Source organism: Lotus japonicus, chromosome 3 (genome assembly GCF_012489685.1).
Source record: "Lotus japonicus ecotype B-129 chromosome 3, LjGifu_v1.2".
NCBI lineage: Eukaryota > Viridiplantae > Streptophyta > Magnoliopsida > Fabales > Fabaceae > Lotus > Lotus japonicus.
The window spans coordinates 78294773-78364749 of NC_080043.1; the positions used below are offsets into that span (position 1 = coordinate 78294773).

The 69977-nt window shown below is 36.0% G+C and overlaps 4 protein-coding genes and 1 long non-coding RNA gene across 17 annotated transcripts; 2 read left to right on the forward strand and 3 right to left on the reverse strand.

Moving 5' to 3' along the window:
* Window positions 1-3086: 3086 nt before the first annotated feature.
* On the reverse strand, window positions 3087-9192 carry LOC130746154 (protein REVEILLE 5-like). The gene is made up of 8 exons (XM_057598702.1): window positions 8885-9192; window positions 7291-7348; window positions 6597-6720; window positions 6329-6502; window positions 6068-6199; window positions 4013-4122; window positions 3796-3855; window positions 3087-3594 (listed from the first exon to the last, which is right to left on the reverse strand). The coding sequence occupies exons 1-8, from the start codon at window positions 9109-9111 to the stop codon at window positions 3514-3516; spliced, it is 966 nt and encodes a 321-aa protein (XP_057454685.1). The 5' UTR covers window positions 9112-9192; the 3' UTR covers window positions 3087-3513.
* Window positions 9193-12917: 3725 nt separating this feature from the next.
* On the reverse strand, window positions 12918-17904 carry LOC130746156 (uncharacterized protein At1g01500). 2 transcript variants are annotated; one of them, XM_057598704.1, is made up of 3 exons: window positions 16778-17904; window positions 15095-15195; window positions 13453-13590 (listed from the first exon to the last, which is right to left on the reverse strand). In XM_057598704.1, the coding sequence occupies exons 1-2, from the start codon at window positions 17450-17452 to the stop codon at window positions 15136-15138; spliced, it is 735 nt and encodes a 244-aa protein (XP_057454687.1). In that variant the 5' UTR covers window positions 17453-17904; the 3' UTR covers window positions 13453-13590; window positions 15095-15135. The 2 variants fall into 2 exon arrangements, with proteins under 2 accessions (XP_057454686.1, XP_057454687.1); XM_057598703.1 differs by lacking the exon at window positions 15095-15195 and having other exon boundaries at window positions 12918-13590; window positions 16778-17879.
* A 7422-nt stretch (window positions 17905-25326) lies between these two features.
* LOC130746157 (uncharacterized) lies at window positions 25327-28479 on the reverse strand. 12 transcript variants are annotated; one of them, XR_009022031.1, is made up of 8 exons: window positions 28208-28478; window positions 27888-28127; window positions 27766-27806; window positions 27494-27662; window positions 27142-27233; window positions 26903-27019; window positions 26271-26807; window positions 25327-25740 (listed from the first exon to the last, which is right to left on the reverse strand). It is a non-coding gene; the product is annotated as an uncharacterized LOC130746157 (long non-coding RNA). The 12 variants fall into 12 exon arrangements; XR_009022028.1 differs by having other exon boundaries at window positions 26271-27019; window positions 28208-28479; XR_009022030.1 differs by having other exon boundaries at window positions 26271-26321; window positions 26613-27233; window positions 28208-28479.
* A 6902-nt stretch (window positions 28480-35381) lies between these two features.
* On the forward strand, window positions 35382-48915 carry LOC130744771 (AT-hook motif nuclear-localized protein 9-like). The gene is made up of 8 exons (XM_057596929.1): window positions 35382-35760; window positions 37318-37385; window positions 37483-37611; window positions 39121-39285; window positions 39982-40069; window positions 46370-46560; window positions 46906-47123; window positions 48912-48915. The coding sequence occupies exons 1-8, from the start codon at window positions 35382-35384 to the stop codon at window positions 48913-48915; spliced, it is 1242 nt and encodes a 413-aa protein (XP_057452912.1).
* A 9372-nt stretch (window positions 48916-58287) lies between these two features.
* On the forward strand, window positions 58288-60115 carry LOC130746158 (heavy metal-associated isoprenylated plant protein 39-like). Its single transcript, XM_057598706.1, has 3 exons — window positions 58288-58454; window positions 58857-58932; window positions 59352-60115. The coding sequence occupies exons 1-3, from the start codon at window positions 58449-58451 to the stop codon at window positions 59726-59728; spliced, it is 459 nt and encodes a 152-aa protein (XP_057454689.1). The 5' UTR covers window positions 58288-58448; the 3' UTR covers window positions 59729-60115.
* The last annotated feature ends 9862 nt before the right edge of the window (window positions 60116-69977 follow it).

Consider the following 69977-nt stretch of genomic DNA (forward strand, 5'->3'; position numbering starts at 1 on the left):
AGTTGAAGGAAGCATTTTACACTTCAGAGCATCTGAAGCGCCCACAATAACCATCTTGGTGTTGAAATACACCAAATGATCCTTGGGGTCAGAATCTCCGTAGTAAGAATCAAGAACCAAAGTCTTCAAATTATCTGGAACGGTTGTGTTTGCAATGTCTTCTGTGAACGGTTGGAAATCTACCACCATCTCTGCCATTCTACGATCGCCCTCATGCAAGCCCCGATCTTGGTTGATCTCAGCAAGTTGAGTTTGCAGTTGTTGATTGTGTTGACGAAGATCAGTTAGATCCGCCATGATCTGTTGCAAAATGTCGGGCGGAACATTTTCATGGTTAACATGATTGTCCCTTCCGTTTGCTCCAGATCGATTCACCATTTTCAGTGAATTCGAAGCCTAGGATTGAATTCCTCGGCCCCACGGTGGGCGCCAATGTTCCGGTCTAAATCTCCGGTCAGGGCTAAGCAATTAGGCAACAAAAGTAGAAAATGACAAGATAGCAAATGAGTAAAAAAGTGTTGGATTCCCCCACCGCATGGGCGGTGTTTCCTTTATATATTATGAAGTTTTGACCCGTTCGGGTCATGGGTCGCCTGGCCCTATAGTACAAATTCGGTAAGCCCACATGACACAAATATTGTAAGCCCAATAACAATACAATGACCTATGAGAAAGTTTGGGTTAAATAACCCATCATCCAATCATATTGGAGATAAGTGAGTTGAAAATAAATTAATAAATAAAATATAGAAATTCCAACTCACTTATCTCCAATGTGATTGGATGATGGGTTATTTAACCCAAACTTTCTCATGAGTTATTTAGACAACCTCTTTTCCCGAACGTATATTGTTACAAATTGTTATTAATGCAACAAATTTATGCAACAAGTTTCATTTTGTACGCACATTTAAACTGCGTTACCTACGCACTATAAAGTGTAATTCCGGTACTTTGACGGCAATAGATGCACAGTATGAAACTTTCACTTTTGCCGAACTCCCAATTTCCAATTAAAACACATGTTATACATTAATTTGATCGTTAATTCCTATGGCAATTTCATATTCTATAAATAGCCCATTTTTTCACACAATTCTTCCTCCATTTTTCCCTTTCTCCATTTCTTCATTATTCTCCATTCTTCCTTTTTCTCAGATGATTGGTGATATCTGCATTTCATCACCAACGTTCGCTACTTTGCATGACAATCCTTTTCAATTATGGAAGCATTAAGGTAGTGCTCAATTGGAGAAAATGCTTTTTGGAGACCATTTGTGATGATAGAAGCATCAAGGTAGTGCTCAATTGGGCTCATTGATTGCTCATTAAGGTCTCTCTGCAAAGCCTTAGACATTCGCTTCCCAAATAGGTTAATTCTTGAACTGGTTGGCAATTTCAACTTGGAATCCCCAACCAGTTTAATGATTAACCTATTTCGCTTGTTCAGCGACTTGTACCCAATTTAGAATTCCCAACTAGTTTAAGAATTAACCCATTTCGCTTGTTCAGCGACTTGTACCCAACTTAGAATTCTCGACCAGTTTAAGAATTAGCATATCTCGTTAACATCGCACTTTCACACTTTAAAGTGCGAAATCAAAACCAGAACTCGAGAATCTAACCGCGAATGGAGAGAGACAATGACGACGGATTGAGCGGTGGCGGAAGCCTCTAGTAGTGGGTTGCAGCGGCATCAAAGTCCCTTTTCGTTGGTGGCGGTGGGGCATTATGGGTGTGTAAGAAGAAGAAGAGAATAGAGAAAAGGTGGGCGGATGGTTACAGGAGGGAGGTTATCATAATTTTTTTCTAAAGGGATATTTTGGTATTTTCTCACTTTTAAAGTATTTGTACTCAGTGTTTTAAAACTTGACTCGGTCGAGATGCTGAGTTAATGAGTCACTGGTGGTTACGGGAGGGAGGTTATCAGAATTTTTTTCTAAAGGGATATTTTGGTATTTTCTCACTTTTAAAGTACTTGTACTCAGTGTTTTAAAACTTGACTCAGTCAAGATGCTGAGTTAATGAGTCACTAGTCAAACCAGTGAGTCAATGAGTAGATTGCTTGTCTCAGTACGTACTAAAGAAATAAAAAATTAATAATATTAGCTAACAATAATTAATAAATTCATACTCCAAATTTTAAAATCATTACTACCACAAAAATACCTAATTAAACTACACAAAAATTTATATTTGATTAGAGTCTGTATTTTATAAATTTAAGCTTAATTACACTTTTAGTCCCCAACTTTATCTTTAATTCAAAAATCGTCCCCCAACTAAAACATTAGCAAAAAAATCCCCGAAGTTACCCTCTGTTAACATATTTGATCCTTTTAGTATTTTTCATCTAAAATCTAACGGTTTGAGGGGCCAAAAGAGCAATTAAGTCAACTTCCTCACCATCGTGCCCTGCACTTTTGGTCCCCCAATTTTCCATTTAGTAAACTTAATTGCATTTTTTATTCTTCAGACCGTTAGATTTTGGATAGAAAATACTAAAGGGACCAAATGTGTTAACAGAGGGTAACTTTAGGGATTCCTTTTGCTAATTTCTTAGTTCAGGGACGATTTTTGCAGAAAGAATAAAATTGGGAGACCAAAAGTGCAATTAAGCCTAAATTTAATAAAATGTATACTTTTTCTACTAATATCAACTTGGTATAATGGTGAGACATGAATAATTTTCTCTAAGTCATGGGTTAGAATGCTTACTATTATAATAATTTTTAGGGTTAAAGGTCAAATTAGTCCGTGTCTTTGTATCTGATTTTAAATTTAGTCCCTCCTAGAAAAAACTAAGCGATATTTCCATGAGAATTTTCCAATTTATTCAAGGTAAAGACAGAAGGAGACGACATGAGAGACGAAGGCTCATACCAAGACTCCAAGAGAGAAAACCAGAGCAAATTACGATCTTTCTAACAGATACAAAAAGGTTATAATAAGGTTTGCGCTACTGTTACTGTTGGAGTCATTTATAATCGTTTATAAACAGACTCGCAAATTTCGATCTTCTTTCCCCCAGAAATGTGAGTACTTGATATTCCCCGACATTAGGACATTGTTATGAGGAGACCAAGTACCAAAGACATGATTAAAATCACATAATACACATGCGTAGAAACGGAGTAAAACTTGTCTACGCTGTTTTATTGGTATATATACAACACAAACCTGCTATTTTATCCTAATTCTAGAAAGCAGCTTCACAGCATGATAAATAAAAGCACTCAACAGTCTGTACAGTATAGCCTCCACCAAGTGACCTGAACAGGACCCTCATTGTCCTGCATTCTAAGAACGATCATCTTCATGAGATATCTACAAACTACAAAGTCTACGCAAAACACAAGGATATCTAGTTATCTACTATGTAACCATGCCTAAAAACAAACGAGAACTCAATCCACAAGTACGTAAACGAGTTATGTACACATGAAAGCATCTACAACTGCATTTTCTCTTTTAATTTGAAACCGTGTTTCAGAACAAACTACTGGCAGCAACCTACACAGACAGAAGAACGCTCTCAGATTTAACAGACTTCGGCTTCTCAGAGTCAGCATCATAAGATGAAATCAGCCTCTTCTGCATTAGTTAAAATAAATATATCAGTCAATAGACTGTGATGCGGTCCATATTATGAAGAGTAAAATAAATGGTGCCACGTGAAATTAATAATAACAGTAGTAGATTAAATGGTGACATAACGTGTGCTGTAACTAACTATGTTGCCTGTTTAGAAAATGCCAACTGACAAGGCACAATCTATTGGAGAGCAAAACTTACATGATCCTCAAATTCAGGACTCCTCAAATTGATGGAGAGGTTCTTCATCAATAGCAACGCCTGCAAAACAGGACCATGTAAATTATTCAGGCAGACAAGACGTTAATTTAAACCATAAACATCAAACTGTCTTTAGAAACCTTGGACCTGAACACTCCCAAAGGAAAAAAAGAAATAATTCGGAGGCAATGAAAATGAAGGACTTGGTTTTAATTACCGTCTCCACATTTATTGGATCCATCTGTTTTAGTCTCTGTAAGTGATTAGTTGAATCTGGATCAAATACACTGCCGATGAAGCGGTATACTTGTGCGAAGTCTGGCATTACTGCACAAAGAACGTAACTTATTAGCACGAGCATGGTACGAATAATTTAATCATAAAAATAGTAGTAAATAGATGCTTAACAATCACAACATTTGACATCTTGCATGCCACAACTTACAAGCTTACAAGTATTAGACATCTTGCATGCTGAATGATGTAAATGAGAGGAAAAAGAAAATACTACATTACCAATGTATGGGAATATTGCCAAAATTTATTTTTATGCAGCATGCACTATTCTGATAGAGTTCATCCAGAACAGAATAGAAATATGTCAAGACAACAAGCAAAACACGATTTATTCAAGGAAGCATCCCTCTGATCAAAGTCATCTAGAGGAGGTACAAAATAAAAGTAATAAGATATTCAAGAGAACCTGTACCTCTCCAACAGAAATACCAACCTTTCCTAACCTCTTTCCCACTCTTCTCACTCCTAAATAATCAGACTCTAACTACTTTCAACTGGTATAGTAAATTATTGCAGGTTACAATCAGTTTCGATGAGGAATCATCCCCAGTTTCTTGCCCAGTCCTCCAAGTATATACTGTATTTATTACCGGCCTACTATCATACGCACTCAAGGCAGCAAATACTTCTTGCCCAGCCCTTGTCATTTCTTGGAGCCCCAACATCATATCACAATGCATATCTTGAAATTTAGGGCCCTGTTCCAACTCCTATGTAACTCTACATTACCTCTTACTTAAGCATTTCCTATTATGAAAGCAGTGGTACTGGTACTCGTTTGTAGAAGTCTTAGTTTTATTGTTACTTCTGCCACCCTTCTCAATAATAGCATCACTAGGGTTCTATGATCTAGTTTCCTTTCATTCTTTCTAAACTCCATGTTAGGGGATGAAATCATAATATAGCTGTTTGAAAAGAATAAACTAGGAGAGAAGGGGCTAATAGTTGAATGGCCCTGACATTAAACTTGATAGCTTACTGGGCCTTGCCCAGTTAGTAGTCTTGATTAGAATGGTCCTGACAGTTAAATTAACTAGGTTACTGGGCTTGACCCAGTTAGAATGATTATAAATAGGTTGGTCCCCACTAGGATAGGTTTAGGTTTTCATATTACAGTTTGGTAATTCTCTGGAAATTATTCCTCGAGTTTGTAAAGGGAATTTCCCTTCGAAGAAAAATTTCCATTCTTAAATAGTAAGAATTGTTTTGCTCACATTCATTTTTCTCATTCTTGGCTCTTCTATTGTTGCTGGTTATTAAAATAACTTAACACTCCAGGTGTCTCTGGCTCTCTCTCTTATGCTTCTTGGAAAATGATTGTATGAAAACTAATGCAAACTTGAAGAAATACATCATCTAGTCATGAATTTTACTTCCTTGAAGTTGAACTGAAAGCTTCGAGGAACACCATGATGTACTCTATGCATGTTTCCTACGAACTTAAAGAAAACCAATTCAAAAAAACTTACAATTCAACATTATTTATGCTTCTCAATCTAAAATACATTTAATTAAACTCCGTAACATCTTAAGCTTATATTTTTTGGGATATTCAGATTTCATCCTCATGTTAAGTTCGATGTGACTAGTCACCATACTTCTATAGACCTATCTCCAGCCCACCATGTAGAATTTCACAATAAAATTAAAAGATAACATAAAAGTGAGTACTTCAACCTCCCCCTTGCCCTCTCCCTACCACACCTTCCCCTTATATTACACAGTTAGATATGTTGAGTAAGACTGGAGAGAATTGGGTGATGTCAAAACCAAAATCATCTCGGAACCATGGTCTTCATACAAATGAAGTATGATTTTCAGGACTTCTTATTTTAATTTGATCAGAACTCAAGAAACACCCCGCAATTACAAACAAAATTCTATCATAGCATCCAATTAAATATTCTGTTATTATGCCTTTATGTCAATTTCAAGCACAAATAAATTCAAATTAGAGATGAACAAGCATTCCAACCTTTAATTGGCTGCCGCTGGTTGCATTGATTAATCCCTTCGCTACTTGGCCGAGCAGGAGGGGTGCTCTCATTGCTGCTACTATAACAACTATTCAGAGGAACAGCTTGCCCAGCTCCAGTCAATCCCATATCTAACAAACATTCAAATAATTTTCGAAGTTAGCATAATTTTCAAATGTGTCATAAAATAGAGTGGAAAAGTACACATTCTTATAACAAAAATGTAAAATAAGCATTGTCTTAGTTCAGGATAAACAAACCTCTTGTCCCTGGTGGCACACTAGATGATGGTATAGCCCTATAATTCCAAGATGATAAAGGCACACTAGTAACTGGTGTTCCAAGCACAGATGATGAATCTGAACTATAAATATATGCAGGTTCAATAAAAGCAGACGAAGATTGCAATGGCCCTGTGGCTTGGGATGTAGGAGCTGGTAAAATGCAAAAATAAATACCAGTGTTATCTGACAACTGATACAACAGACAAAGGTCACTGGTACATTAGATGTGGTTGGCTATACTAACCATTTTTGGGAGCTTTTTGAGGGTATGGGTGAGCAGCTTTTCTCTTGGGCCGAGGAGGAGGTACATGCTCACTTGTTCCATTCTTCTGAACTTTGAGAAAATACTTCTGCGCGTGACTTCGTATCTGCCAATAAGAATTTTATATGGAAGGGTGAAGAAGGGAAAGTGAGAGGAACATGTACAGAATGTTACAAAATTCATCACCAGAAAAAGTGACGAATCTATACTCATTAACGCCTTTTTTTGCTACCTAATTAACTACGTAACAAAAGTGAAAAACTACAAGTTTAATATACTCAGGAAGAATAAATTCAATTTCATTAAAATGCAAGAAAAACCAAAAAAAAATGTACTTATTGATTTGATACTTTGATGAACAAAAAATCAAATTCTTTTGCTGGTAAGGGCAGAAGCAAAAAAGTCCAAAATGATATGGGTAGAACTAGCTCAGAATGATCACATAAAACCCCAGACAGTCTTTTGGAGACCATCATGTTACCGTTTACTCATCTCTTCAAGCATGTTATTCAGTAATAACACTGAATAAGTTTCACCAAATATCCAGTATGGAATTCAAAATTCAAGAATAGTATGAAATAATGCATAAACTTTTTCATTATTTTAAAGGTACCAAAATCATCAAATGGTCACAAGTAATTGTTCTTTGTTCTCGGTTGACTTTTACCATAATTACCTGGATAACTGTTTTCGAACCGATGAATGCTTCAATCTTTTTCCAGTCACGATCAAATCTGAAATCAATCAGGAGAAAAAAAAGAAGGAAATTAGAGAATAAACAAATCAATCAGATACCACTACTACTGCTACATACATAAATTTTGGCCAGAAATCAATGAGAAGTAAAACAAAATACTCCATTTTTTTAGGCGCATGGTTGATGCTATCAACAAAGTACGAAATTGCATTTTTTTGGAGAGCACAATGTATACACGTAAAATGGCAGAATGGAAATGCTATGGATTGGGCTAAACTCATATCATTGACCACATATTTTCAAATACTTCGCAAGACGATAGATTCTGTAGCCATGAAGTTCCTAAACCCTAATACTTTCATTCTTAATTTTCAACCAATCTGCAAGCTATAAAGAAAATATAGATGTAGGTAAAATAAAGTTCATTCTTTAAGAAGAAGTTGATAAAAAATGCTTTTAAGCATGATTAGATAAGGATTCCTCCGAAATGCACGGGAGAAAGCAGACCTTGTGAAATAAATTCAAGCAGTCACTTTATTGATGAGGGACGCTCAAAATGTTAAGGTTGCCGAGGGATACTAGAAGTTTTAAGTAAAACTCGAAGTGAATAAACCATAAACACATGAAATCATAAAAGTAATAGCTTACAACGGATTTATTTTTTCTGTGATACATATGAACCACTCTATCATGATTTCAATTAGACGGGTAAAATTGCAAGCTTGCAACATGACCAAATACAAAATAATAGATAATAACTGAGAACGTATAAATCTTAGCTTACTGCCACTACTAATTTTCACGTGAATAGCTTAGTCCTGTCCCTGCTCTTAACTTATGTTACACATCTTCAATTCCCTACCACATTCACAAGTATTGCACATAACAGAGGTGGGATCACACGTCATTATCCCACAGTTCTTTCCTTTTCCCCTCTGCCTTCACCATCCCCATCATCCCTACCCTCACCCTCCTACGCCTAACAAACACTTCAAGAATGATTTTTGAGACCGCCACCCATCCTTCCATCATTTTTATTAGGTTCACACCAACAACACAAGCACCTCTTCAGCCTTGATCCTCACACCAAAGTTGCCATTCGTGAAGGGCAGAGCGGAGGCAAATTTAGGGCTCTAGTGCTTGCATTCACAATTCACGAGTGTTCGCATTTATTAGGATGAACAATCAACAAATTGACTTGCTCCTATTTCAATAATGTATCATGGAAGAAGAAAAACAGCTTGAAATTTTGTTGAGAAATCAATAATGCAACAAGGTAGAAGAAAACCGGTTGAAACACCGTTGAGAAGACTCTCAGGTTTCAGTTTCATTCAAGAGAATAATCTATATAGTGATGTTTTCTAGATTGGTTGATTCCTACTACAATCAAAAACCTAAACTCAGGTAAAGCGAAATTCCCAAACTTAGCAATCACCAATCACCAATCCTAACAATCCTAATCGAATTACTATTCAAAATCGACCGAAACAGTGCTTAATTGACCACAGTATCAATTTCAATTCCACCAAGAAACAGGAAAAAAAAATCAATGAATTTCATTTCATGAACTTACAATTGAAGAGCTTCTAGAAACTTATCGTGCTCCTGCTCGGTCCAGCTCTCCCTGGACTTGGTAATCGTATATGGCTTCCGGATCTTCTTACTCGGATCCTCGGCTGCAGCGGCGGTGGTAGAAGGAGGTGGCGGCGGCGGAGGGAGAGAGTTGACACCGGGAAGGCCCATATTGGAAGGATCGAAGAAGTAAAACCCTTGAGCTGGGTTAGGGTTCAGTGACACCATCAAGAACTCTCCGTTTCTGTTACCACTGTTAACCGTTTCTACTTGTTTTCCGTTTTCGTCTTCTTAGTCGCGATTTTTCGGCGATCACGCTTTATATGAAAGATCGAGAATAGCGTGAAATGACATTGTTGTCCTCGCCGACGTCTGCATCTGCTTACACGTGTCAGCAAATGATTATGCGGTTACTTCTACTGCTTCCTTTTTACTCTTTTTTTTAATTTAATTATTTTATGGAAACTAGAGTGGTTGGCGTGCAGGGAAAAAAAACGTAAAATGGAGAAAAAAAAATATTTTTTTATTATTGTTGATTAAACAACGTTTTATTGTTAAAAAAAAATCAATTTAAGGTTTTTGAGAGATGGAAACGTGGAAAGGCTTGGATTAATCGGGAAGGTTACCCTATGGCCTATACCCTCAGCTATCCATGAGTTTGAAGTCTTGGAAAGTAGGTTTCGTTACCCTAGACCTAGACAGGTTAGGCACATCAGCACATGTGCGTGTTAGACTAATATATGGAAAGTAGGATATTATATAAACGGAAATGTTTGATAGACACTTAATTTTGGGCAAACATTCAGTAAAACATATAAACATATGTTTTAGAGGCGGTTTTGAACATTCAATAGATATTTAAATTAAATGTTGCATGCTCCCATTGTGCTTAATATTCAATAAATAATTAAATATTTTACATTACTTATCGTCTTATCATACATTTTTTATTTATTTTATCTCTTTTTTTATTGAGTCGTGAATAAATCAAATAGATGATGAATACTTAAGAAGTTATAATAGAATAAGGTATGTTTGAATATCCGTTGTCATCAATGCTAATGAGTGTTAACACTCATTTTGAGTGAAAATTAAATGAAACTTTTTTTATGTATTAATATGAACATGCTTTCACATTTGCTCAAACACACACTAAATAGAAAATGTTACTAAGTTACAGGTAAATCTCAACCTATATGTAGTTATTGCCAAAATGAAATTACTTCACTGTGAGAAAGATCTGAGTTGTTTTATAAGGAGAGTTTATATGTCTTACACTTATGTTATGTGTGTGGTATATCCTATCTTAATTAAACAAATGATTGGTGGGCCAAACTACATTTGTGGCGGTTTCAAATCGCCACAAAACACTTTTTTTTTTACGTTTTCCACTTTGTGCCGGTTTTAAACCGCCATAAAAGTTGGTGTTCAGACATACCATACAAGTTGGTGTTCAGACATATTGTGTAGTTTACGTGTCACCGTTGTTGATTAAATTCATGGTGGCTACTGATTTAGCGTCAGCGTAGGATTTGATACTAGAGGCTGAAAACCAACATTTTGTGCCAACCTACACTTTAATATTGTCCACCCTAAGCTAGCGCAACACACTCATGACCATTAGCGTCAAGTGTATATTTCGACAATAGTTAACAATGTTTTGCATCGTCTTTGTTATTCATCATTTTGGCTTTTTTTTATTCATATTTTGCGAGTTTTCCTTTGGAGATATTTATCTCACTTGATGCTTGGATACGAGAATATTTGATCCCAATCAGAAATTGAGTGAAAAGGTGTCAAAAACATCAAGATACACATTGGATTGCGAAGGGTTATGATAAACAACCATTTACCCACTTTAGTGACAAAATTCAACCTAGTTTCCCCTCTTTTTAGCTATAAAGTGATATAATTTGAAATTACATAAAACAACTTTTCAAACGCAACTAATTTCATCCAAAAACAGTGCACAAACAAATGAGAAATCGCACAACAATATTGACATGTTGAATAAAAACGTGAATGGAAATTCGAGTTTCAAATGAAAAAGATAAACAATGAATGCACTTTTTTTTTTATAGGCAAATATTAGTGGTTAGTTTTTAGTAGGTTAAAAAATCCCTTCAAAGTTCCCTTTCAGGATTCGAACCCTGGACCTTCCCCTCCCCACCCTTATGTCCCCTAGCTCTTACCACTTGAGCTAACCCTCGGGGACACAATGAATGCACTGTGACAAAGACCACTAGCGAATCTAGAGAGTGCGTGAGATTCTGATCTGTAGAAAACTTCGTTTTCATTTCCATTTCTTTCCTTATACTGGACTCAATAGTCAATATAACTATTTTGTATAAATTTTGAAAATAATTTAATATTTTCTGTGAAAACTAAATTATTATAAGAATAGTAAATTATTAAAATTCAAAGCATAAGACTTCAATATTAATTCATTTTCAAAGAAAAAAGGCTTAATTGCACTTTTGGTCCCCCAACTTTGACCTTCCTGCGAAAATCGTCCCCAAACTTTAAAATTAGCAAAAACCATCCTCAACGTTTACACTCTGTTGCAAAACTGGTCCGTCTTTACACTTCCGTCTAAAAACTAACGTTTTCTGGGTAAAAAATAATAAAATAAGAAAAAACTTCACCATCTTCATCTTCTTCATACCTTCAAACTCAGAATTCTAGAAAAAACAAAAGAAAAATTCATGATTCAAGAATCTCATTACAAACTAACAATTAATCAAGCATAAATTCTAAGGCACAAAAATCCAGCGGTGGAGAAGTTGGCAAACGATATGGGTTTCTCTGAGCTTCAAAACCAGCATCAACCTTCCATAAATCAACCCCAAATGTTTCTTTGAGCTTCAAAACCAACTCAAAACTTGATACGAGTTCCATTGTCGTTGCAGATCTGGGTTGGATTAAAGATGATGAGATGAAGAAGAGTAATATTCTCCCATCAACAAACCCAGAAAAAAACCCATTTTCTCGCGCTCTGCTTCTCGCTTGTGCTGCTTCGACGTGACGTGACGTAGCGAACCAGGTGTTGGGTTGTTGCAGCACATCTCGCAGAGGATAGGGGTTCAAATCCTATCTTCGTGGTGGGGCAGGACCGCTTAAGCGTCCCTTCTTTGATCTTCGCCTTGTCGCTCACTGTGCCGCTCACCGTTTGATGTGTTGTTGGCCGGAACATGGTGACGGCAATGAATATAGCAAAGTGGATCAGTGTCATTTCCTTTGAAGATGAAAATTTATTATCAGCAGTTGAATTTTTTTCCTTTCTAATGTTTCTTGAAATTATTGTAGGCACTCTTGTGCTTTTTGGGTGAGGATGAAGAGATGATAAATAATTCATTTTTTTGAGTTTTTTTGTTGTTAGAGATGAGGATGATGAAAGACTATTGGAGATAATGATGAGTAAATTTCACATTCTGAGTTTTTGTTGTAAGATAATGAATAAAGATTAATTTTCTCCAACGCTCAGAGAAACCCAGATTCAATTCTTTTCCATAATAGAAAATGCAATATCAATATTTGTGCCTCAGAATTGTTAGTTTGTAATGAGATTCTTGAATTCTGAATTTGAAGGTATGAAGAAGATGAAGATGATGAAGTTTTTTAATATTTTATTATTTTTTACCCAGAAAAAGTTAGATTTTAGACGGAAGTGTAACGACGGACCAGTTTTGCAACAGGGTGTAAACGTTGAGGATGGTTTTTGCTAATTTGAAGTTCGGGGACGATTTTCGCAGGAAGGCTAAAGTTGGGGGACCAAAAGTGCAATTAAGCCAAGAAAAAATAGTTAAACATTATTTAGGAACTCTCTCAATTCTCACCTTTTCTTCATCTTTACCTTTCTGGAACTCTCTCAATTGGTTCTCTCTGATATGGTATCAAAGTTGAACTCAATCCATGGCTAACTGAAATGCTTCTTCTAATCGATTCATTCTCCAGACTTTCTCAAACCCTTTCCTCTAAGCTCAATGAAGAACCTTTCAATTGCCAGAATAAACAAAAAACTTGTATGCATGGAATCAAACTGAAAATGACATTCATTTACCATACGAACATAAATATATATACGTATCAAAATTTGTATCAAATGACAATATCTACAAGCCAACAAACAGTAAAATTCTCAATACATGTTCAGAGTCAATACCTCTATCGCAAGCTTATGGAAGACAAGTTCCTGCTGGCACACCACATCCTCATTGTGTCTCTATCTCTTATTGATATCTATCGTGTAGGAGGATCAGATACAACTAGCATGAATGCAAATTGATCTTCAACTCTATAACAAAACTATAAAACAACATCTACAAAACTTATGCTTCATGCATTCAAGCTGCTATTTATACTTTGGTTTCTCAATTCCTCCTTCAGGAATGTCCCAACCTTTATCCAACTCCAATATATTTTCTTGCGCTTCTCATAAAGGTGGATTAGCAATTAGCAAATTCCTTGAGCTCATTAGAAAAATTTCCTCCTGAAATTCCTGGTTGTCGTTTGGTATGAACGCATGAGCAGTCCAACACCGATCCCAATCCCCACGCACATCCCAAGGCCAATTCCGACACCGACTCTAACACCAGCATTGAACCACGTTAGCTGTCCATCCTCACCGGGGTACATCTCTTGAGAGTAGAAAACATGCCCCATCTTCCCATCAGAATCATAATCATCATCAATTTCTGACTCTGTTATCTGCACAATATCATCAATGTAAAACACTTGACATTTCAGAAATCACAAGGCTGATGTAAAGAGACAGTGAAGCTAGACCTCTACTTCTTCTTAACCAACTGTGTTAGAAGCATAAGTGCACTTAGAAAAATAAAAACTAGAACATTATATTATTTAATGGAAAAGAGCGATAAGCATTATGATATAATTGCACAAATATCGTCGGTGGTCAAGCTAAAAGCGTATGCAATAACAGAAAGAAGGATATTATTATGGCACGTTCAATGATAATGCTTCGAGCTGTAATCAGTACAAGATACGATGGTTCAGCAGACAACACTGTGAATGAAATTTACATGATTGAGTTTATCAGCAATGGAGAACTACTATTTATGATATTATACCTATACCTATTACCTAACCAAGTAACCATCTACTAAGAGTATCATGCTACCGGCAGTCCGGCATAAACCAAGCTGGATGAATAGTTCTTAAACTTAGGCCCCGTGGAAGAGCTTACTTGAGCTTATCTTATAAGCTAGCGTAAGTGCTTACGCAAGTGTTTGAGAGAGCTTATGTAAATAGCTTATGACCTACCTATAAGCTGTTTTGAGCTTATTTTCATAACTTGTTCAAATTAGCTTATGAATAAGAGCTTATGCTTACCTATTTCAACTTATTTCAATAAGTTTCTCAAATTAGCTTAATAAGCACTCATGCGATACACGCTTAATTAAGTTATTTACCCAAACGCACATATAGTGCATATTTAGATAGTTTTTATTGGCGTCAAAAAGTTTTTTCCCTCCTTTGCAGCTTCCCAAGAGCCCCTTTTTTTCTAAAAGAAAAGAGCAATTATTTCTTCCAATCCAAAAATATGTTTTCCAATACATGCAGAAGGTGTTATTGCTAGACACATCTTACATCCTAATAGGGATCATTAGTAAACTAGCAACAGAACCAGAAAAATTTGTTTATGAAACAATAATAAAATCAAACAATTGGAGGATAAAAGTGTTACCAACTATGTATTTCTTTATAACCATTACAATGTTACTAGTTCTAACAGGTTAACTGAAAATGACAAAACAAAATTCCTTTGATATGCATAAGAGTTTGATGTTGATCCATTTGCAGTGTAAAGTTTTTACATGAGCATTTCAATGATATGTTGTATACTTTGTATTATCGTTGCAGTGATATATGTAGTATACTTTGTAGTTACTGGTTCTAATAGTTAAGCTCTTGACAACACATGGTTAGATTGTCAAAATGTTTTAAAATGACAATTGATGAAAATTAAATTTATTCAATTACCACTTTGTTATGGTTGGATTGCAAAACAAAAAAGTAATCTAACTGCGATGGTTATGCCATTAAATGCTTTCTTGTTGATCTACATAGCTTGAAAATGATAAAATAGATATCTGCATTCTTTAACGAATAATATAATGTAGGCAAATAGTTGCAACAATACAACATTAAAATTTCAAAATGACATTTCCGAGCCATGACCTTGACATACCGAAAAGAACAAATTCTCCATAATCCACTTTCATGCATAATTCAGAAGTTGAACATTAGAACAAGCCATGGGTACAACCGTACAACTCCAAGTAGAGAAACCTAAAAACCAAATAGGCTTCAGTACACGACCACACATACACTACCATGGGTTCTTCCTAAAATCTTTAAATAATCTAACTTAATTTTGGAAGGAGGTGTCTGGATGAGAGTCTTGCAACAAAAGCATTTATAATGCCAAAACATGATTCTACTACACAAAATTGCGCTTGATTGTTACTTAAAGTACATGATTTAAATCCTAAAAGCATACCCTAAATGTAAATTTCTACATGTTTGGTCCCAAACTTCTTTGGGAGTGCGTACACTAAGTTTCATTCCCAAACTTCTTTGGGAGTGCATACACTAAGTTTCATTCCGAAACAATAGGTTTGACGAAATCATGTTAGCTCATATTTAAAGGTTAAACATGGTTGTCTAGTTTGAGTAGAAGCAAGAAAAAGTTGCTTTCCTGTTGAGTCAAACTATGTTTTGCAGATTGCGACAACTCGCTCAAGCACACCATTCAGAATAACACAAAACACACCATTGGTACAAACTTCATCAGGAATTGCTTAAAGAATAAAAATATCTAAAAGCATAAACCGTTTCACCTCTAGCTATATAAGAATTTGGATTAGGCCTAACTCTACCTCAAAAACTAACTTGGAGATGAGCAGGGACGGATATACGTGGGGGAGTATGGGGTCAAATGCCCCCACGTAAATTTTATTCTGAATGTATATATATACTTGACCATCCTTAGTTTTTCTTCGAATTATATATAAACTTTGCCCCCACCTGTTTTTCTTTTGATGATATATACTTATATCTGTTGCATTAGTTGTACGTCTACAATATTCAACAAGAGTAGATTATTGACAAGAGTAGAATCTGAGGCCAAATAGGAAGAAATTTGTAACTAAATTTTTTTAAATAGAAAAATTCATTGGATTTTATTTATATGCACATATAATGTAAAAAAATTATACATGTATTTAATCACTTCCGAATAATAGCTCATGATCGGAGTTGGGGGACATATAAGTTGGGAAGGGGAAGGTTCAGGGATTAAACCTTAGAGGACTGTAACTAATTTTTCTGATGTAAAGAAAACACTTCTCAACTTATTTTAACTTATTTATTTTATGATACATCGGAAAACATTTAAACTTATTTTAACTTATTTATGATGTGATAAAATAATTGATTTTGATTGGATGATTATGTAAAAATATTACATTGTTAGTATATCATTATTAAATTTTTTCATATGCATGTCTAGATTTGCCCCCACGACATAAATTTTCTGGATCCGTCACTGGAGATGAGGATTTTCCTCCGATTTATGAGTACTTTATTTTTTGTCTCTAACTCTACCTCAAAAACTAGCTTAGAGGTAATTATTGTCATCCCATTTATTAGTACTTTATTAGCGATATCTCTAGTCTAGTCAATGCGACACTTAACATTAACAAGCTCACTTTGAACTAAAATCTACCAAATTAACATCATTCAGAAACCAATTTCTAAGAACTCGAATCCACAACACAATCAAATATCTGTTCAAACACATCATGCAGAACAGCACAAAAGGAATTAACAGCTCAGGACAGATACAACTGCAATCTCAAAGGAACATTACCTGCAATTTTGGAAGCGGAATCAATCCGTTCCGGACACCATTCTCCTTCTCCGTCATCATCTCCTCATCTTCAGGAATAGCATCCAGCGTGAAATGCCTGGGTACTCTCCTCCTGGGGCTCATCTGAATGGTCTTGCTCAAAATCACCGGCACCCCCGAACAACACCCGGCAACATAAACCTCTATCGACGGCGCCGATACCCCAAGCTTCGGCCGGAAGAACGCCGACGAACCCGACCCAATCGACCCGGTCGCCAGATGACAATCCATAGTCCACCCCGACCCACTTCCCCAATCAGCATCCAACCGCTCCAACGACCCACAGAGGAACAACCCCTCCTTCTCATACACCTCAAACTCCGCACCTCCAGTGAGGCGCACGCTGTCGGTGCTGACATACGTAACCTCCGCCGACTCCTTGTCAACGCGGTCCCGCCGCAGGGTAAGCGGCGACGGCGCCTTGGAACCCGGTACGGCGGAACCGTTGATTACAATGGAAACGCCGATCTCGCGGTGAGGATGGCAGAGGGTGAGGTAGTCAGGGACGCTGTCAACAACGCAAGGCGAGATTCGAACGTAGAAGAGCCTGATTTCGAGGCACGCCCTGTGGGTTTTCAGGGCAGGGAAACTCAACGAGTTCGCACTCTTTGCAATCGCTTCATCCTGTTGATCCATATAAGAACAGGTTGTGAATTTTCCTTGGATAAATGCGAAACCCCACCACGCCAAACAGTGATATTTGTAAAGTTGGATGGAAAATTGAATCTGGTGGTGGTGGAAAATTTGTCAAAGTTGAAATTCCAGGGGAATTTGTTAGAAGTGAAATTGGAAAATAGAAATCTGGTGTTTGTTGAATTGAATTTTCTTCGAAGGAGGAGCGGAAAAAAGGGGTTTAACTGTGAAAAGAAAACTAAAAACGAGTTTGTTTTAGTTTTTGAGGGTTTACAGTGAAAGGTGAATATAGCGTAGCTTGTTGTGAGGTTATAATTGGAAGGAGTCAAACTCAAAGGAGAGAGTCATGTGGAGAAGGAGAAGGAGAAGGAGAAGGAGAAGGACACGCGTCTTTTGTTGCATCGATTTCAAAGGCTACTCTGTCTATGTTGCTGGACTCTTATATTGGAACAGACAACCACTAACTGCTAGCTGCTAACTAATTTGCTAGGGCTACCGTCACCCCGCATCTTCCTCTCATTATAAAGTCTTCTTAAGAAAACAATTGTATTTATTAAAAAAATCCGTAATGAGGTTAATGAGCCATTGAGCCCCATCTGATATACGATATAGTATAAGGTCTGGTGTAAGACTTAAGAGTTCGTTTGATACGTCGTATTAAACATGATAATATATGATTATATAATACATTAAAGACTTATCCATTGTTTGGTACTCACATTGTATTGTATAAGCTTATACATCAATATCTTCTTATACATTGAAATGATGGATTATTTAATCCACTTATAGATGATATGTAAGGCATGATAAGAGTTGATGTATGAACTACTTGAAAATATTTAATCAACCGCCACCACTCTTCTCCACCACCACCTCCGCTGCCGCTACCATGCTTCACCACTGCCACCATCGTTGATACCCATCGTTATCACCACACTATCACCATCGTTGCCACCACCACCACTACCGCCACCACCACCACTATCGCCGCCACTACCACCTCCGCTGCCGCCACCATGCTTCACCACTGCCACCATCGTTGATACCCATCGTTATCACCACACTATCACCATCGTCGCTGCCACCACCACCGCCACCGCCACCACCACCACTATCGCCGCCACCACCACCACACTCCTTAACTGCCACCATCTAACGTCATCGTCATCGCTACTACCACCACTGCCGCCACACGCCACCATCGCCGCTAGCGCCACTCCTATCGTCGTCGCCACACGCCACCATCATCACCTTCCAATACCACCACCACCAATGTCGCCACAAAATTATATAGTGTATGACCAAACGATGTATAGTATTAAAATTTTATCAGTCCTTATCATATCAAGCATAATACACTCAGGTCTTATACTCTCAGACCTTATACTATACAACATACCAAACGGACCCTTAAGAGCTCGTTTAGTGGACATGATATGTAGACAAATCTATTGTTTGTTGTGCCAGCATGATATAATAACCCTAAATCCAACTATTTCAATATTTGTATTTTATATAATCTATCTATCTATCTATCTATCTATCTATCTATCTATCTATCTATCTATCTATCTATCTATCTATCTATCTATCTATCTATATCTATACTATATATAAAAGCAGAGTTTCTGCAGCCTTGAGGGCAAATTGGTCATTCAATAATCCATTGCACTACAATATAATTTTCAGCATGGGTATTTTAGTAAAAATCCACATAATTTTTCAAAGATTCAATACTGGTCGTTGATAACTTTGTGACAACTCTTCAACTTCAGGAGAAAAGTCAGTTTCATAGTAATCTCATTGTCTTTTGGCATTCCCAAGTGCGTTCACTAAGCTCAATTTTTTAGAACCTTTGAAGAGACCTTCAATCTTCTTCAGTTTTTTAGACCTTCAATCTTCTTTAAGCCTTAAACTACGAGTATAAATACCCCTTTGCTCCATACTATTTTTTGTGGTTTTCTTACCTTTATTTTGCTTCTTATTTGGTTTAAAGTAGATCAATCATTGACCCTTCAAGCTTGATCAACCTTTCAAATGGTGAATGTTCTTCCATGTATTTTTTGTTTTTCCCTTCTATTTTATCATTTTTTTTATGTTTTCTCATTTTTTTAAAAAGTGAGTGGGTCTACATAGGCTTGAGCTTCTAATTTCGAATATTACCGTGTGGTTTTTCTTAATTTCAGGTTCAAATTGTACGAGTGGAGAAGAGGACAAATGAGTGTGTTATGAGGAAACAAGCAAAGCGAGACAAATGTGTAAATAAATAACTATTATGTTTGTATTTTTTCCTTGAAAATGTAGTTTTCCTTAAACATTCATGCTTGAATTTACAAATTGTTATTTTGTTGGAAAATGACTCAACTTACACATTTTTTGGCATTTTGTTGGGCGAGGACTCCGCTTGCACCATTTTTTGCATGGGTTTGAAACACAAAAACAAGAATTTGTGTTTGCAATTTGGTTTAAATAACCAAGATGAAGGATTCTTGCTTCCATAGTTGAACAACTTGGAAGGCAAACTGTATTGACTAGGAAAATGCACCATTGAAGGGTAGTTGTTGCAACAATAATGATACGAGTGATGAGGATGATCAAGCTTCCAAATCATGTCCCATCCATATATTCTTCTATACTTGACAAGAGTTTGAGTTAAATATTTCAAATGATTTGTTCTATCGGTACCAGAAAAGAAGGAGGGATATCCAACTTTAATAGAGACACATACATCTTTAGAGGCATGGGTTGAAGAAAAATGAAAGAGACAACGGTTAAAGAACCCAAACTTGCCCATCAAGGTTTTGTAAGTTCCTTGAAATCATTATGTTCTTGCATCGACTTAAATTACTCCAAACCGATGTTAAATCTAGAAAATTTACTTAAATTTGATAGAAGAATGTTCAAGTTCATTGGTACATTACTTATTTTTATTTATATTATTAGTAAATTATAATAGTAATAGTTGTGCATATTAATATCTATTTATTAACATAATAAAAATTTAAGACTAAAATTGATAACATAATGAATTGAAGAATATTATAGAGATGTTGATGAAAACTTTTATATGTTAATAGTGCAAAAATTAATAGCAGACTCAAGACATATAAATATAAACAATATTTTTCATATCTTATAACTAATTTTATAAATATTTGAGTCATGTAATTTGAAACAATATCATATACATGGAATTAGGTGAAACTTACAATTGGATAGTAAAGAGGCATAAGTTATAAAGTTGAAGTTCATTCAATAAATTTTTAGCAGTTATAAAATGTGAATTCCTAAAATTTCATTCTATATTAGCACTTATAATAATTGATGTCATGAATAAATATTATTTATGACACATGTCACAAATAATAAATGAGCACTCACACACTTTGTTTACTGTAGTGTTAAGGTTGAATAAGTGAGATATGCGAAAGTGTTGGAAAAATTAAAATTATAAGAGTAATATATGAAACTTGATTGAAAATAATTTAAATTAATAATTTAAAAAATAATAATAGAATGAGTTACTATTTAAGGAAGAAATATCATATATATAAATATGAATTAGACTTAGATAAATGTTCAAATTGAAATTAATACAAACATTTCATTTTTTTTTAAATATCTTTGAATTTTAATTTTAATTATCCAATATTGGAATTTTAAACTAAAACCAATATAGATTTCAATTTAAATTGAAACAAAATTATTTAAACACCATTTACTCATAAAAGCAAATGTTCATTAAAAATATAACAGTTAAAAATTTAATTAAATTGAAATTGAAAGAAATCATTTAAATACAATTTAATCTATTTTATTTTGACTTAGTAACATACCAGATGGTGGCGTACTTAAGCCAAGAAAATAACGAAGAAATTTTAGTTTAGATAGTTCATTTGTGTAAGATCAAAAACTTGGGATGCTGATGATGAAGTTCGAGATTGGGTACCCAGTTGAAAGGAACCGTGTTTGATGGAAGACTAGGAATTAAGTGTGAAGTAGCTTGCGTGTAAGTTCTGAAGACCTTGCAACTGAGAGCAATTCAAGGTGCAATGATGAAAATACCAACTGTACAAATTATTTCGGGATTTAGTCAGTCAAGGGCGTCAATTTGTTCTAGGTAAGCTCTTCTTTTCTATGTGAGATTCATATACATACTCCATAGTAAAGTTATTTGGATATCTAAGTAAAAACCTTTTCTTGGCTTAAAAAAACGCAACAAAAATCCGCCAGAACTCCAAGATGCATAAACTCTCAAGAACATCCACTAACCTCATCGACTTCAGGCATGACAGCACCGGTGTGAAGCAGATTCAACAATTCTTATATTTAAAATAAATTTTATTCTCTTAATTCATGATTCTTCTTTTAGTAAATCTATAAAAATAACTAAGAATATGAAGAAAAAAAATACACATTATAAACAAAAATGAATATCTCCGTGTATTTCATGGGTCACAATACTAGGACTTGAATTAAAACTTCTCGAGTTAAAATCTGTTTATATTTTCCTTTTTTTTTTCTTCTGTTTTTGTGCTCAATCAACAATTATTCTATATGAAAACTACTGTTACCTCCAAAAAAAATTACTTTCTTTTTGTGTAAGAGGTCTTTCTTTGAAGGAAATCATGTTCGAGTCGAGAACATCCATATCACTGTGAAGTTATCTCTCGTAGGGGAAAGTTACTTTCATTCTACATGAAACAAAAAATAAAAATCTATATGAAAATTACCTAAATGTCCAACAAATTTACCTCACATAATTTGCCTAGCTTAAAACTCTCATGTATTGTCATTTTTTTTCACTCTCTTTTATTTCTTACATTTCTTTTCATATGTTTATTTGTTTGACAGAAATAAGAATGAAAAGACACACACACATATATATATATATATATATATAATAGTTTCTTTTATGCAAGAGAAAAACAAACACATTTATCATGAAAAAAATACTTACAAACTAATATTTTCTTATATCTAAAATTAAATTTTATCATTTATTAATCGGTAAATTATCTTTGGCCATTGTTAAAAACTACGACACACACCCTTATTAATACCAACCACCCTAATGTGTAGCGGTAGTGAAAATGTAACACACTTTCAAGTGTGGTACACATTGGGGATGATAATGATAGGTGTGAGTGATATTAATATCAATGTCAATTATCTTTTAACTAGTCCTTTTGACCCGTGCGATGCACGGGGGATTTTCATTTTAGATTATCGCGTGAATTTTTTTAAAATATGTGTTGTTTTTATTATGTTAAAGATTAAAAGAAAAAATTAATTATATAAAAGAAAAGAAAATTTGTTTTTTTGTGATGAGTGTGTTTGTTAATGTTTTGTAAAAGCGCAGTCATTTTATTTAATTGTGGTTTTTACCCTTATTTTTCTAAATGCTACATTATTTAATTTTTTCTATATAACGATTTAATAGTTTTTGAAGTCATTCTTAACTAATTTTTTTTATCAATTTGTATTATTTTTTATTATATTTAGTTTTTTTTCAATTAATTTGTACTTTTTTGAATTTTTGAATTATGTTTTTTAAACTTTATTTTTTATTTTTGTTACTTACAAAGAATTTCAAAAAAAAAATACATAAGTTTGAATGTCTTTTACGATGAATAAAGTTGTTGTTCCAATTGGTGTCCATTTTCATTCGACCTCTTAGTGAGATTGAAGAATATAACGTTTTAAATGCTTAACTGGGCAATTAATTGTGACCTCCATAAATTTTCTCATTTATAAGAGAAGAATACTTAACCTTAAAATTCAGACATCTAAATTTTAAAACTAAGAGAAACATTAATGTGTTTTTTAGTTATATTTTTCATTCCGATCATTCAAATGTTAAAATAATCAAATTAAAGAGGCAATGTTTACATGATTTTGTTTTTTCCCCTTTTTTTATCCATTGTTTTTCATTTTGGTTTTATATAAAGCAAATAGTTGAAGGGAAAATGGTTAGTGGAAAAATGCTTTTACTTGCATTGATATCAAATTTAATTAACATTTAGACCCAAAATTTAATTTTTATAGATTAATATTAATATGCTAATTAATATATTCTATAAATCCAAACTAATTAATCATATGCCTTATGAAATTCCCCAAACTGATATCAACTAAAATACAGTACTTACTAATAAACAAATAGCTTGCAGTTTACATGGGGATATTCATTTTTTTTATATCGTGAAAATATTTAAAATCAGTTATTTTTTATTGGTTTATTGAAATAAAGTATATCAATCAAAAGAATAAAATTAATTTTAAATATAAAAACATATATTTGAAAGTTTATATTTTATTATAAATGTGTTTGTCTTTGTTTTGAATAAGCACAATAATTAAATTTATTTAGGCCCCGTTTGGAAACACAGCTTAATTAAGCGCTTATGATATAAGCGCTTATACATAAGCTATTTTAAATTTTTTTAAATGGAATTGAGATGTACGGCTGTGATTGATTCTTTAGGAAATAATTTGTACTTTTACTAAAACGTCCATGCTAAAAGTTAGACTGTTGTGCATTGAATTGTTGAACGACTTATTTAAAGATATTTGATGGATTAAAATAGCTAAATTTATTTAGATGTAATAATTTATAATTTTGTATGTTTTTTTTACTGAATGTTTATTACGGGAGTTTTTTTTTTTTTGAATGAAGTAACATATGTTCTAGGAATAATCACAAAATATTTTTTATTTCTTGGAAATTAGAATAATTACATTGAGAATAAAACTAAGAGTATATCGTTGCATACTTTCTATAAAAAGATCTTCATATGACATTGCGGAAGACTTCTTTATGAACTGTATTTGAAGTACTATATATGAGAATTGTCATCACTATCGCAAATGAGGATTTATAATCTATTTATTTGTGCTCTTTTATATAGATTTAAGCTTGTTTTAGTTTTATGTTATCCATTTTTTATTTTCACAATAAATGATAGCTCAAGTGGTAAAAGCTAAAGATGTATAGGTTGCGGAGGAAAAAGTCCACGAATCAATTCCTAAAGGATATAATTTATTTTTCCAATATACCAAAACAACTAATATAGAATTAAATGTAATATTTTAAAAAAATTATATTTGAAACCCATCTTAAAAAAAAAACGTTTTCAAATATATCTTGGTACATTAAATCAGAATTTAATATTATTATCAAGTTTTATTGTAGCAATCCCAATTCATTTGTCTCCGAATGATACCTCAAGTGGCAAGAGCTAGAGGACATATAGGATTTGGTGGGGAAAGTCCAGGGATCAATTCCTGACGGGTGCAATTTATCTTTCCGATGTTAAAAAAACCCAATTTATTTAAAATAAAAAATTTTATTAACAACCTTTTTTTTGAAAGGAACCTTTCTTGTTAATATGTTATTAGTTCATAAAATATTAAAAAAAAATTGCTTTACCCAATATACCTAACATTAAAAAGCATCATGGACCAAAAATTTCAACTTTAAAAAGCATCAAACAGGCCCTTCATGTGTTCAATAGCATCCATGACATTTCAAAACACCAAAATAAGTACGCTTGGGGCGTGGGATAATTGACAATAATAAGAAAGAAATTAAAAAGTGTAAGAGGCTATACGATTTAAAAGCATGATGACACAACAAAGAATATCTTAATGAAACAAACTGGGAAAAGAAATCTGAAAAACTTATGAAGAAAAACTCAGACCGCAAAAACATACCATGCACACATAGAGAACAGAAACTCTTGCGCAACTAATGCGTAACAAATGCTGAAGGAAAAGCCAAGAAAAACTCATAAGCAACTAATGATAAAAGAAAGATTGAAAGTAAAAGCCAAATAGTGTAAAAGTCAGATAAAGAAATGCTAGTTTAGAAGTCTTCCAATCAAATGAGAGAATCATATTTCCCTTTCCTCTAATAGGAACTCAACAATGACTTTAAACCAATTCTTATTTTAGTGGTAGTATTCATCATCACATCTACATTAGCTACTTCAAATGCATTTTGCAATTGTACATGTAAAATCTTAGTTTGGTCAAAGCAATGTCACATTAATTTTGACAAAAAAAAAAGTTTACTGTTACCCTTATACTATTGGATGAAAGCAGATAAGTATTTCTATCATTGCAAGGGACTTAATGCTTATCCCTGAGTTATATCAAGATCAAAGGACCAAGGCTTGAAAAAAGCTTTCCCCACAACAGTGAAAGAGATTGGTCTTCTCCAGCTACAGAATCCCCAGTTCCCAACCTAGTTATCTAGAGAAAAATTAATCTAGCATGTCATTTTCCTGCCATAGAAGGAAACTAACATTAAAATAGAACCACAAAAGCAAGTGAACTAATAATATGAAAATAAGAAATGAAGCAGAAATTCATTCTCATAGAAGAAAATGAATAAGAGAATATGACACATGTGAATGATATAAAAAAGAGGTGAAAAAAAACGAAATCACACAATGTAGCATGAACAATAAGAAAGAAATGATATTCAAAAATTGAAATAAAATTGAATATTGATACAAAATATAAGTCTTGCTAAGTAGTGGAGCAATAAAAAACAGCTATAGAAGTTTATATTGCTGCTCTGGGTTTTCTTCACATGAATGATGCATGAATAAGTGTGCTAAATTTAGACATCAACATATTTCTTGGAAAAATGTAAAGCTTAAATATGTGTTTCCCATGCCTTCCACGTTCATACAACTAAAAGTAATGACAACTTTCTTTTTGTAAGTAAGCAATTTTAGTAGCCTACTATGCCGAAAAGTTTTATTAATTCACAAAAGCAGCTTAATCAAGATAAACACCAACCAATTACCTCGTTGACTCCATCATAGAATACAAATAGGGGGCTGCCAGTCCAGAAATTCTGCTAAAGTAAGAAAAGGCAAGATTAGAAATTCTGCTAAAGTAACATGCTAGAACTTTTTTTAAATCAAGCCTCAAATGTGTATTATTATCACAAATATGAACACTAATATGAACACGCACATAGATTATATATCAAGAACACTAAATTTACTTTATCTATAATAGAGATTGGTGAAGTATAAATAACTATATCTTGTTGTTAAGATGTTAAGCAATAAGGGGATAACAAATGGAAACATCATGCATTCCTGCTTAACAACTAAAAGTTTTGTTCATCGGAAGTACTGACATTCGCCTGTGCAAATACCACATTATTCTCTGCACTGCTCAAACTATATCTTGTTGACACCGAACAATTGAATCCTGGATTAAAGGAGGCAATGGAATTGCAAGCAAAAGAAAAATAAAGAGTAACAAATGCTACACCATTTTACTATCTCCAAATCAATAAGCTTAAACATTTGCCTCAACTTGACGTCCATTTCTGCACAACAGGAGGTATCATTGTGATGAGTTTCAATTTGTTAAAAAACAAAGAGCACTGAATGGAAGATAATGAAGAAAATTATATATTCTTACCTGTTTCAGAATGTGACTATGAAAATTAATAAAATACTGATAGGACAAAGGATGGATGACTATTTAAGAAAATTAAATAAGCTGATTTATAAGATCTGTCATCTGCTCGGTCTTTTTCTACAAATTAAAAAGTGGGGTCACAACAAAACCCACATAATATAAGGTCTACAACAACACTCAAAAAGAAAAAAGAAAAAGAATAATAATTGATTAAATAGAATTAGTAAGATGAAATAGACCTTATTATCATAAGGATTTCCCTTTTTCATCTTCTCATTCAGCAATGCCTCTACCTCCTCTTACAGCACTACGCTCCATCTCATCAGCTTCACTGCCATAAAAAAACAGAAATCATTTATTGTGCCTTCAAATTCAAATTCACGTGCAAGCAACATAATTGATTTACATCTAATGCAACTTTTCAACATAACAGAAGACCCCGGACCAACGAAAATAATAACAAAATAAATTAAAAAATGACCTTTATTTCAAAGACATGTGAAAGATAAAAGCAAATTGGGTAGAAAACTAAAGAAAAGGTCAGCAGCACAAAAAAAAGGCTTCTCAACTAAGTTACAGGGTTGAAGGTACCTGTAAGGTCTGATGCTGGGAATCTGCGCCCCTTTTCCTTGAGATGACCCGTTTGCTTCATCAATGATCCTTTTGAAACTGCTCTTCATGCTTGTGCGTCACCCCGTTTGCTTCCATACCGTTTGCTTCCATAAAGACGAAACACTTGCTTCCTACTCAAAATCAACTGCTGAAAGTAAAATAAAATGAGAAACAATTAGGAAAAGAGACGTTTTTCACCAATTGAAGCAACGATCACAACATGCATAAGACTAATAAATAATTCATCTCACCGGAGTGGAAGACGAAAAATGCGAATCACGAAGATGACAACCTCATGTCAAGAACAAACGGTAGAGAAATTAGAAGTCCGAAGTCAAAACGCAGGAAGAGACAAAAAAGGAACGGTTCTTACCGCAGTTGGAGAGAACGATCGTGCTCTACGATCTTCGCTCCCCTTGCTTCGTTTTCCACTCACCTTAGACCCAGAGAACAGAACTGAAACAGGTTTCAAATTTGCATGCATGGAAGCTTCCCTGTGCTCCACATTAATTCAGCTTTTGCATCCTTTACAGTGCTCAGAAGAAAGGAAGATCGAAAACCACAATCTATAGGGTTTCCGTAATAAGAACGAAATTGACTCTGTATGTGCAAACTGAATGGGTTTTTATTCAGAGTAGAGATACTGAACCATTAACAAAGCAGAAATTCATAAAAAAATGGAAAATATCTCACCTCCAATGGTCAGCGTTAAGATGAAAAGAAGAAGAAAAACGATTTTGTAGGCGTCAGGGGCAACAACGGAGCGGCTGGAACGAATCGAAAATTGTGCTGCAGAATCCATAGAATTGTGAGAAGAGGCTTTTGAAAACGGCCTGATGTGAAACGGCTGGAATGAGTGAAGAGTGAAACGGTGATGAGGAAGAGTGAACATCCAGATTTCGGAATGTAGAAACGGCTGTACAAATTGATTGCCGAAGAAAATGATAAACGGTGAAGAGTGAAAGCAATCAAATCAAATCGATGGTTAAGAATGATTTCTTAATTAAACATTCATGAATTTACAAATATGCCCATTAAAATTTATCACTCAAGTGTATTGATTTATTGAATGACCGTTTTACCCTCAAGGTTGCAGAAACTTTCCCTTTATATATAGTATAGATAGATAGATAGATAGATAGATAGATAGATAGATAGATACATATAACAACAATAACACATATTTTAAAATTTTATGCAATAAAAAAAATGAATATCCCCGTGCATCGCACGGGTAAAAAATACTAGTTTATAATAATATTAAAAATATAAAATATTACTTTTATTATTTATCAATTTTTAGTTGTGTTTGCTAAGTTAAAATTATTTAGTTACTCATAAATTTAGTTAAAAAATAAAATGAACTAGTTTATTAATGGTAAAAATATTGAATTTACTCATATAAAATAATTAAATTATCACTATCACTTATAAATATTGATTTATTAGTAGTAGATATAGAATAGTTTTATAGGGTTAACTATCAGATTGGTCCCTGTCTTTGTCTCGCCGTCTGAGGTAAGTCCCTCACCGGAAAATTTATTGTGTTTGGTCCTCGTGTTTGAAAAACTTTTGGAGCGGATCCTCGCCAAAGCTCCTAGCTCCGGCGAGTGCTTAAATGGCACGCTGACTGGATTAATGAAGCTGATGTGTAATTACAAAAATTAAAAAAATAAAAAATAAATACACATCAGATAATTAACAGAATTAAAACCTATTACTAATTCTAACCTAATCTAATTAACAAAATTCATTTCTCCCCTAAATTAACCCAATTCCTTTTGAACTGTCCTCAACTTTATCAATCTTCAAACCCAGAAATCATCAATCTTCAAACCTAGAACCCCACCATTGAGTGAAAAATTTAACCCAAATCCTAAATCACTTATACAGAAACACCCCCAATTCCAAACCCTAATTTTTCTTCCATCTTCATTGCATTCAAGCCTCCATATTCATCATCATCTTCTCGTAAAATGGAGGCTTCTCATTTCTCTGTTCTCTTCTCAATCACATCATATCCTATCTTCTTCATGATGCTTCAAATCGCTTAACCTCACTCCAATCTCGCTCCTTCTTCAACCACGCACAAGAAGTTTCAGCAGCAGAGAAAAAGCCCAGCGAAAATGCCTCTGGGAGATAGAACAGGGGACAAGAGCAATGACATGCCTCAATTCCTCGCTTTCAATCTCTCCTCTAGAGGCTTTGATTTCATCATTTCCCTTCTCCTTCTCGATTCGTTTTGACAAATAGGAGCACCTGTGCCGCCTCGCCGCCGATGAAAAGGACCACGCCACCACCTCCGTCCTCCACCGCCCAGATCCACACACGACTTCTAGTTCTAAGCCTCGATATGGGTTTCAATAATTCACAAGTAAACATTGATTGGAATTTCATATGCTTGCTTGAAGGTTGGAAAACACTTTTGAATTTTATCTGCTTGATGGTGGTGGTACGAAATCATGATATTGCTTCTTGTTTTTAATCAATCCTCACGCTGAAATGATGATTAAAAGGAGAGGAAAATGGAATTGGAAAAGGAAAAAATGGGGATTTTTTTTTTCAGATTTGTAAAAAATTGTTCATATATAGTTTGGTTTTGGGGGTGTTTTGATGATGATTCAGGAGTGTTTTGTTTTGGGTTATTTTAGGATAATTGAGGTTTGAAGGTATGAAAAACGATAGAAAGGGGGGTTTGAATAGCGTTTTCAACTAAAAACTTTTCCCTCTTGAGATTTAGATAAATCTCTCGAACAAACAAGACAAGGTGCAAAGATAAGAGATGAAGAGAAGCACACAAGTATTTTATCCTGGTTCACTTGATAATCGCTCAAGCTAGTCCAGTCTACCCGTTAAGGTGATTTCTTCTTTCTTAGAATGAAGGCAATCCACTATTCAAAGTTTGTTACAACTGCACTAGCAACCTGCTCAGTGACTAACAATACAATGAACTAGCAAACACTAAGATTCCCTCTCTTAGTCTTCTCAAGGAGCTGACCAAACTTGGTCCCTTAAGGAAATCAAACTAACTGTTTGAGGGTTTTGGGTTTAAAATGAATGTTTCTAAGAAAGCTAAGGTAAACACAGTAAGAACGATTGAAGAAAGATTGCTAAGAGAATATTGAATGGTTGCTTGAGCTTGCACAAAGTTTCTTTCTTAGCGTCTTCTTCCAACTTCAGCCTCTATTTATACTCCAAGGACTAGGGTTGTATTCGTTGTTTGAAATGCTACCGTTGGAGAGCAAATCCGAAACTTCCAGATTCTGCTGTGGCTGAACATCTTAGGTAAGGTCGTCAAGATAGTACAATTGCTTTTGTACCTGGACAGCGACGTGAGCCTTATCCTAGTTGACTTCTGATCAGACGGCGCTTCATGTTGGAACTTGTGAAGCTTGGTGATCAGAGTCAGAGGGAAGCTTGGATCCTCTGACCTTCGTATCTTCTGCTTCTGGACATCAGAGTTGGAAGTACTTGGTCTTCAGAGCCAGCTTACTCTTGGACTTCAGAGTCTTCACTTCTTAGCTTCTAGACCTTTAGAGCCTCTGGACCTTTAGAGCCTCTGGACCTCAATTATAAATTCCTAAAACTATTATGCAAGCTTAAACCAATAACGGTAAGCTCTCTAACCCAAGGCTCTAGCCTAAAACCCGACTCTACTCTTCAATTCTTTCACTAATCTTCAAGTCCTCTCATCTACGACTCGTACAAAGGTCAAGCTTCATCGAGGGTTCTCCATCGCCTAATAGTGTTAAGCGCCCAAACAACAAGTAACAAACAGAAAGGGTTAATTCCATACAATTACCACATATAAAAGAGAAAAACATGCTGGGCTGGCGAGCGCCACTCACGGGCCACTCCAAGGAATTTGAAGACATTGAAAGACACTTCAACTCTAAGGCACGACATCGAGTTTCGTGTCTTGTGGGCTTGTGGACTGGGCGGGCCTTCTTTAACCAGATATCCGCCCAGAACACTCAAATAGCATGGCGAGATTGATCGTGCTGGAATACCTGGCGACCATCAGGGAAGTGTAGAGATACTCGCCTCATACGTGGTCCCAAGCCAGCTGTCCGATTCTATCCCCTTTTGTCTTATTTGCATAGAGATTTGGGCCTCGTTTGTGAGGCCCAAATGTAAGGATATTCTAGATAAGGACTACACCCATTATAAAAGGGGGGTCCCCTATTTGTACTAGACATCTTTTTGATCATTAATGAGAATATTTCTTTATTTTACATTATCTTTCCATTTATGCTCTCCTAGGGTTTACTAAGGCTTATCCCTTAAGTAGACCTTAGTACGGAACACAAGCTATTCAAATTTAAGTGCATAACATGGAACATAAGCTAGCAACCTAATTTAAGATGGATGACGACATATATCAAACAACAGAGAATTAATTCAGAAATCAACAACATAGATTTAAATCAAATATCTGCAAACTCCACAACATATATTTGAATCAGATTTCAACAACTCAACTACCAATAAAATCCAATATAAATGCCCTGTGGTACAACTATGTGTTACTACTTACTACCAAGATGGGTCGAATCAAAAGCGTCTCGCAAGACAAGAAAATCACTTGGAACGAAAATCATTGATCTGCCACTTGGCGCCTCTCAAGACGGGACAATCACGTGGAACGAAAGCCAATGATCTTTCATTTTGGCGTCTCTCAAGACGAGACAGTCACGTGGAATGAAATCCACTGATCTGCCACTTAATAACACCCCAAAGGCCACTCAGTACGCCGGAAGGTCACACAGTACGACACGAAGCCCACATAGTACGCCACAAAGGCCTCACGGTACGGCACGAAGCCCACACAGTACAACCCAACAACGCATATGCACAAATATCAACAATTCCAAATCCAATAATCAAGTCAGAGTAACCGCATGTTATTCATAATTCCAACAAGAATAAATCAATTCAATCATGCATGCTAACGCATCAAGTAAATCATTAAGCAATGAATAATGGCCTAAGCCCTAGAAGACAATCAACATAAGCAAGTATACAACATATCAAAACATGTCAACATTTCAATCTATTGCCAATCAAATTAAACACCTTCATCTCAAACACAAGCAGTGCGATTTAAAACATGCAAGACTCAATTGACGCTTCTAAACCGAGTTACCCTTACCATTTATTCTCCTTCCAAGCTCGTTGTCTCAGTCCGATCCAAAGTCAAGCTCCCGAACTCAGCAAGTTCTTCGATGCGTCCTCCTCTGTTATGAAACCTCACTGCTTGCTCCAAAACCTCTTTCCTCAGCTCAACTCGTTCCAAACCTTAAGCAAAATATCATTTCTTAGTCACTAAGAAACAATACAATCTAATAACACTAAACAAATCTGGAATAATCTTTCGAAGCTTCAGAGTTCGACATCTAGGCACAAATGGACAACATGACCTCTGTTCGCTAAAACGCGCATAACTCGAGCTACAAAACTCTGAATGACACAAAACCAAACCCAAAATTTCGACAACTAAAAGAGCTACGCTATAGCTCAGGCCATACAAACTCAGAAATTATTTTTAGACACGGTACAACTCCAACAAGTTTCGGCCATAGCCAAAAATAGGGCTTCCTGAACATTTTCTTTGATCTAGTTAAATTCCTAGGTATTCTTAGGTAATATCTAGGGTAGGGAAACACTCGGAACAATTACATAAGCTAAAACTAGATCAAGGGCTTTTTGGTCCAGTAAAATTGCTTAAAAACTCAAAGTCAATATTTTTCGAAACAGATTTTGAATAGCGATAAACAAAGCCTTTAGCAACAACTAATCTCAACGGCACTAAGCAAGATCAAGACTTTTTGAATCAAAAAGCAAAGTCGGGGTAAAAATGGGTTTTGAGCTCTGATTTCAGATCTACAGCGACTCGGTGAAAAATTCGAGCGCACAGATCATGAATATAGCATGTTGGGTTAATAGGGAAGGTATTTGAAAAGAAAAATCGAAACTATAAGACATTTTGCTCCAAACTTTGAGCACAAAAAGACATGGAAAAACCCAGCAGAAAGAAGACACAGAGTTAAGGATGAAGAAGGTTACCTCAAGCAAGAAATGAAAAAGCACTGCTCCTCTCTCTCTCTCTCTCTCTCTCTCTCTCTCTAACTCTCGGCCTCTTTGGGGGAAAATGGGAGAATTTCTAATTTTATCCCGTTTTATAGGCGAGGGAAAAATGCGAAAAATCGAGATTTCGCGGTTTCGGTCGTTCTGGTACTTTCGTCTGTTGATTTTACGTAAGTATTCAGCGATAGAATTCCAAAACTTAATTCGAGGTTCATTTAATTGAAGAAAACGTCTTAAACTCAGTATGGGTCGATATACGCCGAAAAACTACTTTTTGCAGTCGACGTCGGATGAAGAAACTTTCTTCGGGAAAAAGATCGCAAGCGTCGAAAGAAATGAGGTTGCGCGGATGGAAACTTCGTTAGAAGCTCCTAATAGAAAAACTCTTCAATCAAGGTCTTAATTAAAGTCCCCGAGTAGATAAAGTCTAGCTTCGACGAACTTCCAGGAAGCAAAACCTAACGTGTCTACAATCCAGAGTTTCGTATCGGAATATTGGTCATGGGAAAAATACCCTGATGTTCTTATTTTTCATTTAATTCTAAAATTCTCTTAAACAGTGCTCTAGGAGCGGATATAGCCTTTTTCGAACACTCGCGACCTTTGTCGGGTGCGAATATGGCTCGTGCTATCACTCAAAATGACTATAGTGTCATCCTGAAACGTACTCTGAACTTAATTATCATATAAATAATATTCATGACTCGCAATAGGGTTCAAGTCAGGAGAATAACAAAAATAATTGAATATAAACACCCAATCATATAATATAACGAAAATAAATAAATAATCTAGTTATTTATTTCGTGGTCTTACACCATACTCCATTAGAAACCTCGCCACCGTCACGGATAAAAGGGTACCACTGACCTTGAACCCATTAAGTATGGAAACCGCCATCTCTGCCCGCGCTCTGCAGGAACTTGACGAACTCAAAGCGGAACCTCCTACCGATCTTCCGATGGCGTTGAACAAAAACCTTCCCCACCCTTCCAAACCGAGCGAAAAGGTCTCTGATTTGTGGGTAAGCTACCATTTCAGAGATCCCATCGACGAATAAGGCGAGTGACTCCAAAAGAGGTTCTCCGCTCCGCCGCATCTTCTTCTTTTTCTCCATCTCCGCTTCATCCTCACCGTCCTCTTGTGATGCACCCTTCACCCGCCTTCGTTGGAGGATGACGACGCTGTAGAATTGGAGTTGAGAGGAACTCTAATAGAGGAAGGAAGCAGTGTTTCTCTCATTACGTTTTTTACTTGTCTTGAGCCAGATATTCCTAAAACTTGTAACTGTGAGACTAATATCTCGTCCCGTGCTTAGATTTTAAAATCTGTTGCTATCTATTTTCAAGTGTAATATTTATAACTAAATTTTTTTTCTAAATAAAATAATTTAATAAAATATTTATTATATTAATTTAACTTAATTTCAAAATTTATTATCTTGGAGCGTTTTAACTTGCAATCTTATCTCTTCTTCTTATTTTATTTTTAATTTGACCTGCAGTATTTATGTATAAATAATATATATTAAATAGTTTCGTCAAGTCAAAGAAAATATTAATTAGTAATTAAGATCAATAATAATTGATTGGTAAAAGCGAGAGTTTCATTCATCATTTACGGAATTTTTTTTCATAAACTCCAAAATTGTTATATCTGGAGATTGAGAGTGTTTTCTCTATTGCCTTTACTTCAGAAACCACCACCTTTATAACCATCACCACTGCCTCGTTTTTTCTTTTACACCCAATAGCCAAACTTGTACCTTTGTTTCTCATTCATGGAGGACCTGAACCAAAATGTTACCGCCGTGGCTCATTCCCAAAAGTCCACTCAGAACGGGCCAAAACCTAATGAGGAGAAAATGGCGGTTCTACCGTGGCTCACCACCACCGGCGACAACAATGCTGCACCCGAAGGTGCCGGAGTGGAGGCTTCACCGGAACCCATTGCCGAAGAAGCATCTGTGGCTGCAGGATCGAGACAGGTGGTGAAAAGGGGGAGGCCTCGAAAGCCCGACGTTGACAAGAGGCAGCTGTATCGGGCGATTACGCCGCCGCCGGGGTTCGTTGTTCAACCTTTTGAAGGAGGAAATGGTATTAAGAGAGGCAGGGGACGCCCTCGTGGCTCTGGGAGGCTGCAAATTCTGGCCTCCATTGGTGAGTTTCTTTCTTTTTGTTCCATTAGCTTGTTTGGATTCGCTCGAATTTTGATTTTTTTTTCCTTTTTTTTTCTTCATGTGTGGTTTCATTTTTTTATTTTGTATCATGTTAGAATGATTGTGCTTTTTGGATCCACATACATGTCTTGATTTCAGTTCCAATTTTTTTCATTTCTTTTGTCTAATGTACGTTTTATGATAGGACTGACGCGTGTACATAATTAAAATTCACCATTGATTTAATATTATAATATTATTAAACGCTGAGATTAAAGTAATGAAATGACTTAAATGCCCCGGATAACCCTAATTCTTTCACTCTCATTCTCCCTTTTTCCTATCACTGTATTTTCCTATCCTCCCTTGTAACTGTTTTCCGACATCGCTTATCACACCTCTCCCCTTTTCCACCACTCTAGAAACTCCCCACCCACCTCTTTCACTATGTGTTTCCTTTCAACTCACCATCTCCACACTCATACCTCTTATATCGTTCCAAGCCCCCAAACCACGTCTCTTTTACCATCTTCGTCGCTGATGTCGTGACTCTCCTCGAACCCAAATCATGACACTCTTAACCATCACAAATGACACTCACTTAAGAATCCCCCCCAAAGGCATAAAAAACCAAACCCATAATTGTGGCCGCCCTCGCTTGCATAATCCTCCATCCCAACCATCAACAACCAAAATTAATTAAACACCATGATTTCTTAACAAATATTGAATCTTTAAGAAATCTACGTTATTTTATCAATAAAGTTTGTGCCTTTCTGATTAAATTTCAAGGACTGAAGAAAATCGAGGGGTTATCTCTTAAGTGTTCTCCGATCTGATCTCCTATCGCCATTTCTAAATTCAAAATCAAAACTTGCAAACGGTGTTTGATTTTTCCTTCGGCCTTCGTCGCGCAACAATGCACTCATGGAGAATGGAGGCCGCCATACAACCTCTACGCAACTCCATCGTGCAGTGTTGAAGTGAGCAACCAAGGCGGCAAAGAAAAGTGGAGACGGTTGGAGCATTCAACCAAAGGACTTATTTTCACAATGTAGGTTGTGATTGAACCATAAATGGTAGAATAGGTAGGTTGTCAGAGAGAATACACATCACAGTCAATTTGATGGCAAGTTTTGTAATTCAAAACTAATTTTTAGGGTAAACTCATGAATTTTCGGTGATATATGAGTGTCGACCTTATTTTAAAACGTACATTAGACAACACTTATTTTAAATATTATATTTATAGTGAAAATTGTGTATTCTCAACTATTCAATTTAGCATATGTTTAACCACATTAACTCATTCTTTACCATTTACGCGGTTTTTAAAGTTCAATGTCTATTTGAGGTGCTTTTTATTTTAATATGTCTTAGAGATGAAAGTTGTTTCTCTAAGACATAAATATGATAAATTTTAAAAATTTAAGTATTATGCCTTCGAGATGAAAGTTGTATCAGTATAGTTATATTGTAAGAATTTCATATTGTTAAATGATTTGGGGTAGGAATTTTTATCTTTTTTTAATGCTTGAAGTAATATTTTTTATTGCAGGGGGGCTTGTGGCAGAAACAACTGGGACAGGTTTCACACCTCGTGTGGTGACTGTGAATGCTGGGGAGGTAACTTAAGACTCATAAGCAAATTATTCAAATTTCATATTTGACTTTGTTTGACTGTTATCCTTAATGGACGGTTTTGTTTTTTTGTCACTTTCAGGACATGGTCAGCAAGATAACATCATGTTATCAGAGAGGCCCTATGTCAGTTTGTATCGTTTCTGCTACTGGTCTTGTATCAAGTGTCACCATTCGTGAACCTGGTTCTACTAACACATCGAGTTATGAGGTACAATATAGTTGTAGAAACAATTTCGTATGTAGTAGTATTCACTTGAACCTTTCACTATCACATGATATCTCAACATATTGATTAATGTTAAAGAAATGATAAATATATCTATGTACCGTATACACTCTAAAACTAGTATCCTAGGTCACTTGGCTTAAAAGGAAGTAGAAATTCCCCCAATACTAGAAGTGTCAAAACATACCAACACCTAGGAGTACAATGTGGGTCAACCTTTTTCGTCTTCTACCTGTAAAAAGGTGGCAGGGTGGGTTAAGTTGTTTTTGAAATATAGGTGGGATGTCTCATCATACCTCACATTATGTTGGGTTGGTGGGTTGACCCACCAAACGAGAAAACAGAATAAAAAAAATCATTTGAGAAGTGGGAACTGCTATATATATACATATAAGACCAACACTAATCATAAATCAAGTTTTCAACCTGCGTCAGATATTCAAATGTTTAATTGTAAATGACCTTAAAGTGAATGTGCTTTTGTCTTTTCAACCTATACTATACTAGTTTTTCAAATCATTTAACCTGCAACACTTATGATAATTCAAATCTTAAAAGACTTTGTCTTTTTAATGGCTTTTATTCCAAAAGTCAATGATGTGAGTGAAACACAAATCTTGTTGGCGGTGGTTACAAGCTTGTCTCTCTTGAGTCCTGAAGATATTGTATGTTATCCTAGGTCTCACCTTACACTTTGGAATCACAAACAATGTTTGTGAAACACGAAAACACAAACAAAAGTGAAACATGAGATTGAGTAATATCAGAAAAGAAAAGAAAATGATTGGGCCTAAAATTAAAAATTAGAGTTGGTACAGTGCATAAGCAGTGAGAGGTTCGCATTACACAAAAATAGTTTTTTTCTAGGTTAGAAATCTAGCCCCGCTTCTCCCATTTTATGTAGGTTGGCTGGCTGACTCGAGGAGTTGAACCAGTTTTTCCACCTTTACCGACGAGTCAACCACAATGATTTAAGTTAAAGTGTGGCTAAGTTAGGGAAATTCAAGCCCGAACTAAAAAGAAATAAATAAAAAATGATAACAAAACATTAGTTATTATTTATCTATTCTCACGTTCAAATTTTTACATGGTAAAAAAGTGATTATTTTATCCTAAATTATTGTGTTGAAATAACTCTTAATTGAACTTTTAAACGACCCATTGGATGACTCGTTTAGCCCATAGATGGCTAGAATGGACTAGAAATTTTGCAGCCCCCTTGAATTTTTACTGAACCCGAAAATGCACTCACTAGTTGTGAGGTGACCATAATTGTAGAGACCTGGCCGAACTGACAACCCTGCCCATGACCTCCATAGTCACATCACCTTACCCTTTTTTCTATGGTCATATTCCTTTATTCTTCTTATATTTTACCTTTTTCTTGTTATTTACTTAATCAAGGTTCACATTTGAGGCGCCTAACTTTTTGCATGTATCAACTCATTAATTTTGTGTGTATTTTAATTTTTATTTAATTCTACTATACAGGGCCGTTTCGAAATTGTGTCCTTAACTGGATCATACGCCTTTTCTACTGGAGCTGAGGGTGCACATACAAAAAGTTTGTTGCTGAGTGTTTCATTGGCTAAACGTAATGGTCAGCTTTTTGGTGGGAACATTGAGAGTTCCTTGATAGCTGCTGGCCCCATCCAGGTAAGAATTTTTTTATGTATCCATTTAAGGTTGAATATATTTTTTGATTTCACTAAAGCAATTAATGCTATTGAACCTTGAAGCACCAAAAGGTTTCAAAACACATTTGGTAGATTATTCAAATCAATTACTCAAAAATTAAATTTTATAATAGTTATATAGTGCACATGAACTTATGTATAGCCTTTATACTTTGCTATTATGATTGATACTTGTACCCTAATGATTTGCAGCCTTAGAAGGACGTGTCAGTGACTATTTTGAAGATCTTTAATTTCATGTTTGAAAATTCTCTTGCAACTAATTCTAAAGCTAAAACAAATTATAGGAAAAAAACTTTGCGAGTATCTTTTTGGTGTCAAAATGGATTTTGACTAATCCAAACATGTTATTAGTATCACATTGTTTGTGTATATAGAAAAATAGTATGGCCATCCACACAATAGGTAAACATTTATTGTCATCTTATCCTAAGAACAACTATTTTTATATCTCAAAGGAGTAAAATCAAATGTCTACTCGCACTAAGTTACTTTTTCGCAAACATAGGTTGATAATTAATTCCTTGTATATATACTTGACATGGAAGTTCAACTTTGATTGCAGTACTATATTATACTTATTATTCATTTTCGTGTTACATCCTTCAATAGCCATTTTCACACATAACTATATAAATTTCTCCTTGTCCATCAGCTTATACTGGCCACATTCAAGCAAAAGATCACAAATCAAACTAAGAAAAGACGCTCATCTGATTCATCCAATGCTCTCAGCATATCAGGTAATCCAGATTCAGAAAATGAGGATCTCCAGAAAGCCCCTAGGTTAACTTAAGGAGAGATGATTTGCAAGAATCTGAATTAAATAAATAGTTGTATTTATTGAATTTATGTAACTCTATCGTCGTGCGCTATTTTATCGTGTTTGAATGACTATTCGTGCCATGTTGGCGGAAAACATTTTATGAAATATTTGTTATGTGATATTTTTAATTGGGTGATTATATATTACCATTATATTATTTTCCCGATGGCATAAAATAATGACGCGATCGATGCGTATCGTGTTAATCATTATTTAGGGGTATGCGAATTACATGTTTTTTTTCCAACCCAAAATTATTTTTGATCTTGTGTTAATTAGTTATGTGATGAATTTCATGTGGATGATTAAATTTTTGGATGGAAATTAAAATGCATATGATGGCAAGAGTAATTAATGTGTAAAAATGACATGTAGCTTACTTTTGAATAATGTAATTACAAGTTAGGAGGAAATCAAAATTGTTACCCTTAATAGGGGTTACATGCGACATTATCATCCCCTTTGGAGTTGGATTGATCTTTTATTAAGGCTCAAGAGAGCTTAAACCATGTACCACCTTTTCTTGTTGTTGAAGTTGTGGAATCAACAAGTCTCCTAATGAGACAAGAGAGCATATGTCATGAAAATGACCTTTTACCTAAGGTGAATTTTTTTCCCTCATTTATATCCTCTCCCCACTCATTTATGCACACACACATACATAACCTAGGTCTCATTTTCATCTTTTTTATTCACTTGAGGATAAGAGAATGAGAAAGAGAGAGAGAGAGAGAAAGAGAGAAAGAAAGTGAGACCCTTTGAGAGAAAGAGAGAAAAACAACTTCTTCTTGAGAAATAATGCGGGGACTTAAGAAATGGAGAGTTTGAGTTGTGTCTTTTAAAAATAACTTTGTTCCAAGCAAATATTAGTTCTTTGAAAAATATTTTCAAAAACGTGTTTTGTAGTGGATAAAATATATCTTGATTAACCCTAAAAGCGATGGCTACGTCCAGTCCTTGGTGGACACCAAGATTTTCCACTACTCCAATTAGTATCAAGAACTTCTCCTTCACAAGTATTCTCCGTACTTCTCCTCCACAAGTATTCTTAGGACTTCTCCTTAACAAGTGTTCTTAGGACTTCTTCTAAACCCAAATATGATAAATGAATTTTTCTTCTACTTAGAGTCTCTTTTGAAAGAGTGATGTAAATTTTTTTAGCATTAGTGGCTCTTTAGAATTTGATACAAGGTTTAACACTAAAACAATACTAAGAGCTTAACAAAGAAGAAGATTAAACTTGTAAGTTATCTATTGATGGCATTGATGGCGATGTGAGATTGTTTTTTACTATGAAGCTTTTCACACACTTTGTTGGTTTTTCAAATTTGACCCAGTTCTATATTTTATTTAGATCTTCAACTTTTATATTTATATGACTTCAACTAGGTTAAGAAACCTTGGGACGATTGAAGTCTTCTGTTAGTTTACTGTCTAAACAAAACGACTCTCTGTTGTGCACTTAATGCTCTTTCCCGTTTGGTGTGCTTTATTCGAACATATTTCCAAAAAGGTGATTCACAAAATAGGTAGAAGTTATGTTCAGCAGATCTTTCCTCTTTGTCTGAAAGTTTCAGTTGGTAGTAACTACTTGATGAGACATGTACGACAACATTGTACTTTCACTTTGTGGGATGTGTCTTTTATAACTTTTAGCAAGTCATGTGACACACTTTGAATTTCTCTTGCAATTGACATGTAAACTTTAAACATTGTGACTTCATCAGACCAATTTTATATCTCCATCTTTGTAGACCTTAGAGCTCTCCTTCTTTCTGTGACTTAGTCATTCTAGTGGACTATGGTTTCCTCAGACCATAGATTTGATAGACTTGACTCAAGTATAGATATTTTTGGCTAAGATAGTTATTTTCCAGAATATTGCTACCACTCTAAATATTTGATAAACGGTCTAGGAATCTAAACATTTTAACTTAACACTTCTTCTTCATCTCCTCTGGTGTAGCCGCCTCTACCATCCCTTTTATCACCCTCAAGCTTAAGCCTTTTTATCTAACATTCTTTACTAAAGAGGTTCGGAGAGAATCTTGGACTTTAGCTTGGAACTTGTTTGTTAGCTTGTATGAATCTTGAGTTGAATTGATGATGTTGAGTATGAGATTAACATGTGAACTTGTGATTGCAAGCGTGCATTGATATATGATAATGTGGTATGTGATACATGAGACATTCTTGAGAAATAATATGTTGAAGACTTATGAAATGAATAGTTGAAACATGACTATATGAGATCATGAGGTTGATGCTATGAATGCTTGTTATTGATTGTTGAGAAACACATGATGATTGATGACATGATTAAATGCTTTGAGTGATATGAATAATATGATGATATTGTGATGATCATATGAATTATATATTGTGCTTCCATAACTAAATTATGTTATCAATTGTGTTTGAATGCAAAAGTTTTTTTGAGAAAGTTGTCGTTGCGACGAGTAGCTATGCATACCAATGAGTTGGTGATCTCCACCACTCATGTGAAGGGTACGTCTTATTTGAGAACTTAGATTGTACTTTGTGAACTTCCCTTCGTCTGCTTGACTAATCATGGAGCATATTATTTCATTGAAGAAAAATCCTGAAGTTGTTCATGGAAAGAGAGTCCGACTCCTAGTGGATTGAGGATCCAACATGTTTCAACTTTATTTGATCCATAATGTCCAAGAGGTCGTTAGATGTGGCAACAATGGTTGGCCGCTAGCTGTAGGCTAACCGACTGGGTTTTTGTGTGTTTGTCCCGCCTGTCCAGTATGGAGTTGGTGTTTTTTTTAATCTAAATCATGATGAAACTGTATTGAGCATATGACATACACTAACACCAGAGACTATATATGTATTCCCCTAATACGTTTGACTTAACCTTTGGCTGTGACTAAATTATGTTGTTGTATATATATGCATGTATGTCTTGTTTGTGTTTATGCACGTCCTACAATAGACTCTATGGTATGAAGTTGACCTTTGCGTTCTCTTCTTGGTCGTGTATTCTTTCGTGGATACTCTTCTAGCCGATGACGAGTATGTCGAGCAACTTTAAGAGGTCGGTTTGGCCTACGGGGATACCGACTTTGACTTGCTGGATGCATGCGTGACACATGGGAGTACCGTCGCCACTCACAGTGCCTCACCTATTTTAGGAGGATTAAGGAGACCTTGTACGATGACTATGATGTTTGCACCCATTCTCGACATATATAAATAATTCCTTCAAAATAGGGGTGTTACATGATTCATCCTTCACGAATACCAATAGTGAGGATAATACCACGAATAAATGGCATAGCTTATAATTCTATTTCTAAAATAAAAAAATGCAGTGCCATAAAATTTCATCCTTGCTGAGTAGAATATGCATTCTAAATTTGTTAGTGATTTTGACCTTGAATGCCAGACCATACAGCTTGATGCAGAACAGTAGAGAACATCTGCAGATATTAACGATGCTAGTGCTTCTTAAAAATTTATACTACCCCTTAAATTTTTTAGCTGTGGAGAGTAAATTTATCTTTTCTTGCTTATGTTTACAGTGGCAATTTTCTAGTGCATGTCTTTAAAAAAGTAAAGTTGTCAATGATTTTCATAGGTTGCAAAAAACTTGTTAGTAATATCACATATAACCAAAAAGATATGCTTTAATTTTCTTTTTGACTATATATTATATTGCTTTTAAGAATCTATTTGGTTTAAGAATTTTGTATGTTTTTATTAGAATTTAATGGAAATACACCGTCAATGTAAATATTTTTTTACACAGACAACCAATGATAAGTTGCCAAATCAGAAAATATGCATTTAATTTAATTAAAATAAAAAGGATCATAAATGCATTTGAATACGTGTCATTCAGTTATTGGATGTCTGTGTAAAAATGTTTTACACTGACAGTGCACAACCATTAAACTTTTTTTATTAATGATCGTAAAATGTTCATATCATTTTTCTCTTCATTTAGTTTACGTAAAAATGTATAATTTTTTTTTTTTGTTATTTTGATCTTTTCTTGGATAAACTTTTTAGTACGTAAAATAAATAAAAAATAAGATGACATTTCAACAGACAAATGTGCCTCATAGCCTAATTTTAATTTTAATTAAGGATTTGAGTCATAATTATTTAGATGGGCTGAGTGGCTTTGGGCCATTCGGTCATACTTCAACCCGAAAAAAAAATACATTTTACTTTTAACAAAGACAGTGATAGAATTTCAGTAGATTCACACTCACTTACTCTTTTGGACGATGATCAGTCATGGAAGGGGAGGTTGTGCTTAGGAGGCGTGGTGGTGATAATCAAGGATAATTTTTGAAGCTTTTGTGAGATTACTCAATCATATTTTGTTTGAGATAATCAGATCATGTGATATGATTGCTCTCCAGAGTCGTAATCTATTAAGAAGAGTGAGGTGGAAGACGGCTGCCTGAGGTGGACAACGGTAGTTGGAGGAAAAAAATGAGTTATGCAATGCACATGTTTCATCAGATTGTTATAATTTAGTATGAAAAATATTAAATAATAATATTTATATTTTCCTGCATTACCCAACAAAATATTATTAGTGTACATTTTAAAGAAAAAATGCTAGTGACACTCGTTTTAACACTCTTTTATTGATTGGTTGAAATTCATTTAAGACTCATAAAAAGTATAGGTCACACTTTCAATTTAGCAGGATCTCATGAATTTCAACCAATCAATAAAAAATTGTTAAAAATAAAGTGTTAAAACAAGTGTTGCTAGCACTCCTCCTCAATTGTGGTGGTTTTAGGCCTTTCACTTTGTGGTGAGCAGGTTGTCCACAACAGAGCTTAGTAGAGAAGGTACTTACATAATAAGACACTCATGTGTTGAAGTCGGTTTGCGAGTAAAGACAGAATTCAAGTTCAACATGAACATTATGAGCAAAATGAATAATGCCCATGTAAATAATAAATGATCAAATTTGGATTTATATATTCTGACATGAAGTGTAGTTGAAACACTTAACTTTTGGGAATCCATCGTAAATGACTTCCGAGTCAATGACTACGCTTTGACAACCTTTGTGTTATTGGTTGTGTCAGCTTTGTTTAGCTCGGCTGACTATTTAGACGAGATAAATCGTACTTTGGTATTCATAGGCTGACCAACATGGCATTCACTCAACTAGAAAGCCCCTAAACCGTCCATGTAGATATTGGGTGTTTTGACATTTGAACCAACCAGAATACTACCAATTGTGAAAATCTAAACCAAATCTACGAGGAAAATGAATGACTAAATTAAAACTTGCCAAAATTAAAATATGCATAATCACGCGTGGTCTGGTATGGGCTGATCAATATGTATAACAATTGGGCTGACCGAATCATGTATTAAATGGGCCGGGTAACCCATGATCCAACCGGATCAAAACCCAAACTATAAATAAAAGAGGACCGCCCAAGCGGCGAGGACCTATCATTTCACGCATTTTTACTCACTTTGTTTACTTTCGCTTGCTCTCGAAATTGGTTAGCCTTAGTCTGAGGTTCCATACCGGAACATTGGCGCCCACCGTGGGGCCGAAGGATACTTTCCTAGGCTTCGTTTTTCACCACGATGGTGACTCGATCCGGGGCGAACGGAGAGAGGAATCATGTTCAACAAAATGATGTTCCTCCTGATGTTCTTCAGCGGATCATGGACGATCTCAATGAACTTCGTCAACATAATCAACAGTTACAAAATCAACTTACTGATCTCAATCAGACTCAGGGTTTACGAGAGGGCGATCGAAGAATGGCTGAGACGGTGGTGGACTTTCAACCTTTCACAGAGGAAATAGCGAATACCGCCGTCCCAGACAATTTGAAGACGTTGAAGCTTGATTCTTACTATGGCGATTCAGATCCAAAGGACCATTTAGTGTATTTCAACACGAAAATGGTTATTGTAGGCGCATCAGACGCGTTGAAGTGCAAAATGTTACCGTCAACTTTTAAGAAATCGGCGATGATTTGGTTTACAACTCTACCGTCAAGATCAATTGTCAATTTCACAGAATTATCTACAAAATTCTTGTCTCAGTTTTCTACCAGTCGTGCACAAAAAGTAACTCCGGCGACATTATTTAATGTTCGTCAAGGACCAAATGAGACTTTGCAGTCTTACATGGGGCGTTTCAATCAATTATCTGTTCATTTGGAGGATAAAATGCCGGAAATTTGCATTGCAGCTTTTGAATTGGGCTTGAAGCCGGGTGGTTTGAACAGTAATTTGAGTAGAAAACCTGTGGAGACAATGGCGCATTTACGCGAAAGGGTACAAGGATACATCAGGGAGGAGCAGAGTGATCAGATCAAGAACAACCGCCCGAATGCCGCGGTTCCAGGGCAGAAGCAGCAGTTTGAGGCGAAGAAGGGAGCGGTTGCAGATCAATATTCGAAGGGATGGACCGAACGTGGCAACGCAGGGTATAATAATCGTAACCGTTATGACGGCCGATTTGATAACCGTTCTAATTTCAAAAATCGTGCTCAACCGTATGGAGTGCGTGGGCCAGGACATTCGATGACGTGGACTCGGAACCAAAATGATCGTGCAGTACCTTTGGCGGTCAATTTGACTGAAGCTTTGCACACGTGTTTGGAGGCGAATGTTATTCGTTTTCCACGGCAGCCAAAGCCGTCAACGGGTTATGTGGATAAGAAGAAGTGGTGTGAGTATCATAGGATTTCGGGACATAATACTGACGATTGTTTCACGCTGAAGAAAGAGATAGATAAATTGGTGAAGGCTGGATGTGTGAAACAGCTTGAAGGACGAAGCAATTCTGATGAGGCAGGCACTTCAGTAAGGCGAACTGAAGATGGAAAAGAAATTGAGAGCGATGGTCAAGATAGGCAATCGGATGGCAAAGCAAAGGGGCGGATTCATTCTATTTTCGGTGGATTTCGCGGTGGAGGAATGACTAACTCAGCTCATAAGAGGTACGTCCATTCCATTAATGTTGTTTATTCTAACGATTGGGGAAGTTAGGCAGCCAATCAACCCGATATAACGTTTACTGTGCGATATTTTGAGGGAGTACAACCTCACGAAGACGATCCAATTGTTGTAATGCTGAGGATTGCTGATTATGAAATTGAGAGGGTACTTATGGATCAAGGAAGCTCGGCGGATTTGATTTATGGTGACGCTTTTGAAAAGTTGGGGCTAAATGAATCTGATTTGTTGCCTTATGATGGTTCTTTGGTGGGTTTTTCTGGGGAAAAAGTATTTGTTTGAGGGTATGTGGAATTGAAGACTGTCTTTGGAGAAGGGAAGAATGCGGAGACATTTGCTATTAAGTTTTTGGTAGTAAAATGTACTTCGCCGTACAATGTACTCATTGGGAGGCCATCACTAAACAGATTGGGAGCGATCATTTCTACAAGACACTTAACAGCGAAGTATCCATTGAGCAAAGGAGGAGTTGGAGTTTTAAAGGCTGATCAAATGGTTGCTCGAAAGTGTTATTCAGAAAGCTTCAAGCAGTATGGGCACATGGGAAAGAAGGCAGTGAAAGAGGGGCATCGATTCTATGAGGTGGATATAGAACAGTCAGATATTATTTTGGATCCTCGAGAAGGATTCATTGAGCACAAGATGAAATCAGAAGAGGAAACTAAGGCGATCCAGATTGGTGAGCGAAATTTGAAAGTTGGTGTCAATTTAACTACAAGTCAGGAAAACAAGTTAGTAAAGTTGTTATCTGAGAATATGAATTTATTTGCATGGAGTGCAAAGGATCTACCAGGAATCGATCCGGAATTTATATGTCACAAATTGGCTTTAAATCCCGGGGCGAAACCTATTGTTCAGTTCAAAAGAAAGATGGGCGAAGAAAAGGCAGAGGCAGTAAAGGTGGAAACAAATAAGTTACTGGAAGCTGGATTCATAAGGGAGGTTAAGTATCCAACTTGGTTGGCGAATGTTGTAATGGTGAAGAAGGCTAATGGAAAGTGGCGAATGTGCACGGATTATACAGATTTGAACAAGCATTGTCCTAAGGATTCTTATCCTTTACCGAATATTGATAAGCTTGTTGATAGGGCGTCGGGATTTGGAATGCTTAGTCTCATGGATGCATATTCAGGGTATCATCAGATAAGAATGTACCAGCCCGATGAAGAGAAGACAGCTTTTATGACAAATCAGGCGAACTATTGTTATCAGACTATGCCATTTGGGCTGAAGAATGCAGGAGCAACATACCAAAGGCTGATGGATAAGGTGTTTGACAAGCAGGTGGGGCGGAAAATGGAGATTTATGTAGATGACATGGTGGTCAAATCAGAGGAAATGATGGCACACTGTTCTGATCTCGAAGAGGCGTTTGGCGAGCTAAGAAAGCATAACATGAGACTTAATCCAGAAAAGTGTTCGTTTGGAATTCAAAGTGGAAAGTTTTTGGGTTTCATGATCACAAGGAGAGGAATTGAGGCGAATCCTGATAAGTGTAAGGCGATACTTGATATGCAGAGTCCAACCTCAGTTAAAGATGTGCAGAAATTAACAGGAAGGATAACAGCTTTATCTAGGTTTCTTCCGTGTTCTGGGGAAAAATCAGCACCATTTTTTCAATGCTTAAGGAAGAACAAAACTTTTCAGTGGTCTGAAGAATGTGAAAGGGCGTTCCAAAGTTTGAAGGATCATTTATCCAGGCCACCAATTTTAGCCAAACCAAATTCTAGGTATTTCATTATCAATGTTTATTTCCATATCTGATAATGCAGTTAGTTCAGTCTTGTTGCAAGAGAATAAAGATGATATGAGGATCATATATTTTGTGAGTCATGCTCTTCAAGGAGCCAAAGTTAGATACCAGAAAATTGAAAAGGCTGCATTAGCTTTAATTATATCCGCCAGGAAATTAAGACCTTATTTTCAAGGCTTTCCAATTGTGGTAAAAACTGATTTGCCACTTCGCCAAGTTTTGCAAAAGCCTGATCTGGCTGGAAGAATGGTTTCCTGGGCTGTTGAGCTGTCAGAATTTGAAATCATTTTTGACAGGAAAGGTCTGGTTAAAGCACAGGTATTGGTAGATTTTGTCAATGAAATGTCTTCAAGTGAGAAAACTATGGAAGTTGGCGAATGGAGTTTGTCTGTAGATGGTTCATCTAATGTTAAGGGAAGTGGAGCCGGAATAATCCTAGAAGGACTAGGTGGCGTGACAGTTGAGCAGTCACTCAAGTTTGACTTCAAAGCAAGCAATAATCAGGCAGAGTATGAAGCTATAATTGCAGGTTTGAAGTTGGCGATCGAGATGGGGGTTAAGAGCATAATGATTAAAACAGACTCTCAAATAGTTTCCAGGCAAATTCAGGGTGAATATCAGGCGAGGGATGCACAGCTGGCTAAGTATTTATTGAAAGCTCAGGGATTGATAAAGCAGATAGGCACGGTGCAGGTCAATTATGTTCCGCGGGAGGAAAATACAAGGGCGGAGATTCTGTCAAAGTTAGCAAGCACCAAGAAGCTGGGGAACAATAAGTCAGTCATCCAGGAAGTTTTAAGTAGCCCGAGTATCGAAGAGGATGAGACAATGATGATGTTAACTTTAGCAGATTCAGATTGGATGGGGCGTATCAAAAAGTGTTTGGAGGCAGAGGGCTTAGATGTGTTGACATTTTCTAAGGATCAAATTCGCGAGGCAAGTCGTTACACATTGCTGGGAGATCAATTGTACAGAAGAGGGATTGGAGTGCCTTTATTGAGATGTGTCTCTAAAAATGAGGCGGGAAGAATCATGTTTGAGGTTCATGAAGGTGTGTGTGCAAGTCATGTGGGGGGCAGATCTTTGGCGGCGAAAGTGCTCAGAGCAGGGTTCTATTGGCCAACTTTACGAGGGGACTGTATGGAATATGTGAAGAAGTGTGATAAATGTCAAGTTTATGCAGATTTACATAAGGCGCCGCCTGAAACTCTTAGCTCAATGAGTTCATCGTGGCCATTTGCAATGTGGGGAGTGGATATTCTGGGACCGTTCACTCCAGCAGGTTCTCAGATCAGATTTATTTTGGTTGCGGTGGACTATTTTACTAAGTGGATTGAGGCGGAATCAATGGCGAAAATAACAGCAGAAAAAATTAAAAAGTTTTATTGGAGAAAATTGGTTTGCAGATTTGGCGTTCCAGCAACTATCGTCTCAGACAATGGAACACAGTTCACTAGCAGGAGTGTGAAGGATTTTTGTGCAGAAATGGGAATTGAGATGCGCTTCGCCTCAGTTGAGCATCCTCAGACAAATGGTCAAGTAGAGTCAGCAAATAAAGTCATTCTCAATGGAATTAGAAAGCGTCTAGGCGAAGCTAAAGGATTGTGGGCAGAAGAGTTAATCACGGTCATTTGGGCGTACAATACTACTCCTCAATCAACTACTGGCGAATCGCCCTTTAAGTTGACTTACGGGGTAGATGCTATGATCCCAGCAGAATTGCAAGATGTAACTTTCAGGGTGGCAACTTATAATGAAGAGCAGAACGACTTGAATAGATTGGTTGATCTCAATTTAGCAGAGGAAACGCAAGCAGAAGTTCGTTTGAGGCAAGCAATGGTAAAACAGAGGTCGGAAAGGCGATACAATTCTAGAGTGGTTCCGAGGCAAATGAAAGTTGGAGATTTGGTTCTGCGTAGGAAGGCGAAGGGGCCTGATGATTCGAAGTTATCACCTAATTGGGAAGGACCTTACAAGATTCTGCGAGAGCTTGGTCAAGGGGCGTATCATTTGGAGGAGTTATCGGGGCGAAGGGTCCCAAGGGCTTGGAATGCACAGCATCTCCGTTACTATTACAGTTGAAGTGCAGGGTGGTTCGTTCAGTTTGTTTTGTGTTGTACAGTTTGGTTCAGTGTATGTTTCTCCAAGACCATGTTTCGTTGTTTCAGTTTGTGTGTTGAAGTCTACGTTTGTTGGTTGTATCGTTTAAGACTATGTTTGTTGTGTAAGACTAAATTTGATGCACTCTTTTCTCTACCCCAGGCGGGAGAGTTTTTAACGAGGCATCAATTATTAATGAATAACAGGTATGCACTCTTTTCTCTACCCCAGGCGGGAGAGTTTTTAATGAGGCATAACCTTTTTTAAAATGATCAAGGGCGTATCATTTTACTTATTTCTTTTACCCATAGCGGAAACTTATCAACTAAGGTCTATCAATTGGGCGACGTCAGACAATTGAGAAAAAAGTAAGTCTCTTAAAACAAGAGCATTCGACCACGAATTCATAAGCACAGTCTTAAATTGGATTTAAGCTTGTCCAAACTAAGCACAAGTCTCCACGCGAGCATACTAATGAAATCAAATATTTTGACTTTGATTTCCATGAATAATAACTATGTCAAAAATGAAAAATTTGACTAAGTTATGTACACAAAGGCCTTATGATTCCAAAGTAGTTGATTAAGTTTAAATTTTACAACATTTAAAGGGATTCACTCAAGAGTATTTTACTATGTAAGGTAAAATGTGAGAGTAACGAATTCAACTAAATGACGAATCTAAATGACGAAGGCGGACCGATTCTGGTGAAAGGTTAGTAAACGTTATTTATGTTAAGTTATATTTTGAAGTTATATGATAACTTGAATAACTAAGTAAAGTTATGCTTATATTTTTAAGTTACATGATAACTAGATGATTAAGTAAAGATATGCTTAGTTATGGAATTAGTTATTGTGATAGTTGTTTGAGTGAGTAAGGGATAGTGTTATTATAGAAGTTATGATAATTTCAGATTTTAGGCGAAGTAATTTTGATATGTAGGTTTTTGGTGAAACAATTAGATAGAAGACACTCATGTGAATACTGAAGAAAAATTCATTATGATAAAGGAAATTTGTTACATAAGGCAAGGAACATTAAGTAATTTAAAGCAAAAGAGGCCCGTAGCCTTTTACATTGTCAGTTGAAAGAAAAGGGGCTAACGAACTTAGAGCCTAGATCATTCAGATAGTTTCGCCACCTCCTTCCTTGTTGTTGGCATTTCCTTCCTCATCTTCTTTGTTTTCTTCCTCCTCTTTTTCTTCTTCTTCATCAATTCTTTCCTCATCCGCGTTATCCGGGCTGATCAATTTGCCATCAACAATGCGGGCATAAGGGTCTGTTCCCGTCAAGTTGATCGCCAGGTCAGGATTAAGGAAAGTGACTTGAGTAATTGCTTTAGAAAATCCAGCTTCAAACTGATCCAGAACAGAAATTTTCAAGTCAGCGATTTCGGTTTTCATCTGGGAATTTTCTTCAAGCACTTGATTATGCACAGTAGTCAATTGAGCGCAGTCAACCTTAATTTTTTCATTTTCCTCATTCACTGCTTGGATGGTAGCATTGTTTTCGTCAGAGGTTTTCTTCATTTTTTCTAACTCTAAAGCCAAATCCGCGGCTTTCTTTTCATTCGCCTTGTTCGACTTGTCCAGCAACTTGAGTGTAGCTTTCATTTTTCCAATTTCTTTTCCCTTCTCTTCAACAAGCTTGGCTGAAGCAAGACCATCGAATCCGGCCGATTCAAGGTCGATCATCTTGGAGATAGCAGCAATCTCCAAGCCCTTTGTCATCATGGCCTGACAAGCTTCCTTCAGACCTAGTTTCCTCATCTTATCACGGTCCGCCTCGAACACCAGATTTGTTTCCACCAGGGAGTTGAAATCAATCTTGGAGTCCCAAATTGAAGTTACATCATCTGAGGATAATTCCTCAAACTCTTTCAGCAAGTTTTTCCAGCAAACGGGTGGGGTGCTTGATGAACAGCCTTTGTTCGCCAAAGTAGATTCGCCTTTGCTCATGAACTTTTCCAGCGAGGTTTGGTTCGAGGCTTTGCTTTTGTCAGAGGCAGGATCTTCATTCTTCTTTTTCTTTTTTGCGGGGCGGCCCGACTCAGTACCGGAGTGGCTGGTGGCATGTTCGTCCGCCGATTTCGCGGGGTTCCTTTTTTCGCGAGCAGCCTGTTGTTCGCGGCGAAATCGAAGGATATCTTCTTCAGTTAGGCGGGCCATTGTTCCTGCAAAAGAGTGAACAAGAGTTAGAACTTGGTAAAAGTTTTCTTATGTAATTTAAGGAAGGGGCGAAACATGTTAGAATGTCTTACCAACGTATCTATCAACTGCATTTTTAGAGAGAGCAACCATAAAATCTTTAAGGTTTAAGCCTAGGCCAGATAGAAGTTTGCAATCTACTAATTCTTCGGGGGTAAGAGCATCATCGGGAAGATGACGCTCTCGTATTGGTTCGTCCAATAGAAAGGAAATTTTGGGCTTCCATCGGCAAAGTAAAATATGTCTTTGCAGGCATCAGATTCGCGAAGTTTGAAAAATTTACCTTTGAAGTGTTTGTAATGGCTTTTATACAGGGTGAACAATCCTAGACCCCTAGCGGTGGCGAGTGAGACATATTCGCCCCTCACATTTCGTCCACATGTTTCAAAGAAGTAAAAAAAAAAATTTGCTGGTGGGTATAATGTGTAAGGTTTGACACAGGACTTCAAAAGCTTTTAAGTAAGCCCAGGCATTGACATGGAGCTGAGTGGGGGCAACGTTCAAAAGGGTTAGAATGGAGCAGGTAAAGTCAGAGAATGGCAAGTCGTATTTTAGATCGGAGAACAAACTTTCGAATAAGTAGGTGAAGTTTCGCCCTTGACCATCTGTTTTCCCAAAACAACATGGTTCATCAGGGGCGCAGGGAATTATGTACAGGTGGGCATCTAGGCCATCTTTCCTAAAATTATATTTAGTGACTAAGTCGATGACAGCTTTTGGGGTGCAAATCTTAGAAAATTGTTTTTTGATTTTACTAGAAACCCATAGAGAATCAGCAGGAGATGGAGTGGTGGAGGCAGAAGCTTCCCTACGAGTACGTTTGGTAGTCATTTTCAAAGGATTCCTGAAAGGAAGAGTTTCAAAGTGTGAGAAGAAGAGACAAAGTAGTTTGAATTTCTGGGTGGAAATGCAAAACTTTGATTTTCTGGGCAGAAAGGTAGAACATTGTGTTGAGTTTCTGGGTCTAGTAGAGTAAGTTGTTCATGTGAGGCTAAAGTTTCAAAAGCAAAATAAGAAATGTAGAAGTTAGAAAAGAAAAGAGGATGAGGTTTACCTGTGAAGGAGAGAAGTTTGAGCGATTTCTGGGATTTTGGTGATGAATGCAGTGGGGAGCGTCGAACGTTAAGCAAACTCGGTGGAGAAAATAGGAAAATTTCTACCGTTTTGGCTGATTAGAGAGGATGATGAGAGTAAGAAAAAGTGAAAATGAAAGTGTGAGAGAAGGGTAAGAATTTCGGATCTTATATAGAAAGGGGGAGGGAAGATGAAAAGGTGAATTAAATGGTGAGTAAAAGGACGCGTGTCCTCGCGTGTGGGTTGGGTTCGAGGTATGAACTCTGACGTTTGGACCAAAGGGACACGTTGGTCTGAAAATTTTGAATTGAAGGGGTGTGATTTGACAAGGGAAAAATGGTAAGGGGTATTACAGTCTAAGAGACGTGACGTTTCGGGGCTAGTCAGGTTGCAGGAGGGGGTATGACTTTACGTTTAACATTTATAGCACTTTATTACATTAATTGCAGCTTTGATAATTATGATAGTGGAATTTTTAAACATATAATAGTATTGTAGCCCCAAGTTCCCAAAAATATGCAGGAGATCCACTTGATGAATTTAAAGCAGGTAAAGCAATAATGATTTCGAAATCTGCCACGGTAAGGGCATATGAAGTGACAGCTGAGTGGATGTGACAAGTTTGATTCAACACACAAAGATGATGTTCATTAGGTGTTTGGTTAAGGTTTATAAGTATTTGAATTTACACGCCTTTATTGACATTTTATGTGATGTAAATAGCTGAGGGCTTAACAAAGACACTTTCGCCTTATACTAAGCCTTTAGTGTCTTGAGGGCTTGTGGTCTGGTATGGGCTGATCAATATGTATAGCAATTGGGCTGACCGAATCATGTATTAAATGGGCCGGGTAACCCATGATCCAACGGGATCAAAACCCAAACTATAAATAAAAGAGGACCGCCCAAGCGGCGAGGACCTATCATTTCACGCATTTTTACTCACTTTGTTTACTTTCGCTTGCTCTCGAAATTGGTTAGCCTTAGTCTGAGGTTCCATACCGGAACAACGCGAGAATAATTCTTATGCACTAACGGTGTAAATAAGTTTTATACCATCATTTAATCACATTCCTCAATTTTGTTAGCTCATAATTAATTTTAAATTTAATATATTTAAAATAAAAAAATAGATCGAAGATTATGATTGAATGATTGTGCAAAACTTTTTACACTCATAAAAATTAATCTTTAATCACACAAAGCATGATAAAGAAAAAGTTAATGGTACGTGATACAAACTGGATGCAATGGCTTACCGTGTATTTTGTTTGAAGAATATATAGTATTTATTTAATTAATCCATTTGCCCAATTCATTGAATATACATATATACATATTATTTTATAATTTGTTTGTGCATGCATTGAGTGAATTTTAAACTATATACTTTAATTAATTAAATCACTGCACGGAATATGGATAAATTAGGAATACCAACTTATTATATTAATTAAAGAAAAATTGGGATGAGAATATGTCTTGGCCTCTTGTTGAAATTTATGGTATTGATATTTTCCCCATTGCATCCTTTTCTTCTCGTTGGAAAAGAAAATTTTCATAAGTCTTCCAACATCCTAAGGTCTTCAACTAACGTTCTCGAATGTAATTAAGATGAGTTATTGTATAGTTTGGAATGTTCTCGAAAGCTTGTTAGCTAAACCTTATTTATCTTGAAATGTTTTCATAAAAGAAAAATCTTAATCCAGATAAATACGTATAAGTCAAATAAAGCTGCTTTTGGATACATGTTAATTACTCCCTCCGTCCCTAATTATAAGCTAAAGTTGTAAAAATCACACTTATTAAGAAAGTCTTAATTGATGCATTGATTTTCAAAAAAAATGTACAACTTTCTATGTTTACCCCTATTTATGATAACACTTTTTCATCATTGTACTACTAATGGTGGTGCTCCACTACCAATAAATGCAAGGGTGAATATGGAAAGAAATATTAACTTTTGCAAGGTTAGCTTATATTTAGTGACACAAAAAAGTCTCAATGTTAGCTTATAATTAGGGACGGAGGGAGTATTCCCCATCGATATAAATTAATGTGACCTAGTAGCATTCACTAACAGATAAAAATGATTTAATTTTCCTTATAAATCAGTAGAAAAGCTTGTCTATATTGCATTTGATCCGATTAGTATATATATCCAAACACACTGATTGATTTAAGAGTTTAATTTCTATGCATTGATGGTAGAAAGTTATCAATTGAATTTTAAGGATGTGAGAAAATCTCTCTTTTTATTTAATTTCATTAATTGACATGGTACATCCTTAAAATCTGATTGGTTGAAGGTGTAAAAAAAACTTTACAACATCATACATCATCGTTTTTCTCTTAATTTAAATAGTATTATATACTTAATACATTGTTTTGAGTTCAAGTCTTGGTTATATATTTTTCGTTGAAAGAGCTAGCTCTCCTTCGTCTTGGGGTATTCGGTTGGAGAGGATTATCTCCTATATATTACGTTTAATTTGAGGGCTAGCATATACTTGTTCACTCCAATGGCATGCTGGACTCCCGGAATAAAAATGTCTATGAACTTGATATTTATGTGTGCAAAAGAATTCAAACTTATACTATTAAACCCAACTACCTGACATTCTTAACTATACTTATTTTGTTCCATAAATATTATTATTTAAGACTATGATACAAAAGTAAGATAACAAATATTTTTATTTTTTGGTACATGTAAGATAATAATTATTGATACTAGTATTTGACTAAAATAGCTTTTTTTTATATTTTTAATAATAAGAGCTAATAAAACTCTCTTTGATAGAGAAGGGTTGCATGTAGTTGGTCAATATAAAAATAATATAAAAATAATAGATGAGATAAAATTCAATTGATGATGACATATGTGAAAAACAGTTGGAAAAAATACATTAGTTTTCTAAACAATAATAATATATACATACACACCTCATTTTTTAAACATTTCATTTCCACCTCATTTTATTTCTATCTCTCACATCTCATCATTTATCACATCTCAAACTTTCTCTCTCTTACTTTTTCTTTTCTTCCTATCTCTCTCCTCATTCCACCTCTCTCCACCTCAAAGAGAAGTGTGAATAAAACATTATTCTTTTCTAAAACAACAAGTATTTCAAAAAAAATTATAGGCGGCTAAAACAAAAATCTTTGGATAAGTTTATTAAGCCTTACATAAAAAACACAAATAAGTCTGTCTTTGATAATAATTAGCCTTATATTATTATATGTGCCAAAAAAACAACAAAATAAAATAATCATTCATAGTTATTTTATCACTTAAGTACAAAACGCATGTATCCGTATATAACCATCTGAACTATTTTTGGTTTCTATAGGTATCCATGCTCGGTAAACAGTTATGAGATTAATTTATTTGTGGCCTGAAAATTATAATTATAAAGGAAAACCTCTTTCAACACATTTTTTTCTTTTTACATACCGGTCAAAAATCGATGTCTAAACTATGCTTAAAGAACTCACTCACCCATGATTTCAATCATTTTGAGGCATTAATTAAAGGATGACTCCTAGTTGAGTTCAATTTTATGTGAAGTTCAAGGTGTGGGATTGGTAATTAGGCTGGGGTTAATTTGATCCTTTGTAAGCCCCCTTGGGAAAATTCATCTCGGCTTTATAAATGGTTTATAAATGGGTACACTTTTTCCTTACTAGGTTTTTTCAAGAGAGTTTTCTCATAGTAAGGTTTTAATGAGGTCTTTTTTATAATTTTTTCATTGGGTATTGGGTGGGTTAGTTTTGGATGTAGTAGGTTGTCTTGTATTGTTTTCGTTTCAGTCTTTTTCCCTTCATTCTTCCTTATTTGTATTGAGATTGAAGTACCCCTTGTACTTCTTTTCAATATAATTCATATTGTTTATTAAAAAAAAAATGTGGTAGCAGCCCTTGACCAGCCAGTCAAACTCTTACGCCCTGCTACGTTTGTTGTGCTCACAGAATGCTGCTTCGTCATTGCTTCGCAATCAATGTGTATAAGGTCTCATTCAAAAGCCAACAACTCTCCACCATTTTATATAAAACATATATAATACTCTGCTTACTTCTATAATTTCCCAATAGATCATCTCTTCTTCTCAAGACACTCATTCACATCTTTGTTTGATCTGCATAAAATTGAATAACATATTAAAGAAATGAAGGTATGATTCATCACACTTTCCAGTTTTTGGTTCTTCACTATTCTTTTTTCTTTGCTCAGTCACTTCTTGGCTTTGATTCCTTGTTGATTCTCCATGAGCTTTAATTATCCCCTCATTTTCTCTCTCTTTTCTTTCATGTCCCCTGTTCAACCCCTCCTTAATTAAATATCTGGTGTGGTTAGAAATTAATTTTGATATAAATCAGAACCCTGGTTTTGGATTTGTTTTGAACATCTGGTCTACATGTGAGAGATGGTTTATATTTCATCAAGAGCTTTCTGTTTGGTTGAGAAATTTTGGTTTCAAGTATCATTTTTTATGTATTTATTTAGGCTGGTTCAGATTAATTGAGTTTTATTTGAATCTGGGTTAATTAACATCAGTTCCTGATTTTTGTTACAGAAGTTTGTGCTCAAGTTAGATTTGCATGATGACAAGGACAAGAAGAAGGCCCTGAAAACAGTTTCAACTCTGACAGGTACCAATTCTGTCATTATTTTAGCCTCACTTTGGATTTTTCTTCCACTGAACTCTCTTAATTTGATTGGATTAGAGGAAGTGAAAAATGAGCAGTGGTTAGTTTTGATTGGATTGGCCTCCTTCACATTTTAAGTTCTAGTTGATTTTTTTGCTAATCTTTCCTTGGAATCAATTTTGAATTTCTGATGCTACTCATACAAGCTTCTTCTCAGAATTTATTTTGGTTTTAGAATCAGCCATAGAAGAATTTCAAACACACACTTATTTTATGTTTGAAGTTATAGTTGCTAATTTTTTTTTCTTTGCTACAGCAATTTCCAGATAAAGAAACACATTTGTTCTCTCCAAGTTTTCCTTTTTCTAAAGTAATTTTGAAATCAAAAAAAATCTGAACAATCTAATTGTGCAACCTATTAGGTATTGATGCCATCTCCATGGACATGAAAGAGAAGAAATTAACAGTGATAGGAACAGTGGATCCAGTTACTGTGGTTAGCAAATTGCGCAAATACTGGCAGACAGATATAGTAGCAGTAGGACCAGCCAAAGAGCCAGAGAAGAAGAAAGAGGAGCCCAAGAAAGAAGAGGCCAAGAAGGAAGGAGAAAAGAAAGAGGAACAGAAGAAGGAAGAGGGGAAGAAGGAAGAATCAAAAAAAGAAGAGAAGAAAAAAGAACCTGCCCCAGATCCTGTTTTGGAGCTGGTCAAGGCTTACAGGGCTTATAATCCATACATGACCACACACTACCATGTACAAAGCATGGAAGAGAATCCCAATGCCTGTGTCATTTGTTGAAGAGCATGCTTTCCAAACATGGGATTTGGATTTGGTGCTGTCAAAAATGCGTGCAGTCACGTCAGTCATCAAATCGTCTGATTTTCATTTAACAGCTCTGATTTACTGGCTGTAGTGACTGCACCATATTTGACTGCAGCTAATTCAGGTGTCCAACCATGAGGGAAAGATAAACTTTTTCAACATGGTAATAGATATCCAACTACTTGTATATAATATGGTGGTGCCTTGTTGAGTTGAGACATTATTAATATGTACAGAGAGAGAGAGGGAATAAAGTTTTGAGAGAATTTATTATTTGATTGTATCAACTACTAGAATTAGTAATTTGTTTGTTTTAACTATTGTTTGGAGAAAATGGAAAGGCTGATTTTTTATTTGTTTTCATCCTCAAGTCTCAACTACTCAAAACCATACAAAGTTAAGAAGTAGCACTGTCATGTCCTTCTTGTGGGACATGGAGGCTGAAAATTTAAAAGCATAGTACATAATCATGAGGTTGAAACTTTTTCTTTCTTTTAAAGCTCTGTTGTCTTCCTCTGCAATTTGTTGTACATATGTGGAGTGAAAGCTATGGGAATCATGGGACTGATTGGTCCCTGAGGTACACCTATACCATTATATGTGATTTGAGCCATAATTGGCCTGTCATGATTACCATCATTCTTTTTCTAATGATACTCATGAGCTAATTTACCTTCGCATCATCATACCAATCTTGTTCAGAAGAAATTAGCTAATAATGGAGTATTCTATTCAAATATTGTTTGCTTGGGTTTTTTTGGGCACATGAAGTTTCTTTGATTATTATGAAGATGTCCATGTCCTTGTATTGGATTTGTACTCATTTTCTAATACATGCATTACTTAGTGATGTACAATCAAAGTGACTCCCCGCCTCACTCTCAGAAACTTTTTGTTTCTTCTGCATCCCAAAAGACAAATTTTATCTGCATATGATTATTATATATGTAACCTACCAATACAAAAGAATAAAGTTAATTCAAACTAAAAAAAACACTTACATCTAGTGAAAGATAATAAGAGAAAAGAAAAATAAGAATAAGATAAATGATGAGTGATATGATAGAGAAAGAAGAAAAATAGAAAAATGAAGTAAATAAAAATGAGATAGAAGAGAAAGTAATGTGTGGATGAACCAAAAAACCAAATACAAAATCCGATACCTCAGCCTATCTGCCTATTGCCTTAGTTGATTTACGAACAACAGTCATCTCTAAATATTGTTCTAACTAACCATGTTCCACCAATAAAATCCTCAAGGATTAGAAAGACACCCACACAAGCTTTTATCATTGAATGCTAGCCACCTCATCCACACCCACAACTTCACCATCATCAAATGCATCATCAAATGTCAGGAATCCTAGCTCATTGATTAATGAATTTAATAAGTGTCAAATTGTTATAAAGGTAGCTTAGATGACAATGCAAACTAAGAGTATGAGAAGAACTTTTGCGTTTCATTCCTGCAGAATACACATGGAGAGGGATGAAGAATTTTTAACTTTGACTAAATCCCGAATCTCGAATAGTCGGCGGGTGAATGAATACTAAATGGTTTATAATTAAAAAAAGTGTTCAGAGTCTCATTGATTTCCAATTAATTTGCAGGATTGACAAGTTCTAATATGGCTACATGATTCTTGCGGGAAAAGAAGCAAAATTTAACAAAAACTGGCACATTTGAGTCTACTTTGGATAACAATGTGGCCTAATGCATTTTTGACCGGGAACAAAATGATATTTCAAATATCAAAAATATCATTGCCCAATATTGAGTGGCCCAAAAGAACAAAGTTGGGAAGTACACTCAATGTTTATATTCAAGATCTATTTTTGACCAAAATAAAAATTCAAGATCTATTACCAGATAAAAAAAATCAACTGTTAGGTCTATTACCATATACTATTACCCAAATGAAAAAAAAAAACTATATCTATTACTCACTTGAAAATCTGGTACTCCTTTTCCTTTACTGAGTTTTTATCCCTATGAGTTTTTCCTATTAAGGTTTTAATGAGAGTATGACACCATAGAGGGTTTGGTTGTGATGTTTGGGGTTATTTTGGTTGTTCTTACTTCATGAGAGGGTGATGTTTCTTCTTCAATAATATAATATATTTTGCTTTATAAAAAATGTTTTAAATGAGCGCTTTATGTTTATGCTGCATGGGAGAGGTTCGATATTTTGGCATTCCATTCAAAGGGGTCGTGATTGTTTGTGAGATGGTTTCAATTTCAATCTTGGCAATTGTTTAATTTGGTGTCGTTTTGGATCGATCACTGCCTTGGCCAGCAGAAGCTGGGGAATCAGGTTGAGTTTATTAACTTTAATCACATTTCCTTTGATTTCTAGATGAATTTCACAACTCTTAATTACAAAAATTTAAGCAACCAACGTCACTGATGATGATATTAGCCCTTGACTAGGTGATATGGTCAGTCAGTGGGTGATTAATCTTTTCCAGCACAATCATTTCAAGTACAACATTGTAAACAAAAGTCTAGGCAAATCATCCTAATCAAAAACTTTTTGGGGTTGGGGGAGAACCCGAGAAGGAAGAAATAGAGTGGTATGAAGCAAAGTTCAAAACGATAAAAACAATACAACAAAAAGAGAACACAAATTAAGAAGAACAAACAGCAGAAAAAATAAAATAATGAAATAAGAGTGCATGTGAGGGATCTCCTTCAGTTTGAATTAATGTTTTGTTGGGATTTTTAGTGTCAAAAGCATGTTCTGTTGTCCCTGTTGAGTATACGTGCAAGATATAAATGCAACTAAATTAACTTCAACATACACACAAGTCAAAGATCAAGCACAAAAACAACGTAGGATTCTTATCCTACCTTAAGGATGGTGTTTCCAACGGTCTCAGCACACCTGATGATTGATTTTTTTTTAAAGCCAAAATGAATAAAAGAATGGTAACACTTAGACTCCATTTGGTAGAGAAGAGAGTAGAGAAGAAAGAAGTTGAGTAGAGAGAAATATATGAAAAATATAGTAGATTTATTGAGTTGTTTAGTATGGTAGAGATAAAGAAGAGAGAGATGAAAAATAATGAGGTAGAAAAGAGAGAAAAAAAATTTGATTAAAAAATCATATTTAAATGCAAAAAAGTGAAAAACCGGATGCAAATAGTGGTGGTTTTAAACCGCCACCAATTACCAGAAACGAAAAAAAAAAGAGCCAACCCCTATCTCTTCGCAATTTTCCCCTTTTGCGAAGAGATTTAAAAGGGGAAAATCTCATCCCCAATCTCTCTCTCCCCTACCATTAATGCTAACCAAACAAGATAACTTCACCCATCTCTCTCCTAACTCTCTCTTGCATCTCTCTCTCTCTTCTATCTCACCTTTAACAAACAAAGCATTAGGGGGTGTTACAACCCACAGTACAAGAGCCAAAGAAAAGCAAAAATAAAGCCAACCCAAAGCAGAGGGAAAAACAAAGCTGATTGGTTTTCATCTATGATGTGGCCCATCACTTTGCGAAACTGATTTGCAAGAATCTTGGATACAATTTTATACATACACCCAATCAAGGAGATAAGGCGATAATAATTCAAACTTGAGGGATTAGGTACCTTTGGGATGAGAGTAAAGGAGAGCACATTGGAAGGAGCATCAATCTTCCACATCTTTTTGTAAACTGGATTAGTCTCCAAAGGTGTTGGCCCCAAGAGGAATTCATAGGCTGATTTAACGGAGAATAAGCCGTCAGCAGAAGCCCCCCAGACCCAAGCATCCTTTGCCCCTCGCTTCAATTTTGCAGTCCTTAGGTCCCTCAGCAAATTTTCCAGCAATGAACTTTCCCAAACAAACAGATTTCTTCTCCAAGAAAAATTCCAGCTCCATGAATCATCTTCCCATCCTCCCATTTGCTTTCAGGAACACTTATGCTGCATGGAAATATCATACAGTCTTTTGTATTTTTGTTTAAGGCACTCCTCTCCCTCCAACCATCTTTCTTCCCAAAATAGAGTTGAGCCTCCCTCTCCCACTCTCTTGCTCACACATCCCTCGAACCAATTATCCTCTCCCCCACATGACAACCATAAATCTCTCCACCAAAATGAACCACAGACCTCCCTCCTCTCTCCCAACAACCGATCACCGAGCCCATATTTAGCAAGCACCACTCTCCTCCACAACCCTCCCGACCCTCCTAAAATTCACCATTTTGCTAACAAAGATCTATTAAATTGCTCTAGGTCCTTGATGCCTAATCCTTCCTTATCCCTTGGCCGACAAATGTGAAATTCTGGTTCACGCACATGACAGATGTCGAACTAAATGTCTAGGACATCTGACACAATGTACAACAGATAACAGCAGAAGTGTAGCACAGTATTAAATCAACAAAAAAACAATAAAGAACACAGAGACTTGCTAACCCAGTTCGGTGCAACATCACCTACATCTGGAGGGCTTCAACCCGAGAAAGATAATCCACTATTATAGAGAATCAAGTACGAAAAGATCTTAATTGAACAGCCCATGTTCATGGCCTTTCCTACTTATTCCTACCCGTGGTTTATTACTTAGGTCTCCCCCTAAGTATGAGAACCCCCTCTCACTTTCTCACACACAATCACTGCCACAGTGATTGAAACAATAAACAACAAGACGAAGAGATTACAACTCAACTAAACAAACCAACTCTAAGCCATATGATTATCAATGGAGGCAGTAGAGAGGTGTACAAAATAACAGAACAAGGACTCACAAAACAAAACCCTAAAAGCACAATCCTTGGGTGCCCAACGCACACTTAACAACTAGGGTTAAGCCTTCTTAAATAGCAGTTCTTCAGCAGGCCTTGATCTTCAATGGACTTGCACAAAAATAGAGTCCACAAAACAGATCTGTGACAAATCTTTTTTAAAACAGTAACAAATCTTATCAAATAAGATTTGAACAAAAGATAACAACTTTCACAATTTAAACCAAATCAAATCATCTTCAGCAGATTTGATTCCATTATAATATATTCCAGATAGCACACAGAAGCTTCTTCAACAACCCTAGCTTGAATACCACGTAATCAAAGCACATCTTCACAAATAACTTAGCCAACTCATATCAGATCTGCATGGACACATGTCATAGTCAAGATGTTACAACATCGTGTCCGACATGTTGGCAAAAACACACTTAGCTAAAATGCAGACAATCATGAACAAAGGAACAACAAAATGACACTCCATTTTACCCAAGCAATCTTACGTTTGTCTTCCTCCTTCGCCATAAGAATTATTTCTGAATCAAGTTAGACAAGCAATAGACACACTTGGGTAGTTTGAAGAAAGAGAGGAAGAACAATGGAATTGATGAGAGTACACTCCTAATAAGGTATATTCTCTCTCCAAAAGAGAGAGACTTATTCTTGCAAGAGGATAGTTTTCTTTTAAGCTTGGCGATCAAGGGATCCCACGTGGCCTTCCTCCTAGGATTTCCCCCCATCGGAATTCCCAAGTACACAAACAAAATTTCCATAGTTCTGCAATTAAGTAGGTTTGCAAAAAGAATTGTGTCTTCCTGCGCCATTGATACACCCGCTAGCTTGCTTTTGAAGAAGTTTATCTTAAGCCCCGACAAAAGTTCAAAACATCTAAGCATGCTTTTTATGACAAGAACATTCTGGGTTGTAGGTTCCCCCAAAAATAAGGTGTCATCCGCAAACTGCAAAAGGGATACCTCCACGCCTTCTTGTCCTACGTTAAAGCCCTTGAATAAATTCAGCCACGTTGCTTGTGGCATCATACCACTAAGGCCTTCTGCCACCATGAGGAACAAGAATGAGGCTAAATGATCCCCTTCTTTTAGCCCTTTCACCATAATAAACTCCTATGTGGGGCTTCCATTTACCAACACTCAGATTGACGCTGATTGTAAACACGGTTTGATGCAATCAATCCTCTTAGCACAAAACCCCAATCGTTTCATCATGTATAGGAGAAAGTCCCATTTTACTGATTCATAGGCTTTCTCATAATCTACTTTGAATACAAGGCAAGATTTTTTCCTCTCTTTCGCCTCATCAATGACTTTGTTTGCCACTACCGTTGAGTCCAGTAACTGTCTTCCCTCTAAGAAAGCTGATTGGTTTTCATCTATGATGTGGCCCATCATTTTGCAGAGCCGATTTGCTAGAATCTTGGATACAATTTTGTACATCCACACAATCAAGGAGATAGGGCGATAATCATCCAAGCTTGAGGGATTAGGTACCTTTGGGATGAGAGTAATGAAAGACGAGTTACCTCCCCTAGACCACGCTCCATTCCTTTGGAAGTACTCCAATACTCTCGCAATATCCGTCTTCATCACTTGCCAGCAAGATTTGAGAAAATGGAAGTTGTGATCGTCTGGTCCCGGGCTCCGATCTCCCTCACAGTCCCACACAACATATATGGTCCTCCAAGTCAAAACTCCTAGTAAGCTCTGTATTAGCCTCCAAAGGAATTGAGTTAAAAGAAGCGCCCTCTAGAAACACCCCTGCATGAGGACTCCTTTTAAACTTGTTTTTGGAAAAATCCTTCACCTTCCCCTTCACTACAAGTAGGTCCTCAACCCACACCCCTGTCACGGTAAGGCCTCTCAGGGCATTAGTTCTTCTCCTCCAATTAACAGAATTGTGGAAGTACTTTGTATTAGAGTCGCCCTCCTTTATCCATTTATCCCTAGACTTCTGGTAAAGAAGAGAATCGTTCAGCTTCGCCACTTTCCAGAATTCTGAGAGCAAAGATCCTCTTAACTGCTGAAGTTAAGCTGCTATCATCCTCTTTGACATCCAATGCGTTCATTTGTCCCACCATGTCTTTACATCTCTTGTCCAGATTACCAATGTGCTCCTTATTCCATTGCCTCAGCTTTTGTTTCATTTTGTTTCAGTAGCTTGAGCTTTTCCTTGAAGACATAAGCTCCCCACCCTTGCACTTCAAAAGAAGTCCACCAAGTAGAGATAGTTTCCCTAAAGATGGGTCCAAGAGCAAAACATTCCTTGTCTTGAACGGTTTTGGTCCCCAATCTACATTTAAGCTTTTGAGGATCAATGGACAATGGTCTGAGACATCTCTCAGAAGAACATACTGAGCACTGTTAGGCCATAGGTTCCACCAATCATGAGATATCAAAAATCTGTCAAGTCTACTCCTATACCGGTGATTGTGAAGCTTTCACATAATCATATGGTAACCTATTTGGACTACAAGTGTTAGGACCAATTCTAAATTCCTATATGGGCCATAATACAAGTCCAATATTGTTACAAAAATAAAGAATATAGCGAAAATATTAATACTAGCTATAAGAACAATATTGTTATATTGGAAATTATGTTGAACAATGATTCCAATAAGTCTTCAAATGTTTTTCCCTTCCTATTCAAACATGCATCATTCCTCATCTTCACGAGGATTCGTCCCGAATCAAACTCTACAATATAAGGGAGAATATTAGTAAAATAGAAAGAATTATGCATATCATATTCACTATGCAAATGGAATAGAGCATCTCATCTTTGATCTTAGAAAACTTAGTAATGAACAATTGAGAGTTAAAATTTTAGATTTTCCTTTCTAGGATTAGATTTTGAACATGATACTTAGGGAGTTTTTCATCTCTCATCCTTTAATTAGTTTATTACTTTTCTATTGCTTATTAAATTTACATGTATTTTCTTCTCAAGTCATTTTAATTTTTAAATGTATTACTCTTTCATCTTATTTTCATTATTTTTTTTTCTGGTGAATACTAGGGTGATCATTTTTTCTCTCTCCACTTACATGGTCTCATCAGCCACCAGTGGTCCATTTTTTAAAAATCTTCATTTTCATCTTCCTGTAAGGCCCAAGTTTTAACGCTTTGGATAAGTGAATAAAATAAAAGAGTTATTTGATTAAGATAAATTTGGGAAGGAAAAAGGTTCAGGAAAAGTCCAAGAATGTATCGAAAAATCGATAAGAGTTATAGCACGACTAACATACGCTTAATCCTAGGTCAAAGGTATTAGTGAATAGTTAATTTACGCTTTAGGACACGATGGAAACTAATTCCAAAAATCCTCAGAGAAATGTTAGAACTTCTCTTTTCCGTCCTTAAACAATTATTTCGATGCGAAATCCTGGAAAGTACGAACGTCAAATTCCAATTCTCGGAAGTTTGCCGAAACGGAATCCCTGATAGTTCGAGAAAACCTAAGATCGACAGACGATGAAGACTTTTTCTATTCGGAGCTGCAAAAGAAGATTCCACCCGCGTTCTCCTATTTCTCTCGTCAATCCTAATCTTTCTTCAGAAGGAAGTTTTCTCATCCGACGATCACTGCAAAAAGTAGTTTTTCGGGATAATCCGACTTACACCGACTTATGCCGATTTTGGATCTTTTGGTTTAATTCCAAGAATCCTGTTTTGAGTTCTGGAATTTTGTCACCAGAACCTATCTTAGAATGCGCAGAGGAACGCGCAGGAAAAATCGGAATCGCAAAAAAATCTTTTTTCCGCTTTTTCCAAAACCTATAAATAGCTTGAAAATTAGATTTTTTGCAAAAAAAAACCCATTTCCCCTCCCCCAAAACCGCGAGCTCCTAGAGAGAGAGAGAGATCCGGATCTTCGTCGTTTCTTGCCCGTTTGCTTCACCGATCGTCACTAATCGAAGACCTCGAGGTAGGTAAACTATACTCTCCTTCGAATCGTCGTTTCTGTCCATTTCTCCTACGATTTTCTGAGTTCAAAATTTTGAGGTTTTTGAAAAACTGTTCAAATACGCTGATTTCAGTGTCTAAACTTCTTCCCTGCATGCTCCTGAGCGTGTTCTGCGGATTAGATTTTGTCAAATGTCGACGAAATGCCGCCGGGATCAATTTCTACCCTAAATACCCATTTTTCGGCAAAGTCGCAACCTTTACGCTCTAATCTATCGAATTGGCTTAGTGCTAGTAGGATTTGTCGTCATAAACGTCGTTGTGGACGTCCCCATCCAATTTGTTTTTCAAAAATCCAATTTTGAAATTTTGAGCTAAAAATAATGACCAAACTACCCCTATATCAGTTTTCGATCCGAAAATTTTTCCGAGCCTAGAACCGTCTTAGTTACGGCTTATGTTAACCTAGGAACCAAGTTTGATCGAAGAAAAATCGACCCTCCCAATTAAGGAAAGTGGCCGAGAGCTATACCAAGGGGGGAGGAAATCCGATTTTTCGAAAACTTGTCTTAACGCGTTAGATTGTCGTACCACAGAGTTTGTAATGTACCGTGTAACCCTAGGACTTATTGCTTGCTGAGTTTCTGACTCAATGTGTTGATTTCTGTGATTTTGGCTTAAGGTTCTTTTGAGGAGTTTCCTGGAGATCAAGGCGAGGAACGTGAAGGAGGTTGTGAGGAAAACGCTGGAGGAGTTACAGGTGAGGGCTACTCTCTGAATTACTAGATAATGCTTTAGGTGTCGATGAAATTCGACTTGATTTATGTGTTATGCACCTAATTGCTAAATGTCTGAAATGATTTCTGAGGCTTCGGCCGAACTTGTTGAGTACTTGATGCCATGATATTGTGTGCTAAATGATTCACATGCTATGTGCTACATGGTTAACTTAGGATGTGTTGGAATATGCTGTTATGCTTTTGACTGAGCTGTTTTATTTATGCTATTCCACGTGCACCTGAGATTCTGAGGAGTGAGGATTGCGGGCAAGTCATGCCGAATTTTTATGAGATTTTGAGAAAGTTTAGAAGGACGAACGGAGTTCGGACCTTGTTATGTTTTAATGGATCGAGACCTTCTCAGGGAATTATTTGAGATTATGGGATCTCTGAAAACTCTTAGGAAGTATTATAAGATTAAATGAAATCTATTTTATCACGGAAATTCATAAGACATTAATAAATTTCTAAATCCTTTGAACAATAATAACATCCTTAGATAAGAGCATAGAGCTTGAGTATTAGTTTGGAAATATGAGAAGTGTCGTCGAGTCCAAGTTTTGAGGAAATCTATGAGTTTCAAGTACATTCGTACTCCTTCGCTCGTTGAGCAGGTTATTGTTTGGCTATCTAAAGTTTAGCCGGGAACTATAAGTTTCCAAGTACTTCGGTACCTTTTCGCTCGTTGAGCAGGTTATTGTTTGGCTATCTAAAGTTTAGCCGGAGACTATAAGTTCCAAGTACTTCGGTACCTTTTCGCTCGATGAGCAGTTTATTGATTGGCTATCTAAAG

Excerpts from the sequence above, each read along its gene's own strand:
- LOC130746154 (XM_057598702.1), bottom strand. The coding sequence starts at position 9,111 with ATGGTGTCACTGAACCCTAACCCAGCTCAAGGGTTTTACTTCTTCGAT. Across the intron at positions 6,721-7,290 it reads GTTCGAAAACAGTTATCCAG|ATACGAAGTCACGCGCAGAA; the intron begins GTAATTATGGTA and ends TCTTATTGGCAG. Across the intron at positions 6,503-6,596 it reads TCAAAAAGCTCCCAAAAATG|CTCCTACATCCCAAGCCACA; the intron begins GTTAGTATAGCC and ends GCATTTTACCAG.
- LOC130746158 (XM_057598706.1), top strand. Across the intron at positions 58,933-59,351 it reads AACAGTTTCAACTCTGACAG|GTATTGATGCCATCTCCATG; the intron begins GTACCAATTCTG and ends GCAACCTATTAG.
- LOC130746156 (XM_057598703.1), bottom strand. The coding sequence starts at position 17,452 with ATGGATCAACAGGATGAAGCGATTGCAAAGAGTGCGAACTCGTTGAGT. Across the intron at positions 13,591-16,777 it reads TTCCGCTTCCAAAATTGCAG|ATAACAGAGTCAGAAATTGA; the intron begins GTAATGTTCCTT and ends GATATTGTGCAG.
- LOC130744771 (XM_057596929.1), top strand. The coding sequence starts at position 35,382 with ATGGAGGACCTGAACCAAAATGTTACCGCCGTGGCTCATTCCCAAAAG. Across the intron at positions 39,286-39,981 it reads TAGCTGCTGGCCCCATCCAG|CTTATACTGGCCACATTCAA; the intron begins GTAAGAATTTTT and ends CTTGTCCATCAG. Across the intron at positions 40,070-46,369 it reads CAATGCTCTCAGCATATCAG|CTTTTGAATTGGGCTTGAAG; the intron begins GTAATCCAGATT and ends TTTGCATTGCAG.